At 34.6% G+C, this 71100-nt stretch overlaps 6 protein-coding genes and 1 pseudogene across 9 annotated transcripts in view; 6 read left to right on the forward strand and 1 right to left on the reverse strand.

Moving 5' to 3' along the window:
• The window catches only part of LOC110787378 (50S ribosomal protein L21, mitochondrial-like), a 4372-nt gene extending 2947 nt beyond the window's left edge, over positions 1-1425 (reverse strand). Inside the window, exons 1-2 of the mRNA XM_021991995.2 lie at positions 1144-1425; positions 1-144 (exon numbers count right to left, since the gene is read on the reverse strand). The exon at positions 1-144 is cut by the window's left edge and continues 375 nt beyond it. Coding sequence (XP_021847687.2) covers positions 1-96 — 96 coding nt within the window. The 5' untranslated portion in view covers positions 97-144; positions 1144-1425. The remainder of the gene's footprint in view (positions 145-1143) is intronic.
• Positions 1426-10360: 8935 nt separating this feature from the next.
• On the forward strand, positions 10361-24193 carry LOC110787375 (uncharacterized). Of its 2 annotated transcripts, none has more exons than XM_021991993.2 (14): positions 10361-10775; positions 11331-11710; positions 14371-14545; positions 16362-16445; positions 16533-16774; positions 16874-17093; positions 17410-17489; positions 17571-17655; positions 18239-18370; positions 18463-18576; positions 18689-18739; positions 22118-22202; positions 22382-22438; positions 23713-24193. In XM_021991993.2, exons 2-14 carry the CDS (start codon positions 11484-11486, stop codon positions 23814-23816), a joined length of 1656 nt encoding a protein of 551 aa, XP_021847685.1. In that variant the 5' UTR covers positions 10361-10775; positions 11331-11483; the 3' UTR covers positions 23817-24193. The 2 variants fall into 2 exon arrangements, with proteins under 2 accessions (XP_021847685.1, XP_021847683.1); XM_021991991.2 differs by having other exon boundaries at positions 10481-10775; positions 11326-11710.
• A 2972-nt stretch (positions 24194-27165) lies between these two features.
• On the forward strand, positions 27166-30980 carry LOC110787377 (uncharacterized protein At4g14342). Its single transcript, XM_021991994.2, has 4 exons — positions 27166-27331; positions 29877-29962; positions 30059-30182; positions 30669-30980. The coding sequence occupies exons 1-4, from the start codon at positions 27326-27328 to the stop codon at positions 30714-30716; spliced, it is 264 nt and encodes an 87-aa protein (XP_021847686.1). The 5' UTR covers positions 27166-27325; the 3' UTR covers positions 30717-30980.
• LOC110787376 (putative pentatricopeptide repeat-containing protein At1g10330) lies at positions 27338-29909 on the forward strand (annotated as a pseudogene).
• Positions 30981-31824: 844 nt separating the features above from the next.
• Positions 31825-35507, forward strand: LOC110787374 (putative pentatricopeptide repeat-containing protein At3g23330). 2 transcript variants are annotated; one of them, XR_008929913.1, is made up of 2 exons: positions 31825-34774; positions 35210-35507. XR_008929913.1 is itself a non-coding variant. In XM_021991990.2 (1 exon), the coding sequence occupies exon 1, from the start codon at positions 32035-32037 to the stop codon at positions 34306-34308; it is 2274 nt and encodes a 757-aa protein (XP_021847682.1). In that variant the 5' UTR covers positions 31825-32034; the 3' UTR covers positions 34309-35027. The 2 variants fall into 2 exon arrangements, 1 of the variants encoding a protein (XP_021847682.1); XM_021991990.2 differs by lacking the exon at positions 35210-35507 and having other exon boundaries at positions 31825-35027.
• A 6797-nt stretch (positions 35508-42304) lies between these two features.
• Positions 42305-48920, forward strand: LOC110787373 (casein kinase 1-like protein 10). Of its 2 annotated transcripts, none has more exons than XM_021991986.2 (14): positions 42305-43119; positions 43205-43245; positions 43860-43929; positions 44043-44191; positions 44269-44364; positions 45778-45848; positions 46310-46371; positions 46470-46533; positions 46617-46701; positions 46877-47003; positions 47130-47203; positions 47286-47346; positions 47432-47550; positions 48075-48920. In XM_021991986.2, exons 1-14 carry the CDS (start codon positions 43044-43046, stop codon positions 48351-48353), a joined length of 1374 nt encoding a protein of 457 aa, XP_021847678.1. In that variant the 5' UTR covers positions 42305-43043; the 3' UTR covers positions 48354-48920. The 2 variants fall into 2 exon arrangements, with proteins under 2 accessions (XP_021847678.1, XP_021847681.1); XM_021991989.2 differs by having other exon boundaries at positions 42312-43119; positions 48008-48920.
• Positions 48921-51535: 2615 nt separating this feature from the next.
• LOC110787372 (casein kinase 1-like protein 10) lies at positions 51536-60295 on the forward strand. Its single transcript, XM_056838664.1, has 14 exons — positions 51536-52402; positions 52496-52536; positions 53182-53251; positions 53359-53507; positions 53583-53678; positions 56664-56734; positions 57308-57369; positions 57488-57551; positions 57635-57719; positions 57855-57981; positions 58113-58186; positions 58267-58327; positions 58465-58592; positions 59565-60295. The coding sequence occupies exons 1-14, from the start codon at positions 52327-52329 to the stop codon at positions 59841-59843; spliced, it is 1383 nt and encodes a 460-aa protein (XP_056694642.1). The 5' UTR covers positions 51536-52326; the 3' UTR covers positions 59844-60295.
• Positions 60296-71100: the final 10805 nt, after the last annotated feature.

Genomic DNA, 71100 nt, shown 5'->3' on the forward strand with positions numbered 1-71100 from the left:
AGTTAGAGATTTGAGGGAGTGGAGCGAGTTGGACTTGGAGAAGAGGGGGTTGAACGAAAGGCGGGTGAGAGTGGTGAAACACCGCCTGGACGCCATTGTTGTTGGTGTGAAGTAAGCAGTGGCGTATACAGGAACTTTAGGGTGCTGTGTCACCATCGATAAAGCACCGCATAATTAATATAAAAAACAAACAACATATATGTATAAAAGTACGTCAAAAAAATCGTCCCAAAAGTACATATTACAATCAAATACCTACAAAATCATTACAATTGCTCTTCCTTTTCATTCTAAAAATAAAGTCACAATTACAACAAGATTCATATTAGTGATTCACAATGCCCACTGATTGAGTGATTGTAACATATAATTAACTTGCTTAGTCAGAGTGATTGTACCATCTAATTAATTGCTTAGTCAAAACAAATCAAATACACATACACTAAGATAAACAAAATCAAAAGAACAATCAAACAATGCTTACTTAGTTACTCCTCACATTATTAATTGCCTTTACAAACGCAATTGAGCAACTAAACAAATATGATATTGAATGATCAAACCGACTGATGCATTCACTCATAATTAAAACAACAATCCACCAATAACAAGTCAACAACAACAAATAACAACTCGTGAACCATCCACTTTAACTCATGAACTAATCCCCATTCCCACAGATAACAACAAGATATTGAAAAATCAAAACAAACTCATGAATACTTGATAATCTATTCTTTAACTTTCTGTAATTTATGCCGATTCGTCCCGAGTCCGGCCACCAATTTTGTAGCACAAAAGCAGAGTAGCAAATAATACTTGAGAACTGTAATAGTTGACAAATCACTATGTTTGACAGTTTGGCTTCTCAGCTATAAATCAATCTCCTAAAACGAAATTCCAGAAAAAAAAAAGCCGATGCTTCGATTGAAAACCTTTTTATATGATACAAATTTCAGTGTAAGAAAAATTGATCCCACATACAATCCTATCTTGGCCTATTCTGCCGAAGAATGTAAGCACTCATGAACATCTAAAAACCCAGGGTTAACAAACAACAAGAAGAAGAAATTGAATTATTAAAACATACTCGTACAACTCACTACCTACAAAGCACGGAAACGCCAAAAAATCACGACTTACCGTTTCCGAAACGTCCTGGAACGGGGAAACCCCGGAAACGCGTTTCGGAACGCGCCGAAACCGTTTCAGAAAAATGGAGACGTGTTTGAAACTGAATTCATCCCGGAAACGAATGGGAAACGAGATTTCAATCTAATATTCACGTTTCCCAAGCAAACTTGCTGATTGTATCAAAGTTTTTCCGCCAGAAAACTGAAATTAGGTTGAAGAAGATAGGTTGAAGAAGATCTCAGTTACTCTGTATTTCACACTTGCATAGCCTTCGAAACCGTGCTACAAATTTGGGCCCGGCCCAAGTAGACAAATGGAAATTAAATAATTAAGGGTGTATTTGGTTTAGCATATTTTGGAATCAGGTATGGGTTGGAAATCATCCAACCCCATACTTGATGGTTGGTTAACTATTTTTATAAAATTAGATTTTAGCCCGTGCGATGCACAGATTCTATTAAATTGTTATGTTTAAATAAAAATCCTATGTATATACTACTTTTATATATTAGATTAGATTAGTTTTTGATTTTGCATTGAATTTCATTTTAGATTTTTTTTTTATTATGAAAGTGTTTGTTTTTTGATGAAAATGTATATGCGTAATATTAATAAATAATTAATAAAAAATATTTACGTGAAAGTTAATCATTTCTTTACGTGGCACTCGACTTTTTTAATTCAAAATTAATTTTGAAATCTTATTTTTCATTGGCGGAAAACCATTAGATTTTTCTATGTGGCGCTCTACTATTGTATTAAGGTTTGATTTTAAGTTGAATTTTATTTATTTTATTTTAGATTATTGTTTGTTTTTAAAATGAATTTTATTTATTTTATTTTAGATTATTGTTTGATTTTGGATGATTTTATTTAGATTTATTTTTTAATTATTAGAGTGTTTGATTTTAGAGGGAGTTGTATATATTAGTAATTAATTAATTAAAATATCTACGTGGCACCTAATTAATTATCTACGTGGAAATCGATTATTTTTTAATTATTATAGTGTTTGATTTTCTATGGAGTTGTATATATTAGTAATTAATTAATAAAAATATCTACGTGGCACCTAATTAATTATCTACGTGTCACCTAATTAATTATCTATGTGTCACTTGATTTTTTAAATTCAAAAAGAAATTAGAAATATTATTTTTCATTAATTGGCCGAAACCATTAGTAATCCTAGGTGTCGCTCTAATATTTCAGCAAATATTCCTCCATTGGCCGAAGCCATTAGATTTTTCTACGTGGCGCTCTAATATTGGATTAATGTTTGATTTTAAATTGAAATTTATTTATTTTATTTTAGATTATTGTTTGATTTTGGATGAATTTTATTTTAGATTTATTTTTAAATTATTAGAGTGTTTGATTTTAGATGGAGTTGTATATATTAGTAATTAATTTATTAATTAAAATATCTATGTAGCACTTAATTAATTATCTACGTGGCAATCGATTATTTATTAATTATTAGAGTGTTTGATTTTCGATGGAGTTGTGTATATTAATAATTAATTAATTAAAATATCTACGTGGAACTTGATTTTTTTTAATTCAAAAAGAAATTAGAAATCTTATTTTTCATTGGCCGAAACCATTAGTAATCCTAGGTGGCCGCTCTAATCTTTCATCAAATATGCCTCCTTTATATATGTATATTAGATTTAAAATTTGGGGATCCACCTCCAAAACCCCTATGTATCGAGTTCTCGTACTCAAGGGGGAGGTGGGTATATGGAATTATATTAACTGAAAATAAAATCGACACTGCAAACTCGATCAAACAAACACCATGACAGTCTAACTAATGTTAGTATGTTACTCCACCACCGTCGCCACACAAGCTACCTAAAAAATCAATATCATAAAAATTATACTACAAAGTTACTACCATGTCGATTCGCCATCAAATTGTCAATGCTACCTAACGCCACCATCAACACCCCCGTAAGAACCCAAAATGACGTAATTAGAATACTGAAAAATAATTTAACTAAACATATCTTTGAATAAAATACCTAGGTAGTATATTGTTAATCGTCGAAATTTTGGACATTGAAGTCTAGATTTGTAGCTTCAATTGTAAAAAAAACAACCACAAAAAATCAAATTTCGTCTAGTGACAGAAGAATGTGATGGTTAGAGTTGAAGCAAAGCGAACTATTGTGGTGGTGGAGATGGTGTCATATATCAAAATATAATGTCTGCCTTTTATATTTGATTGAATTTTTGTTTTTTTTCCTTACATCTTTAAGTAGAAGGAGGGGGGGAGGTGTAAAAAAAAAGATGAGAATAAGGAGTAGGAGAGTATATTATCGGTAGGATTAAATTCTAAATTTATTTTACCAAACAGGTGGAATAAGTTATGATTTTCTATGTATCGTTGATTATAAACCCATGGATTTAATACTCAAACTTATACCTTATACCTGTGGTCGAACCAAACGGGGTCTAACTGAATAGTTAACAAAATATGGATATGACTTTATGCATTAAAAATATCATAAATGCCATTAATTAGAACGTTGTACATAAAACTTTGACTTTTAATTTGTGATTACAATGACAATGGATTTTTATTTAGAAAATCAATATTAGAAAATCGAATTCAATGTTAGAAAATCAATAGTAATAGTGCAGTGTATAATTAAGTTTGGGAATTGAATTTGTATTATTTCAAGGGTTTTTCAACCCGTTGGAATTTGTATGGGGTTTGGATTATTTCAAGGGAATTTCAACCCGCTTGAAATGTTTTGGAGGTCAAATTTGTATTATTTCTGGGGGTTTTCACCCCGTTTGAATTATTTTTGGAAATCGAATTTGTATTATTTTTAGGGAATTTCAACCCGTTGGAAATGCGTTTGAATTTTGTATTTGGGAGCAATGGAAAGCAAGAATCTTTGTTATTTTGGAAAGCAAATTTTGAAACTTGAGCTTGATTTGGAGTTTGAATTCGGAATTTGGAAAGAGGAGTTTTATATAGAAGATGAGGCTTTAAATTTGGAATTTTGAAGGATTTGGAATTTTTGGACTTGAAAATTCAGCATTACGCCGCCATAGGTTTTAGGCATTTGAAATTGGACTTGGAACTTTGATTTTTGAAAAGGGATTTGAATAGGAATTTGAGACTTGAAAGTCCGGCATTATGCCGCCATGAACTTGGAAATTTGAAGTGTTGAACATAGAATTTTGAGGTTGAATTGAAAATCCGGCATTATTCCATCATGGATTTGAGACTTGAGGTGTTAGAAATATAATGTTTTCAAGGCTACAAAAAAAATATATATATATAAACAAGAAATCGATCAAGAAAAACAAGGAATTGGTGTGTCGATGCAATTTGGAACCACTAGATTTATAAACTATTTTCACGCCAAGACACTTTAAGGTGAGAGGGTGAGAGCCCATGAACATATGCCCAAAAGTAAGAAAAGAGTAGGGAAAAAAGGGCTTATGAGGAAATATTACTCTCTTTGTCCCTTAATATTCGCACCATTTTGACTTTTTGCATTATTTACTTTGAACCTATTTTATTTATAGTATATGAAAACAAATGTTAGTATATAATATATTATTGGCTTCATCTCAATATATATTTTCAAAATATTAATTTTTTATAAGTTTTTATTATATGTAGTTACAGATATTGGTGGTCAAAATCGTGCTTTGACAAGCGTGTCCAATCAAAACGACGTGAGTATTAACTATAAGGGACGGAGGGAGTAAGATTATTGTGCATTACCATTATCGATAAATAAATGTGGAGGAGGAGAAAGATATGAAGATGAAGTAACAACCCATCATTCAACCAACCATCAACTATAAAATAATGAAACAAGGTTCAAAGACATTATTAAAACGAATTAATCAAAATTACATGAAATGAAAGGGTGTGACCAGCATAATTAAGGAGTTGTTACAACTATTGAAGTCGATCAAGATACTTCCGTGTATATTATAAGAGATTTTAGAAAACACTGCACAAAGGAAAACTTAAGCTTAAAGTAGTGACCAACTATGAGACCACCCCACGGCCTTGCCCTACATGCATGCGATAGATACCCATGGAAAATCAAAACAAAACTTTAAACTAAAAACATTATTCTAAGATGTTGTTCTTTTGAGTTGAACTGAACTGGATATTATTGAATCGAAATAAAACAATAAACAATAAAAAATAAATAATAAATAATAATTAATAATTAATAATTAATCATTTATAATTAATAATTAATAATTAATAATTAATAAACAATAAATAATAAACGATAAATAGTTAATAGTTAATAATTATTTAATTAATAAGTAAGAATTAATATTAATTAATTAAATAATAATAAATAATACTCCCTACGTCTCTTTTTGTTCTTTACGTTTGGTATTTTTCACGCGTTTTAACGATTAATTAATTTGCATCGAGTTTCCTCAATTTTTTTATTTAAACAGATAAATTACGTTTATTTATAATGTTTTCACTTTAATCAAAATTCTGATTGGGAAATGAGAAAATTTTAATATCCAAATGGAAAAGTGTGAGAGATTAAATGACCAAATGAATTTAATTGGTTAATATAATAATTCGACATAAATTTTGATAGAATACTAAGTCACTTATGTGATAATACAAAAGAAATTAAATATAAAGAATATTTTGAAATACCCAAAAAGAAAAACGTAAAGAACAAAAAGAAACGGAGGGAGTAAATAATACGACGTAAAGTATAATTCGTATATGTTCCTCTCCCACGTTGACTTGACCCTATCGAGGTTATCACCTAGTGACACTCTACTAGGACATTCACGTGATGCCTTTGCTTTTAGTTTGGTTTAGTATGGGGGTATACCTAATTAACTACCTAACTACATTCTTGATTCTCCCCATTCATATAAAATAATTACTAACGACATTCTTTTTAGACCTCATCATTCTATTTCTTTATTTGTGTAAATTTAACATAACTTTAGCTCGATTATTATCATTAGATTTTGCATCATTATATGTACTTAAAATGAGTGCATGTAATAAAGAATTATATTAGTAATATTATACATTATGTTAAAAGTTAATTGTTGAATAAAATAAGTTATCCGCAAGTCGTAAGAAATTATATATTCGTCAATCACTTTCAGGTTTCATGGATACGTGAGTTATACACATAATTTAAATGTTAATTTTTAACATTTTGAATAAATACGCATCGAAAAATTGCAAGATTCATCAGTTTTTGTACGTGGTGCTCCATACTTAGGAGTATCAACTACCAAGTACGAATAATGCATATACTTCCATCATATTTTAGAATGGTTTGCTTTTGCTTAATTATGTGGTCTTTAAACTTTAATATGGGGGACGTTGCATCATTCGTACGGAGTACATGTACACAATTCCAATTGATTAAGCACAATTGGGAAGAAGTCTTTTTGTTAATCTAAGTTCCTTGCTTGCATCAAAAAAATTGGGAAGAAGTGGAGAAAAAGCTAGTGTTTTAATTTCCAAATAAGGGTAGGATCTCTAATAACTTTCATCCAAAGTAAAAGCACATTTTTTTTTTTAATTTTTAAATGCGCACGCTATAGAAACAATTAAGGAAAATTAGAAAACACAATAAAGTTGAAGACGATCATGGAACAGTTGCACACGTTGTCGGTCCTCCTAGCTAACTTGTGAATGTAGTACCAACTAAAAGTAATGGCCGAACTCTTGTAGATCTTGCATATTCGTCAATCACTTTCAGGTTTCATCGATACGTGTTTATTACACATAAATAAGAGTTAACCTTTTAAACTTTCATTACACATACGTCAAAGAATTGTAAGATTCAGTGTTTGTACGTGGTACATGGGAGTTCCGAGAACAAATAACGCATCCACTTTCATCGTATTTTATAAAGGGTTTCTTAATTTATTTAATTGTGATCATTAATTTGTGGGATGTTGCATCATTCACACTTAATTCCAATTGATTAAGCACAATGGGAATAAATGGAGAAAAAGCTAGTGTTCCAAACAAGGGTAGAATCTCTCTAATAACTTTCATTTAAAGTAAAAACATTTTATTGTGGTTTTTGCAGTACAATAATCAGTTAAATTAAAACGTACTCGTAGTATAATTAGCTATTATTGTTATTGCTTTCTTCCTTAAGAAGCTCTCCGTCCACTCCCAAACTGGTCCAAAAGTGAATCATGATTTATGAGGATCTTCAAGCCGCTTTAACCCTCAATTCCAATCTCATCGATTTTTAACACTTACATTTAGGAATGGCAATGGATCGGACTCGGGTTGGATGTAGTAAACTCCATATCCGATTCATTTAAAATTCAGATTCCTAAATTGCATCCATATCCAAATCCATTTACAATTCGGACTCTAAAATTGCATCCATATCCATATCCATATCCATATCCATATCCATATCTATATCTATATCCATTTAAAATTCGGACTCCAAAATTGCATCCATATCCAAATCCGAATCCATATCCATATCTAAATCTGAGTCATGCGTTTTACTTACATAGAACTTGTATTTTTTTAATTTTAAACTAATTTAGAAATCCTATTTCTCATTTACCAAAATCTAATGAGTTTCTAATAAATTAATAAAATAAAAATATATGCGCTTTAATCAAATATATTAGATTAAATTGGGAACTTTCTTTTTAAAAAAAAGCTATTTACGAAAAATAATACACTTTGAAATAATTTCAAGTCGGATTTGCACTCGGATTCGGGTCGGAGTCTCTGCAGACTCCATATCCGATCCATATCCATTCGGATTCGGATGTTTTTAATCGGATTCGGATTCAGACTTTTTTTTCTCGGATTCGGATCGGGTCGGACTCGGTTCGGATTCGGATGTGATTGCCATCCCTACTTACATCGTTAATTATGTGAGTATAGCCATATAGTAGGGTAATGATATATACATCGATCAATTAGTGAATATGTCCTTCATTAGCATGTTTAATTCCTTATATATAACCTCCCGTCAAAAAAAAAAATTATATATATATATATATATATATATATATATATATATCATTTTCAATTAAATTTCGAAACAACGTGAAAGTGACACAAGACAGACTATTAAACATATCTACGGATCATCTACCTGAACCATCTTGACCGTCTTAGTGATTATCTCAATTAGTACCATGAATCTATGATATATGTCAAAATTAAACCTACCTAGCTAGATCAATTGTCTTTGTCAGAGTGCTTAACAGAAGTCAACAAAGGTATTAGTACACCTATATTAATCATAAAGTAAATTAAATTTTTACCTATATATAGTAATGAGTTAGTGACACTTAGTTCTGAGCTGGAAACTTGCAAACCTATTATTATTATGACATTGAAATGTTTGATTGAATTGGGAAAAGTAAATAGAAATAGAAACCTACTCTTGATTATGACATGATTCTATTAATTCACAAGCCAATTACTATTATCATTATTAACCAATTACGCCGTGTGATCGATCTTGTCTTATTAATTAAGACTGAGTATTTGTGTATGCTATGTTTCACGTTTAAGTCCCATAAGTGTCCTCCTTTATAAGTTGTAGTATTGCCGTTGGAGTTCATTTAAAAATAAATAAATAAATAATTCGTATAATTATCATTATTAGTAGAGAACATACATAGCAAGTATTGTTATTATTGGATAGACAAGTTTACCTAAATAGTGTAATCGGAGTATCAATTATAAGGAGTAAATCACATGTACAAATATCTTTTGCTAAAGTCATTTCACCAAACATGTCGTACGGTACCACCTTTCTCGCAGCATGTTGGATGCTAATTTGTTTCACTTTGACGCCACGCATAACGGGTTAACTAGAAAATTAGTTACGGACTAGTACGACAATACGTATAAATACGCGGAATATTGATATATTTGTTGATAACAAAATATTGAATTTACTTCCTCCCAGTGAGAATATATTTATCCTTATTTGGACAAATATGTTTGATTATTCTCGAGGGAGAAATAAATTACTACATCCGTTTCAAAAAGATTTTTACAGTTACTATTTGCACGGACTCTAATGCAACATTTAACTACTAATATATCTAATTTCGTATGTGAAAAAATTATAAAATTTGATATTCTGAAAATACATTTCGAGACCAATCTAACAAGATATTACATGTAACGTTTTGATGTATATAATGGTGAGAATTTACGGTCAAAGTTTTTTATAATTTGGACACATTTTCCAAAGCGTAAAGAACTTTTTGAAACGGAGGTAGTATTTTGCTTATTCTCGAGGAAAAAGTAAATCCTTTATTGTTTTTTTTTTTGGTGCGAATGAGCCACAAGGGCGGGGATGAGAATCGATCCCAGGATCACCTGGAACCGGGATGGAAGCTCTAACCAACTGAGCTATCCATCACTCTCAGTAAATCCTTTATTGTTGATGAAATGCAATTGCTTTTAAATAGTACTCACTCGGTGTCCATTTAGTTGTTACACATACTTTGTCATAAGTTTTAATGAAATTGAAAAAAAAAAGTGAGAGAAAGAAAAAGTGAGTACACATATGTTGGTTTTGGACTAAACTTAATCTAGAGGTAAATACCTATAGGCTTGGTAAAAGTTTAATAAATATGGTACTTCATAGATGTCAAGAATTGGATAATCTTTTAAAGGCGTGCATTTAGCCAAATAAATTACTCCAGAACAAATTATTATTTTGAATATGAATAGGACTTTCGGCGCTTTTCTACTCTAAAAATGTCGGTCAGTTTAATTATGTGTAATTTTGTACAATAGTTACATTACCTCAAGAAACATGATGTGAGGTGAGATTGAAACAATTTGAACAAATCTTTACTATTGAAAACATGACTAATGACTTATACACCTTACGTACGTTGAACAAACAAAATTGGATTTTCTAGATAATAAAATAATACTTGACATGTTTGACATGGTTTCATATTAACTTTACATGTTTGACATATAGTTATCGATTTTACACACGACATACGTAAAAATATTTGACCATTTAAACCATATTTTTTGTACTTCATCTAAATTGCATTCAGTTCGGCAAAATAAAACTGATACGGAGTAATTTTTTCCAATTTGCCAAACTATCCCATACCTGATACCCCCTATAAACTCAACAAAAGTTGGAACGGTTGACTTTTTAGAAAATCACCAGATCTGTATATTTACCAAAGTGAGATATCTGGGGAAGATCTTCCATAGACTGGGTATAGGAATGTAGAAGTGTAAAATGTTGGCAGTAGTCGTACTTAAGTTACTCCAATTTAACAGCATTTACATAAAAAGCAGAGCTTTTTCTGCTACAAATTATTTTCTCCACCCACATACCAAACCAATCCTCTTTTAATTCCTTCATTTTTTAATTCAATTTTATTTTTTATTTAAAAACAAAAAAAAAAAAAGTAAGAAAAAAGAGTCCAACAGAAAAAGGTAGAGGAGAGAGAAACTAGAGAAAATGGGGGATCATGCAAACCCACACCCAAACTGGTCGTCGATTCATCTTCTCCACATCCTCACTTCTTCTGCTTCTTCTTCTTCTTCCTCCCCAATTTCTCTGTTTTTTTAGGGTTTCACACTACTTCACTTTTCTGCCGGCTCTTGCTCTCACTAGGTATTTCATTTCATTTTATTTAATTTAATTTTTATTGTATCTTTCCGTCTCTCTTTATGTGCTTTATTTCATAATTCAATTTCTGTCGCCTTAATTCTAGGGTTTCTCCCTTTTTTGCTTTTGTTGCTGCTGATCTCGATGTAATTCCATGTTTTTTTTTAACTTTTTTTTTGATTGTTAGTTATATTACTTTATTTTAGTTGCTACTGTTTGTTTTGGTGATTACTCAATCCTTCTTTTATGATTTTTCAATTGAATTTTGGTGTGCTTTATTCTGTTTGATATAATAAAATGTGTTCAGTTTTTGTTTGAATTGTACTGATGAATTGAAATGATTTCTCAATATTTCGTCATTTTTTTTTAATTTTTTAATTTTTATATACCGAAGTAGGATTTTGTCTTGTTTTTTATGGAATAGGGTTTTTGCTGAATCTTTGTTTTTAGAGCTACTATAACCTTTAATTGGTGGTAGAAAAGATGGAAATTTTAGATTTTGATTTTTCTGAAATTTAATGCACTACTTTATTAATGTTCTAATTGATTGTTTTAGGTTAGATTCAGCAAGTGCTGCACAGTCAACTGGGAGTAAGAAGATAGTGACTGTTGATTTATTTGTTGTTAGAGAGGAGTAGTTTACTGTAGTTGATTTCGTGGGATTTGAGTGTTTAGGTGTAGTGTTAAGTTAATAGATTAAAGATAGAGAAGGAGATGGAAGCGGCGAGGAGGTGTTTTGGCGGGCTCAAAGTGAAAGATAAGGAAAGAGTGGTGAGGAAGGAGGCTGCTGTTACGGTCGTAAAAGGGAAAGAAGGGATGAAGGCTCCGGTCAGTGACGATGCCCCCTCCACCGCTACCAAACAGAAGGTTGCAGCTGCAAAACAATATATTGAGAAGCATTATCAGGATCAGATGAAGAATTTGCAGCAAAGGAAAGAGCGGTATGCCTTTCGCTTTATCTTTTTCTTTGTAGAGTAATTTGCTTTACTATTTATAGATTGTGCCGCCGTTTTACAGGTTCTATTTGAAAACAGAAGAGTCTGCTATCTTAATTGCTTAACAAGAGTTAGAATCATTGTCCTTATTGGTGTTCGTTTTGGGAAAACAGTACGACATTATTTAAAAGGAAATGCAATCTGTAGTTGGATTGATCATTCAGTTATTGCAAGGCCGTTTAACTGTTTTATTAGTGCTGGAAAACTATTAATGGTTAGAGCAATAATCCTGAATAAGTATTATTGCTATTGAAGGTATAGTTTGCCAATTATAGTGCCTGATTGGAAAAACTAGTAATTGTAATCGGGGGTTGGTTACGAAGTGTTAGCGACGAGTGGATCCTCTTCACCAGAATCCAAGATTAGGGAACCCTAGGAGAGCTGTCTATTCCAACTGCTATGCACGTATGATCCATACTTGATCTACCAACTTCCCCTAGGTCACAGTTGAGCAATTTAGGGAGAAAACCGTTAGCTGTCAAGGTAACTGTTAAACAAATGTCGGTGCAAAATTAGCTTTTAGTCTAATTATTTTAGGCAATGGTACAAAATTAGCTTTTAGTCTAATTATTTTAGGCAATGGTACAAAATTAGCTTTTAGTCTAATTATTTTAGGCAATGGTAGTAGTACAGCTAACTTTTGTGCAAAAATTCACCTCAGTTTTTAACTGCTACCCTAAAGGGTTACCTAATTGAACACAACTTTTGAACTTCAGTAGCGCTTTGATTGAGTCAACTCAGTCAAGCTAAGTTCTTCTTGAAAAGCTCTTGCTGAAATGCCCGTATCTACACATCCTTGACATATTTAATGGCCTTATGTTGGTGATTAGACTTATAAAGGTAAGGTTTGATCTTACACGTAGGCTTAAGTAATTTCCCTTGTTGCTAGAGCTATTAAATGTCGCGGAGACCGAAATCATTTTGTACGCAGTCCCTGGTTTGCCTAGTTCTAGAATGGCAGTTGTTTGTGCAAAGAGAATTGAGTACGGTTTTGTGTGACACATTAACTGATTAAACGTGTTATCCTGTTGGGTAATGAAAACTTGTGTTGACCTTGAGTTTGAATTGCTTGACTTGAACTAGCTTAGACTGGAGCTCCAATCAACTTAAAAAATTTCAAAGTCCAAGCTCGACTCTAACATTAAATGTTACAACTAAGAATAGGGCTTGACTCAAGATCACAATGTGCTTGTATATGGCACTACTTCTTGTGAGTTGTGACAGACTCTATATTTTCCAAGCCTGTTGTATTTGGATTATAGCAATTGGTGTATATTGCTGGACATATATTATGAATGTTGTACGACTTGTACCATGCTGTATATAATTTATCATGATTTCGGATAAAAGCGTCACAGTTAGGATAGGATAGTATTTCATAGTTATGATATGAACAATACATAAGGATATTGTCCTTGTACTAGGTCAGCTGATAGGTCTACCGGCATCCTTGACGGATGTGTTCTCTTAGTGTTATTAGGATCCATGACTAAGTGATTTATCACCTCAAAATCTCTTTTCTTTTGCATTCTTGCATTTAAGGATCTAAATTCTTGCCGCCGTGGTAGATGTACGTGGTTGTATATTTCAAAATTAGATCATTTGCTTATTTGGAAAAATATGTTTGGATGCAAGAGGAATGTTATGATCTGTATGGTATCTTGACCCAATTATATCGGGTGTTTGTATGAGGGAATTTGGAGTGAATGGAAAGTGAGGGATTCACTCATATTTATTTGGATATCGAATCGGGAAAGTGAAGGGAAGAGAAGTGCAGGGATCTGTTTTGTCTCTAAATAAACTAAATCCTTCCAATGTTGGAAAGTTTTGGAAGGAAAATGTGAACCCATTTCTCCCGTCTCCTTCTCTGCCCTCCCCTCCCCTACACAATTATAATAAATAAATTCTCTAAGTGTAAACCATTACTCCGTATAGAGGAATGCTATCTTCTGACTTCTGCAGCCACTATAATGAATAAATTCTCTAAGTGTTAGCCATCTATTTTGAAGTGATATTTCAATGATGGATGACAGAACTCCTTGTTACAGCAATCCCTCTTATATGGCTAGACATACCCATTTGATGTCATGTTTAGTGGTTACTGATGTCATATGACTGTCTCTTATATGCGCTATTGAAGAGTGGATGGAGCATTTTAAACAGGATATGACTTGTAAGAGATATAGAGGGAAGCTTCTTGTGTTCATTTTAAATCCTTTATTTTTTTTGCCTGACTTCTCAATCACGTGTTAGTCCTTTGCTGCTTGAAACCCCAAAAGAGTCACGAGTGCATCCCTGCAAAGGGATGGTGACGAAGAGGGGGAGAGGCAAAAGAAGAAAGAAGATTGAACTGGAGGACTTGGTTCCATGGAAATATATTCTGAGAGTCGACTAGAAATATATGTTTCTTTTGGCTATTGCCCCTCACCATAGTATAAGCTTGGATAATGAAGATTTACAATTGTAAACGTATTATTCCTTTGCTTTATGGGGGTGCTATGTTCTAATGGACTATACCGACCTGCTTGTTTCTTTGTCTATCACTTTCTTTCTTAATAGACTTTGACATCACTATAACGGAACTGCAAATCTTGTTTGTTTTGCAGACGTGATATATTGGAGAAGAAGTTGGCTGATGCCGACGTATCAAAGGACGAGCAGAGTAGCATGCTTTCATCACTAGAGAAAAAGGAAAGAGAGTATATGAGGCTTCAGAGGCATAAAATGGGGGCAGATGATTTTGAACCATTGACTATGATAGGAAAAGGTGCATTTGGTGAGGTAAAACTGGTTCTCCTTTTTCTTTTCTAGGTTAATGTTCTCCAGCCTTTCCTACAAGCTTTTTATGCCTTGCATGAATAGTTTTGGTCTTATTTATTATTGAGACAGTTTCTGGAGTAGCTAATTTCTATAGGAAATTCTTCTATGTTGGAGGAAGTGATGCTGATATGAAATGGTAGATTTAGATGCCACTATGCTAGAATCTTTTCTTTGGTTCTCATCTGTAGGTATTCTTAGTCATTCTGTCACTGGGGCCGGATTGGGCTAGTTCTAAAATCTTGTTTCTGAGTGTATTCCTAATTGTTCCTGCGGTTACCGCTTGCGTGCTATGAGGCTCTTTATCTTGTTTTGTAGCCTGTGGTGGATTCATGGACGTTTCCGACTTTGCTCACACAATTTAGGAGACTTCACGAATATCTGTTGCTCTGTTAGTTACTTCTCAAAGTGTTAACCCAGCCATTTAACTCTGTACTTTCTACAGAAGTTTGGGCTGTTGTTCTCTGTGATGATTAAATGGGATAAATGTATGTCTTGAAATGAGTCAAACGACACATGACAACGGTGTTAAATTATCCTTATGCTTCCATTTGTCGATATATCTTGATATGTTGACTGTGCGCAGGGGACTGTTTGGTACATTGCATATGCATTTGCTTTTCTTCTAGTTTTTTATTGGAGGTACTAGCTCATTTAGTCAAATATACCATCACATACACTAAATTTTCTTCTGCATACGGCAATGTACATGCATGTCAGCATGTATTTAAGGTGGTGATTAGGAGGAGGGCATTGTTTGTTTGTAGAATGACACTATATTCTCTTTTGCTGTTTCAATTGTTATTATCATCTCTGATTCTATGTACTACTGAATTATACCTGTACTAGAAGGTTGTAAGGGATTTAGACAATTTAGAATGGTGAGCTTACTTATGGTGTGTTCTGTACCTGTTTCCGTTTGTGGGGAATACGTACAGTACCATGTTCTTATTGATCTGCCTGGAATGTCTGGGGTTTCTGTGACAATTTTGTTTTATCATCTGATATAGTTAATTTAGAATCCTCTTCCTGAAGATACAATTAGTTAAGGGATTGATTGCTTTTTTACTAGTTCATTTATTATTGAATTTTCTTTCTGTACTGAAGTGAAGTATCTGGCTGTCTGCTTCACTGTGTGGTTACCACTTTCCATTTTGTGGTTTGTTTTCGCTCGTTTCCTCTCTTTTCACGTCTGTCTAACCTTTTCAGTTCTTTTCGTCACTCTCTTTTCTTAAAAAGTATGCAAAAAGCTATAATCTTATTGTGAAACAGTAGCTACCCTTTTATGTTACTTGTTCTTTTCAACTACTTATTTAAAAATGTTTACAAAAGTATTAATCTCAATTTATTCAAAAAACACAACAATTTGGTTTAGAAAAAATTGAAGAATACAGACCTTGACTCAGAGACTGCTCAGACATCCTGAAATAATTATCCTTGTGTTGAAGAATGATATTCTCAACCTTTAAGCTATTTTTCATGCATTTGTTTAATATGCAGTTAGGGGATAAGACATTGTTTGTGTTAGAGGAGTCTTTGTGGCACTAGTTTTACTGATATGAAGTGCTATTGGCACTTCGATTCTCTCTCCTCCTCTTTACTTCTTCACCGTCACCAAGCTCTCTAACTTGAAGATGAAACCGGCTTGAACTCCTAAAATTTGGACGATGAAAAGCACTTTGTAAAAGTTTGCATGGAAATACTTTGTGTTGGTGTTCCATACTGTTACTGATGCTGCTGCAGCTATTGAGTATTCATCACAGATTTTCTGTCATTCCAGGTGAGAATCTGCAGAGAAAAATCAAGTGGCAATGTGTATGCTATGAAGAAATTGAAGAAGTCTGAGATGCTTAGGAGAGGCCAGGTTTGCGTTTTGTAAGAGTTTATTTTAAATTACTGATTCCAATGGCTACTAATCATCCCAAGTTCTTATTTGTTCCAATTGGTGCAGGTGGAACATGTAAAAGCTGAAAGGAACTTACTTGCAGAGGTTGACAGTAATTGCATTGTCAAGCTTTATTGCTCCTTTCAAGACGATGAAAACCTTTACCTTATCATGGAATATCTTCCTGGTGGGGATATGATGACTTTACTCATGCGCAAGGATACACTAACTGAGGACGAGGCTAGGTTTTATGTTGCTGAAACTGTCCTTGCCATTGAATCCATCCATAAGCATAATTACATACATAGGTATGCATGTTTCTGTGTGTGAATGAATTATTGCATTCTTTAGCTTGAGAGATATTTACTGCGGGGAAAAGGAATAATTCCTTAAATGTCTTGTTGCAGAGACATCAAACCTGATAATTTACTACTAGATAGACATGGTCACATGAAACTTTCAGACTTTGGATTATGTAAACCGTTGGATTGCCGAGGTCTTCAGGAAAAGGACTTTTCTTCGGGGAACAACTTAAGTGGGGCTCTTCAAAGTGATGGACGGCCTGCAGCTCCAAAACGCTCGCAGCAAGAGCAATTACTGCATTGGCAAAAAAACAGGAGAATGCTTGTAAATATATTGTCTTTTGCCTTTATACTTTCCTAGAGTGCATAAGGTGTAAATTTTGTTGGCGTTAATTTGCAATTGAATAGGGATCCTTGTAAAAGGCACTGACTGTTAACTGCTTCAGTTTATACAGTAAGGGGAGGGGCACACAAGAACTTTATTTTTTTATGAAAAGACTTAGAACAAGCTTGGTTTTTTTTCCTCCCTTCTAGCATGTGTTCTGGAAAGTTTAGCGGGGTCTTTCTTTATGCACTCTGTTAGTACTAGCTGGATATTTACTCCAACATGAGTGGCTGACATTTAAGTGTGCATCTTGTAGGCTTATTCGACAGTTGGTACGCCAGATTACATTGCCCCCGAAGTGCTGTTGAAGAAGGGATATGGCATGGAATGTGATTGGTTAGCATTTAAACATGCATATCAACATTTTCTTTTTGCATTATAGTATGTTGTTTAAAATCTTTATATATACATGGACAGGTGGTCTCTGGGTGCTATCATGTATGAAATGCTTGTAGGATATCCCCCATTTTATTCAGATGACCCTATGTCGACTTGTAGAAAGGTGAGCTTCAACTTTTTAGTTTCTTCTCTTGATTTACATACCATTTCAACAGAATCCATTGACTTGTTTACTCTCTAAGGATTATATAACATTCTTTAGGGTCAAGATTAAGATATTCTTACTTCTAATTTATGTTAATGTTTGCTCTACGGATGGAATCTTTTTGCTAAACATTCTAGTCTGTATCATAAATTGTCTGTTCAGCCCACGTGAACTTGACTTTGTTTCTTCACTTGTCTGTCACCTCAATGTGTATAAAGATGCTGGATATTTTGTGCTCCACTGCTCCCCCCCTTCTCAGCCCCCCTCAAGTATGTGCATATCATGGTTGAATAAATCATATATTTAACAGTTGTGGGGAAATAAATCCTATACTTTTACTGTACATCATTTTTTTCATTGTTTTTAAGCTGCCATCAAGTTGATGCTTTTCTATTTTTGGTTCTAAGGTTTGTAATCTTACATTAATTTCGAAATGTAGAAATGAAGATGTCAAGTTCCATTGCTTGGGTGTTATTAGTGTTTTTTTGGATCTTCTACCGTCTTCATGCTTTTCACAATGTATCTTTTACTTTATATTCAGATAGTTAATTGGAGACATCATCTAAAATTTCCGGACGAAGCTAGGTTATCACGGGAAGCAAAAGATCTTATATGTAAACTCCTTTGCAATGTTGAGCAACGGCTTGGAACCAAAGGTGCAGATGAAATAAAGGTGACCTCTGGTTTCTTGCTAACAATTGCAGTTTGGTTTGGCAGAGAGTAAACTCAGAATTGTTGACTTGGCTGGTTTTCAATGTTAATCAGGCACATCCGTGGTTTAAGGGAGTCGAATGGGAGAAACTGTATCAAATAGAAGCTGCATTTATTCCTGAAGTGAATGATGAATTGGATACGCAAAACTTTGAAAAATTTGAAGAGGTTTGCTATTTCAAACTCAAGTTATCTTTCATGCCAAAACTCTTAAAGAGTGAAATGACTGATTCTTCCTGCTCCTTCATTCTTTACTCTTAATTTGTGTGTGGTATTGCAGACGGACAAGCAATCTCATCCGGCCAACTCGAAATCTGGTCCTTGGAGAAAGGTCAGTGTGAATTTATGCATTCTCAGTTCTGTAAAATGATGCTATATATTGTAGGGTTTTGGGATCCTTGATACAGCTGCAACCCTGTGCCATTTGGGCCCTTTGGTTCTTGTGCTTTTCACAGTAGCTGGGTTGCTGGCTGTTGTTAGTGTGTTACATTGTTACCCCATCAATGCTGGCTGCTGTATGTTCATCATGATAATTTTTCTAGAGAGTTGTACCAAGTTCCCGAGGCAATGTAATTTATTGTTGTTGGAGTGGTAAGAGATTCCTTGTATCATCATATGCGTATTGCAGAAGGTGCTATTTGATTCAGTTAGGTCAAGAGCCATCAAAATCTGGGGCAGGGAAAGTAACTATGTTTTTATGTGAAGCATAGTACTAATATTAGGATGTCGTTGCAATAGTGCCTTTTCACTAGTACAATTGTTGGATAAGCAATGCAGGCATGACTAGCTATTGAAACGCTTGTATGACAGTAACTCCGGAGGTTTCTTTGACATTTTCCAGTTCTGAATTTCTGATCCTTAAATAGTTAAATGTGTTAATGTCTGGCTTGCTGGGTTCAATAGCCAATCCCGTAGTTGTTGCAATATAGAATGCGCTGCTGATTGTGAATCATTAATTCTTCTACCTTATGTCGGTTGTTTGCTGAATACTTCCTCTGTTTCATATTAGTTGACATGTATTCCTTTGTGCAGTTTCTTTTTAGTTGACACGTTTCAGTTTTGGGCAAGTTTTGATGTAGTAAAATGTCAATTACCTCACTCCTCTTCTCTCTCCTCCTTCCACATAACACTCGCCACTTTTCTTCTCTCACAATCACCACCATGGAATTTCCTCTCTTCCCTCGTAGCCACCAACACCACCACCACCGGCGTTCTCTCCTCTCCTTCCCACCGCCGGCGTCTCTCCTTCCTCGATGCCTCTCTTCTCTCTCCTCCGCCGATGCCTCTCCTCTCTCTCTAGCACCTCCAAATCCACCGTGATACAGCATAATATTAAAGAATTAGTAAAAGCATTAAGAAAAGGTAGTCGGGTAGAGCAGAAGGAGAGAGGGTAGATCGATATCAAAGGCATCCAGATATTCAAGATTAAGCACCTGTGAAGTTGGGTTGTGAACGAGGCCTCTCACGACAAGGGAAGACATTTGAGTTAGTCTTAAAGCTACGGATGAATTTGAATTTTGAGGAGTACTGAATACTGAGTGTCGACTGCTTAACCGAAACCCTAACTCTAGCGCCTTTCTTCATCTCGTTCTTCTGTTACTTGCTGGCTCTTTCGCCGCCAGCTGCAATTCAACCCCCCAAGAAATAAATCCGCTACTGTCCCTGTCTTCTTCAGCCCATAATCTGGTAAATCGGCCAACGAATGAGTTGAAGATTAAGACATTGTATTTAAGGTGAGGAGAGTCGAAACACTAGCTCCACCATTGCCACCACTGCTGTTTTTTCAATGTTGAAGATGAGTGGTGAGGGAGAAGGTCGGGGTGGGGGTGGAGGAGTAGACAAAGGTGGCGGATGTGGTGGTGAAGTAGATGAATGTGGGGTTTGGGTGGGGGTGGCTACCCTGGCTGGTTAGTAGATATAGATGAGTAAATAGGTCTGGAGGTCCCTAAACTTTGCCAAAAGGAGCAGTTAGGTCCTCAAGTTTCAAAAGGAGCAATTAGGTCCCTCAAAATGGATGGAAACCGCTGCTTTTTGACTTCTGTTACTAACGTCTTTTAAATGAATTAAAAATAAAGGCAAATTAATATAAAGGGCAGAAAAGGACAAAATAACAGTTACTTTTACATATTAACAATAATTAAATAAAGGGAAACCCTTTTAAGTTAGCTTTTTACAAAAAACTAGCAGTTCAAAGTATTTAACAAGGCCATTTGTACCCAAATTATTCAACACTTAATAAAATAAAATAAAGGATCAACGTTTCCTACTAATCAAATCCCCCAAATTAACACACCCAACAAGCATAGGTTAATCAACAACATTTCTCAGAGACAATTTATCAAACACCTTGTGTGCACACCCAAGTAACTTACATTTCCGGTAAAATTCATCCGAGCTCAAACCCATAAACTCCATGCATCATCATCATCTTCAATCTCATGTTTAATCAGCAAGTCAACAACTCATACATGAAATCTAACGAGCCTACGACTAATGAGGCAATATTAGGTACTTCCGTTTTTCTACAGTCTAATGAGTGTCAATTTGTCTTAGAGGTTAGTGTAAAATGTGATACTTTACAACTAAGGTGTGTTTTGGGAGCTTTGTAAGGCCGTAAGGATTTGCATCTCCACCATGTCAATATGTCGTACTTAATTTTAGGATAATGCAACACCCTTATGGGCTGTATATAAGGAGCTAATACTTGCTATCACATTTGGTATCATAGATTGGTAGGAGAAAAAGATAATGAGCCTCTGAGTGTTGGCATCACACCCTTCAATATAATCTGTTTAATTTTGCAAATTTATTTCTATTGTGGGTTTGCCTTGTCTCCGTTTTTTAGGCTTAAGCATTGAGGGCAATGACAAATGTGAAATTACAATGGAATTGTTGGAGAAATCCAGAAATTAAGAAAGAGAAGCAGATTGAAGAGAATCCATAATAAAAGATGAGAGAGAAAGAGAGAGAAAAAAGGTAGAAGAAGAACTAGTGGTAGTAGCAGACATCTGGGAGAAGAGAATTTGAAACTTTAGAGTTGTGGAAGAACAACAATTAGCTGAAGTTTATGGCGATAATTGCTGAAAATTTGGAGTAAATTTGCTTGGGTTACTCACTAAATTCGATTTGATTAGGAAGAGTTGTGGAAAAACCTAGAAAAGGGGAATATAAAGGGTAAAACGTGTAAATGGAGAAAAAGCCATATGAAAAGGCTAAGTAAGTTGAAGAAGCTAAGTCATAATTAAAATCAGCTGTTTTCATTTATTTATACACGTAATTTTCCTTTTCTTTAAAGCGGTTTTATTATTATTTTATTGAACTTAACAGAAAATGAAACGGTGTTAACAAAAGTAGCTGATTCCATCCATTTTGAGGGACTAAAATGCTCCTTTTGAAACTTGAGGGACTTAACTGCTCCTTTTGCCAAAGTTTAGGGACCTCAAGTATAGTTTACTCAGATATAGATAGGTAGGAGAAGGGCCAAGGGGTAGGTGGGTAAGGGCATTTGTGTCTTTTTCCTTTCTATCTCACTTCTACTTATTATGCGAGCGAAAAATAACGTGTCAACTAATTTGGAACTGAGGAAGTATGTGTTATTGTGATTTCTTCTCTTTTTTTTATTTTTTTATGGGTATTCGCGTGAAAGCTCGATGTCTAAAATCTAAAAATGCGTCTCATTGCCTTAATCTTTTGTGTCTTGGTCCTGCAGATGCTCTCATCAAAGGATGTCAACTTTGTCGGATATACGTACAAAAATTTTGAAATCGTCAATGATCATGAAGTACCTGGTATCTGTAAGTTATCTTGTCTCGCTTGTATATGCTTTCATGTGTACAGAATTTTATACGTTAAAAGGATTTTCCTTATGCGAGGATTTTCCTCGTGCTACATTCTGGCCCCTGGTTTATTCTATTATTTACCCATACTTTTCTTCCGAAAATGTTCGCTTTTGATTCATTTATCCTTGTTGCAGCTGAAATAAAGAAAAAGAGTAGCAAACCCAAGCGTCCGACGATCAAATCTCTTTTTGGTATGTACTCACCCCCCTCCCCCCTCTCTTTTCTTTGGAAAAAAAGGTTATGTATTCATTATTATTAACAGGGATGCAATTTGCACTCAAAAACCGTCTTTTCTCTCTGTGAATGAAAACATTGGAGCTGGATTCTCCATTTAAACAATGTGGTTTTTGGACCATTCCTCTTGTTGGATGGTGGAGAACTGGAGATACATCTATTAAATATGATCGAGATTCAATGTAAAGTCCTAAAAATCTCGAAAATTGTATTATGAACGCAAATAAATAATAAAAGACCCTCCTCCTAGCTACAATTTTAGTGTTCGTCATTTTAGACGATATTGGTTGAAAATAGTCACACGGTAGCATAGACATGCACTCACGCACGATTGCCACTAATTAGCTTTGTGTCACTTTTTAAAGATTTAGTTTCACTTATTTCTCCTATAGATGGACCTTATGTAGTATAGTCGTAGCAGCAGTAGTAAAAATTTAGTGTCACGTTATGGTCTTTTAGTTTCACTTATTAAGAGCCTGTTCAAAAAAAGTAACATTGTAGTCTTGTAATAGCAGGTAGAGATTAGACACCAAAATTCAAAGTAACCCGTAGGTAGACAACTAGCTTCTTGGTTTGTCTTGTTAAGGTAAAAGTGGCAACAAAGCTAGCTTTTAGATGAAATGTTGCATAAGCTAATTTTCAAGAAAATCTACTTCAACTCTAACCGCTCCATTTACGAAAATAACTTTATAACTTGAGTAGCGTTATGACCCAATTATAATGCTTACTGCTACTTGCAGAGTTGTTGTGGAACATGCCATAAAATTCAGTATTTGATACTTAGTTTTTGATGTCTACTAGTCTTTATATCATTTATCAACAATTTAATGTTAACTCTCAAGTCTTAACTTTTTTATACTATAAGATTAAGTCTCGACCTTTAAGATTATGGTTGGAACTTTATGTGTTTTGAACTGCAAATTCAGGAAAATATTTGCATATTTGCATGACAGTCATTGTTAAGTTTTTTTTCCTTTTGAGCTGAAAACCATTAACATGATTTCATGATGACATTTACCTAAAGATTTTGTTTTAGTATTAGCCTCTTAGTTACAACTTACGAGTACCATTTATCATATTGTGTTAGATTTTTTGTTTTCCCACGTTTTTCTTTTAATTGAAATTCAGGTATAATTATATAGTTCTTTGTGTCGTTTTTTTAATAGAAAACTTTATCATTTAACGTAGTTGATCCATTTTCTTACTTGTCACTATGTGCATTTCCACGCAGATGATGACTCACAGACCTTTTCAAAGCAGCCTGTTCAAGGGAGTTTCCTTAATCTGTTACCACCTCATCCCGAAGTTCCTGAGAAACCGAGTGAATCCTTGTAAATGTTGCTAACTTGTCTTGATATCAGATATGATCAAATAGGTTTTCTTAGTGTTGATTTTGAAGCGGACAGTTTTGGTTCATTGACTGCTGCACATTGGCTCTGTGGATGCGTAGGAGAGAGATGCTTTGGGAAAGGTTCGGGGCAAAGGCCCGAAGATAGAATGATTATTTGGACCTTGAATTCGATGTCAATCTTTTGTAAATTAATAGCCCAAAGTGTATATGTTTATATTCAATCGATTGTTTTTGCTGTGTTCTTTGATAGTTACAACGTAGGAGCCATCTCCGTCTCAAAAAAAGAAAAAAAATTGTAATTATTTTGAAATTGATTGACCACATTAACATTATACATTGTGCAAAAGTCTTCGTTTTGTAAGACCGTTCTTCTTGTTCTTTGTCATACACATTGCAATATTTGCATAGATGTTATGAATGCAAGTGAGTTTGGTTGAAATGTTGAAGGTGAAATGTTGTAGGAAATGTCATCTGCTTGTTAAATTGGAAGTAGAGGAGGTAAAACCATGGGTTGCAAAACTAGTTGAAAATTTGTCCAAAGTTAAATTGGAAAATCAAGTTAATCAGAAAGCCTGAAATCGTTTTGCCATTGAAATCCTTGATAAAAAGTATGAGTAGTGAAGAAAACTATAATGGTATTATCAAGGTCTAATTAACAGAGCAAGAACAATTGTTAAAGAGTGAAGAATTTGTACATTATCGATAAGAAAAGAAAAGAAAAGAACGACAAGAAACGATAACCACCGTAAAGCTCTATGGTCTTCAATGGATTTCATAAAGGTTGTCATCGAGGTGGATATTATCTAGTGTTTGAAAAAGCGCGCTAAAGCCCTAAGCGTTAGGGAAAACACTAAATTGGTCATAGGTGAAGCGTTTGGATGAAGCGCGTGAAACAAATGAAGTGTGCCTTTGTGCACTTTATTAAAATACTTTTTTAGTAACTATTTTACTTAGGAAACCTACATTTTAGGTTGTTTAGTGTATTCTGGGCCACACTATATAAATCCTTAACAAAAGAAAGTTGGCGTACAATCCAAAGACGAGGAAAAAGAAGAAAAGAAGAAAGACATAGATAAATGTTCATCCGACCCTAGCCCCTGCTAGAGTGGATAATGCATAATAGAGTTGTGTTATATGCTCTACTAGTCTCATACGCGCGTGACACGTGTGAACATAAAAAGCATATTTGTGTTATTACATTTTAACCAGAAATAATATGTTAAAAAATTATATGCACGCGATGCTTGCGAATATAAGAATCAGATTTGTATTATTACAATTTATGTAATTAAAAATATTCAAAACCTTCTCTAAAGAAAAATTGATGTATCTATATTTAGCAACATCGAACCAATGCAACAATGTAATAACAAAGTAAAGGGCATTATTTTCTCATAGGCACGCGATGCATGCGAATATCAGGAGTTTTGAATTTAAGTGACGATTGTCTTACTTGTTTTATTTTCCTCAATAAACTTGACCAACCATTATTTACATCTCGTCCTCTCTTCCCAATTATTAACATTAACAAACACACATTATCTAGTTCCCTCAAAAAACATATGGAGGAGAACTAAAAAAAATAATTGTTCGACTCTTTTTTCTTTTTATTACTTTTCTGTTATTAATTTATTCCTTTCCCGTTATTTGACTAATCATCCTAATTTTTATTCTTTTTATTTATGCAATACAATTTTGATTTGTTTAAGTGTTATTGAGGGTATTCTAGTCTATTCTATACGGGGACACCAAAAGGTCATTTACGTTAATGTATTTAGGAGCTCTCTTATATAATAGATTTTTGTTAAAACAAAAAAATATTTGGGAAGCAAATGTGATACGGAGTATTTAAATACTCTATTTTAGGATTTTTTTTTATTTGATAACCACCACTTTATAAAGTTCCAACTTTTGTAATAACGGAGTATCACGTTATAAGTTTTATAAAATTAACCCCCTTAAATTTACAAACGTTTTTACAATCAGCACCTCTTAACGGAATCTCTTAAGCTTGTTGTTAGTGGGACCTACTCCAATAAATTATGTTAAGCTTGTCGTTAGTGGGACCTACTCCAATGAATTATTTTAAGTTTTCTCCATTTTCATCTGGTAACTCCCCCTCTTCTTCTTGAATGCCCTTTAAACCCCCCCCCCCCCCCCTTTTCTTTAATGTTCTTCTTCACTTACTTTGAAATCTCCCCTACACATTCCACCATGGATTTTCTCTCTCCTCCATCTCTATATAATCTCCTACCCAAAAGGTTCAGTCAAGTTCAAGAAGAATCCAGTACAAGTGCAAGCATTTTCTTGTAGGGATCAAACAACTAATCAACGTCATCAAGGGGACCAGAAACGATCATTTTTGTGCTTAATTAGGTGTATAAAACGAAAACTAAAGTAATAAAATAAAACTCAAATCTCGATTTTGCAGGTTAATTAATTAGTTGACAAATTGGCGCTTTTTTGACTAAAAGCCCTAGAGAAAAAAAATTGTTAAAATGGATTCAATGTGGTTGAATAAAGTAGGAATTAGGAGCTCTACAATTACAAAATAAGAAGGACCATCAAATTGCCACAAATAATTCAATATAAGATCCCAAATTAATAAATAAATAAAAAATCCAAATTCAACTAGGGAATAACCTTGATTTCATAAAAGCGGGGAAATTACCTACTTGAATGATCTTCCCATGATGTTCATTTCCGATGGAGCCAAAGATTCATTTGTTCTTTTGGTTGTGGATATAATTGACTAAATCAAAATGGCTCTTAAAACCTCTTCGCTTCCTTTCCATGAAATAGAAGATGGTCTTTCCGTTGTCGTCCCGTTACAACTCTTGGGTCAATTGAAAACAAGGTAAGGTAGCGTACATCAGACCCCCCTAACTCCACTTCTTGCGGGAGCCTCTTTAAGCTAAGCAATGGGGTAATGATAATGAATGATAATGAATGAATGACCTTCCCATGATAAAATTTTGGGGAACTTGAAGAACTTTGTTGCCGTAAATCAAAGTATTTGAAAAAATTGAAGAGAGAAATATCGAATTTCTTAGTTTTTTTTCCAAATTTTAGAAGCAATGGAGGAATTCGTGATTTAGACAGCGCTCTATTTACCTGAATTTCACTTATTTATCTTATCTTATATTAGGTCATGTTCCCTTAGACTTTATTTCAGTTTAGTAGTTCAGTTCAGTTAAGATTAGCTTCATTCACTTAATTCGATCAGTTCTATTCATTTTAGTTCAACTGTAATCGGTTCAACTCTAATCAGTTCAACTCCATGTAGTTCAGTTCCGCCGAATAATGCTTAGGAAAACATGGCTTAATAAACACACCCCTGTCCTAGCCATTAGACTCTGTGGTAGATGCGAAATCCTGATATACTCCACTTCCACTTCCACTTCGAACAGTAAAGGGCACAAACTATAAAGAGCAGTTCATTGTAGCAGACTATCTCACCAAAAATCTTGAAGTTTCCAAATTGTTGGTGAAGATGCAGGTACCTTTATTTTCATGTCTACTTCCCCTCTTATAGCATTTGATCAATTACTCTACTCTTTTCTTTGCGTTCATCTTCATTATTTCAGCATCATTCTCTTTTATTTCTCGCAAACTCTAACCCTAGTTCTTAGAAATTGTATACTTCGCAGAAAGTTCATTTAGGTCGCTTTTATTGTTAATTTTGGGGTTTTAGGTTTACTCTTCGTTCAATCAAACAAGTTTGAGAATCTGGGTGGAAAATTTTGGGATTTTAAAGCATAATTTGTTGTTTATTAATTACAATTAATTCAATCTCTGATTATCCAGCACTTCACTGATAACCCTAACCAAATTAAACAAGTGAAAGATGTTATAGTCACTAATGGGTACCTTCACTTCGACCCCTTGAACGACGGGAAGTCGAATTAAAGCACCTGTTTGTAATTTGTGTAATGCTTTAAATTAGGTGCTATTTGAATGTTGGCCAGCCATTCCAATTAACTTCATTACCATTATTAAAGCTGGTTCTTCTTCCTCGCCTTCATTTTCCGTAGATGTAGGTAGGCCCCTTCACTCTCATGCTGTTAAGCGTGATATGACACTCAACCCCTTTATACAAATCTGGTTCGTTAGCATGTATGGGAAATATGGCTCCATGTGTGAGGCTCTGTTGGTTTTGGGGAAATTTCTCAGCGTGTGTTGTTTTACATAATGCTATCGATGGCTGAAAAAGGAATATGGATTCATGTGTATTGCTATTAGAGCCTATGCCTAAACACGATTTCTTCTGTTGGACTAGTCTAGATGCTGGAGGAATTATGTGTCTAGGCAGGCAATGGCATGGGTACATCATAAAGAATGAGATTTCCTTGGCTGTTTTCGTGGAGTTGGTGCTGATCTTATTTTATGGAAAGTAGGTTGTTTGGCTTGTGCAATGAAAGGTTTTGACCAAACAGGCGTGCACCTGAAATGGCATGATATTTTCATGTGCTTTTAATAGAATGGGACAACTTGCTCCTGGTATTTTCAAGAGGATGCGGCAGGACAAGATCTTTCCAAATGAAATTACCTTTGCTGCTGTTCTTACATCTTGTTCTCGTGCAAAATTTATGGATTTAGGGTTGTAGCTGTTTAGGTTTATGTTTCAAGATTTTGGCATTGTCCTTTATCCCTAGGATGGAGCACTATAGATGCGTGGTTGATCTCTGGGTAGAGCAGAGCCTTTGGTGAAAGCAAAAAACTATATAAAGAAAATGCCCTTTGAGCCTGATGATATTGTTGTTCTAGGAGCACTTTTAGGGGCATCGGGCATGTAAGCTTCATAGAGCCTTGACTTAGGTGATGAAATAGAAAGGTTACTTAAGTTGCAGGTGAGACATTCTGGGAAATATTTATCTTTATTGAACATAAATGCACCAGCAGTGAAATGGGGTCTTGCTGCTGATTTGAGAAAAGGAAAAGCAATGCTTGGTGCAGGACTTCACAAATTCAAGCCTTTAGTTTTGTTGGCCCTCAGTAAAGCATGAATGCACGTTGTGAAGCTTCTGGTAGGAGTTTGCCAATGAATCACGTTTTCAATTTTGCCTATGAAGTCATGGTTTATATAATCATTGGAGACCATTGGAGGCTGCTCATATAATCTTCTGGCTTTCCCCCTTTTGTTGTCTGTATCCCTCTCCCACTTGCTTCTGCCGTGGAATGTGTCGTACGAGGCATTCATCTGGAGTTACGTAGGATTGCAGTTGTTCATCTTAATCTGATCAACTTGATAGAGACGGTAACTTTGGTACTGTGTTCTTCCAGCTGTGGTAAGATACTGAAGACACCTAAATCACTATTGTAGGCCAACTATTTCTTGAGAAATAAGTTTGCAATGGTGTCCTGTGCATCCATCATGTGATCCAAGCTAACCAAATTTTGTTCGTTGCTTAGTTTACCTTAGCCTGACTAACTATGGTGAGATATACACATGTTATGTTTTTCTGAGAATATCCACGAAAGAGAAGGGAATTCTGAAAGGACAATTATAAAGTCTAAAATATAGAGTGAGAAAAAGGGGAGGGGTGGCTTGTGGAGGAAATTGGATTTTTCATGTATTCATATTTGTGCTTAAATCCTCTGCTTGATTTTCTGTTTGCTCAATAGACTGCACTGAGTTCAGAGCCAAGTATAAAAGCTATGTTGTGAAAATGTCATTGGTAAATGAAAATAGAAAATAAATGGACATTTTCGGCTTGCCATAGAATCTGCTTCTTACTCTGTCATTCCTGTACCACCTATTTATTCGAGTGCTCCAGTTTAACATGGTCTCTGATCTCTTGACCAGGCTTACGGAATGCCTCCAAGCTCCTAATTTCTGTTCCATTTAAATTGTTTCTTGTATCAACTGGTTTACTTCTATTTAAGGTTTCTTCCTTTGTTTTGTCAATGGCTCTAAATCCCAGCTTCATACCTGTCATAGTTGTGATAGACTTCATTTTACTGATGAATTCTAGGTTGATGTAATATTAAAGTTCCTTTCTGTTCTGGTTCAAATTGCTGATTTTTTGTTGTTGTGTGTGTAGGCCAGTGATAGATTTAACATCAATTCCCAACTTGAGCATCTTCAAGCAAAATACGTCGGGACTGGGCATGCAGATTTGAACAGATTGTAAATTTTGTTCCACCATTGTCTTTGGATTTCTGTGTCCCATCGTGATTTATTGGTTACTTGGTTCTAATTTTTGTTTCTTATCAAACTGAACAGTGAATGGGCGGTTAACATCCAACGCGATAGCTATGCTTCCTATGTTGGGCATTACCCTATGCTTGCATACTTTGCTGTTGCAGAAAATGAATCTATTGGAAGAGAACGTTACAACTTCATGCAGGTTTCCTTAGCAATCCTTTATATCTGTTCTCTTGTTTTTCTCTTGTTGCTGCCCATATAAGCTTTTTAGTGTTGGATTTCTCTCAAAGGAAACTGATGTTTGATCCAAGTTGGGACTTATCTTTGTATTTTTTCATTATAACACAGAACAGGAATATTATCAAATTGAAGCTACATATGTATATAATTTTTGCAGTTGGATTTTGGAGGGATAGATCAGTAAAAATGCAAGATTTTCTTGCAGATTTTAGAACTTGATATGATAAGTTGATAACTGAGTTCCTGTGTTTGATTAGGACTTGGTAGTGTTTTTTTTTTTTTAAATTATGCCCAAGTTTGTGCATGTGTTACGTTATTACAACTCACTTGAACTGATCTCTTAGCGAGTTACTCCCATAATAGTATAATACTCGGCCTTTCCTCATCCTCTTTGCTATACAAAATCCTGCCATTCTCACTTTTGGAACTGTTGTATGTTGTCTTGCAGAAAATGCTGCTGCCTTGTGGCCTTCCTCCTGAAAGAGAAGATGACTGAGAGATACTTACTTGGGCTACCATATTCTCTGACGTTTAGTTCATCGAACAATGGGTGTTCTATTGGTAGTTTCGGTGAATAGAATTGTTAAAAGGACCTTCTTGCACCTGAGTTATGTATTCGAAAAATTATGTACTGTAATAGCAACTTGTTTTTTTAGACAGCAAAATAGCAACTTGTTGGTACTCTGTATATGTTTTATGGTTGTTTGTCTGTCACTATTAACAGTAAATGACTGTTTAATGAACATTAACATTGAAGCAAGTGTATTTGTTCCACAAAAAGCAGCATCAGTTTATCTTCCGATTTGTTCTAAGCTTCTAAATCATTAGAGAGAGGATCGTGTTTTGGGGAGGTGGCTAATTGTACTTGCATGGAGATAATATCTAATATACCATCACAAATCGTGTTGAAAGCTCCGACACTTAACCGTTTTTTCGTGTTCGGTTCTTGTCGTGTTTGTTCGATAAGGTTGGTTACACAATAAAGGTCTATAACCAAATACATTATATTATTGGGTTTTTTTCTTGGGCGGTTTAAGTCGTGTCAGTTTCGTGATGAGAATCTCAACACTAATCCGACCCCATTCAATTAAACGTGTCGTGTCGTGTTGACCCGTTTAATTAAACGGGTCATAAACCTTGATACTAATCCTCTTTTTTGATGTCCGATTCATATCGTGTTATCAAGCCGCGACATAACTTTTCAGCTCTACTTATAAGAGTTATCATCACTTATAAGTTCAAGCTTAGAGTGAATGTCAACTATCTTAGTCGATAAAGTCTTGAGAAATCGAATCGTTTGCACTATTTGCCCTTCGTGGCCCCCTAAACGACAAAACAATTTCAAATTTTGAGGAGCCTAATAGTAATCCTGATTTAAATTTATGCTTCTGTCCCAACATAATTTTTGCGTTCCCTGCCAAATTCATCACTGCCAAAGTCGGATGTACAAGAACAAAATCAGCCAAATTCATACTTCCTCCGTCTTTTAATACTCGCAACGTTTGTTAGTTTCACGCATGCCAATGCACAACTTTGATCATTTATATCTTAAATTCTCTTTATGCAAAAATTATAAAAAGTTGATATTTTGAAAATACACATTAAGACGAATCTAACAAGATCCCACATGACTATGTTTTATCTTATATAAAAAGCACTAAGAATAGTCAAAGTAGATTATATGAATAGTGGCAAAAGTCCAAACGTTGCGAGTATTAAAAGACGGAGGAAGTACATGTTTATGTTGCAGAGAACACAAATGCTAGTGACATTCACTCGTCCCTCTCTCTCTCTCTCCTCAATTTTGAACTCAAATGGCTCCCTCCAAAATTCTCAAAACCCTTCTACAAAATCCATCTTCCATTTCTTCAAAATCTCAAGCTAAGCAACTCCATGCCCAGATCATCAAACACAAAGGTCTCAACCCCTATTATCTTTCCACCCTTCTTTCAGTCTACTCAAACCTCAATTTTTTACCTGAATCAATCAATATCTTTAATACCCTTCAATCACCCCCAATTCTTGCATGGAAATCTATCATTAGATGTTATACTTCTCTTGGGTTTTGCATTGAATGTTTGAATTGTTTCAATCAAATGCGAGTTTCTGGGTTATACCCAGATCATAATGTATTTCCTTCTGTTGTAAAATCATGCACTTTGTTGAAAAATTTGAAACTTGCTGAATCTTTTCACGCTTGTATTATACGCCTTGGTCTTGATATTGATATTTATACTGGTAATGCACTTATGAACATGTACTCTAAATTGGAGAGTGTGAGTGGGGATTTTGGTGGCAAGGGTGGTCACTCCCTCCATGTGTTCGATAAAATGCCTCAACGAAAATTGAACTTTAGGGGTAGTGATAATTTGTCTAGTACTAATGTTAAGGATAATGTGGTTGATGAGTTTGATAAAATGGTTGTGGGTTTTCATCCAAAGTTTAATTTGGATGTTATGGGTGGTAGTAGTTCAGAGTATTGTCCTGGTAAAGGCAGGGGACCGTCTTTTCGAAAGAGCGGTGTGCAAAAAGTATTTGAGATTATGCCAGTTAGGGATCTTGTTTCATGGAATACAGTTATTTCAGGAAATGCACAAAATGGGATGTTTGAAGACGCTTTAGCAATGCTAAGGGACATGGGAAAGGCCAACCTGAAACCAGATACTTTTAGTCTTTCGAGTGTTCTTCCAATGTTTGCAGAACTTGTGGATGTTCATCGGGGGAGGGAGATTCATGGTTATGCTATTAGAAATGGACTTGATACCGACTTGCACGTTGGAAGTGGCTTGATTGACATGTATTCTAAGTGCAATCAAATAGAGAATGCATACAGGGTGTTCATTCTTTTACCTTTCCATGATAGCATTTCTTGGAACTCTATTATTGCAGGGTGTGTTCAAAATGGTCACTTTGATGAGGGCCTAAAGTTGTTTAGGAAAATGGTAATGGCTAAAGTTAAGCCTGGGAGTGTTTCATTTTCGAGCATCGTTCCTGCTTGTGCTCATCTAACAACGCTACGTTTGGGTAAGCAGTTACATGGGTATATAATGAGGTGTGGGTTTGAGGAAAATGTACTTATTGCTAGTTCACTGGTTGACATGTATGCAAAATGCGGGTACATCAAGCTTGCTAGGTGTATATTCAATCAAATAAAACTACATGACACTGTCTCATGGACAGCCATGATCATGAGTTATGCTTTACATGGGCATGCTCATGATGCCATTTGCTTATTCAAGCAAATGGAAGTTGAGGGAGTAAAACCTAACTCTGTTGCTTTTATAGCTCTTTTAACAGCTTGTAGTCATGCTGGGTTAGTTGATGAATCCTGGAATTACTTTAGCAGCATGATTCATGATTATGGACTATCTCCACAATTGGAGCACTATGCTGCTGTAGCAGACCTTCTTGGCCGAGCTGGAAGGTTAAATGAAGCTTATGATTTCATTTCTAAGATGTCTTCTTCTCCAAGCGGCAGTGTTTGGTCCACGTTGCTTTCAGCTTGTCGAGTACATAAAAATGTTGATATGGCTGAAAAAGTTGCAGCAGAAGTATTCAGAGTTGATCCCAGTAACATAGGGGCTTATGTTCTGTTATCAAACACATATTGTGCTGCCAAAAGGTGGAAAGAAGCTGCAAATGTGAGAAAAACAATGAAGAATAAAGGGCTTTTGAAAGAAGCAGCTTGCAGCTGGATTGAAGTGAAGAACAGATTACATGGTTTCGTGGCAGGAGATAAATCTCATCCATGTTATGAAAGAATAAATAAGGCTCTAGACGAGTTACTAGAGAAGATGGAGAGAGAAGGATATGTTCCTGATACAAGTGAAGTGTTCCATGATATTGATGAGGAGTTGAAGAAGAGTTTACTTTTTAATCACAGTGAGAGATTAGCGATAGCATTTGGTATCATAAGTACTCCAGAAGGAGCAACAATTTGCATAACCAAGAATATACGAGTCTGTACCGACTGTCATACTGCTATTAAATTCATATCGAAGATTGTTAAGAGAGAAATAATTGTTAGGGATAATAGCCGGTTTCATCATTTTAAAGATGGTATTTGTTCATGCGGGGATTATTGGTAGCGTGAATGAACTTACAGCATTGCAGAAAGCCTCTAAATGTGAAATGGCGAAACAGTTAGCAGAGCGGACTATATCAGAGTTTGTATTGTTTGGCATGCAATTTGACAGTATTTTCTGTCAAATATCTAATGTGGAGCTGCATGTTCCAGGCTGCTACCAGGCTACCACAATCTGGTCATTTCTGATCTGGGGTTCGGGCCAATTTTTTGGGTTGGACATTTCTGCCCAAGCCCGGTAAAAGTGTAAAACCAAGCGTGCCAAAGGCCAAGTTAGCCTTAAAATTGCATTTCCGGCTGAAAATGGTCTTGCAATTGGGCTGAAAATTTCTGTCAAATCCGGAAATCAAGCTGTGCCAGTTTAATCTGTTCTCTGAGTAACATACTTTCATGTCAGATGATGCATCAGACTTCAGAATCACTCAGAAAGTCAGAAGTGAATATGTTGCAGACTTGCAATTGTTGAAGAGGTACCTATTTTTCTTGATTATTTGTATGTTCTTGAAGTTATTGCAGACTGAACATTACTTATTTTGCTTGATATTATTCTTAGTATTTAATATCCTTTCTTGTATATATATAAAGACATTATATATGATTTCAGCTTCTTGAGCTTGAACAGAGTTTGTAAACTGTATGTACTTGAAAGAAAAGTAGAAAACCAAAGAAATGGAAATGACAAAAGAGTTGAAAATTATGTTAACTTCATTGTTTTTTCTCCAATAGCTGTTTATACTCTCCTTGTTTGATTCTAAGGAAGCAAAAGGCCTAAAGAAAACTACAGTACATCTTTTTTGAGGGAATACAGTTCATCTGCTTATGTCTTAAAACCAGAAACTGCAGTAGATGAAAGATTACTGCCATTTCCTCTCAACTAAGCTTGTGGCAGTTTATCTGTTTTGTAGGATGAAGAATATGATCTAAACAGGTAAAAGATACAAATTGTTATAGCTTCTTCTGAAGTTTGGACGTAACTATCCAGTTTCTGACAGGAGCAGACTAATTTGTCATTAGATTTATTAATTGCTAATTTGAAGGGAATTTTTTCCCTTTTTTTTTGAACACAACTCGGGATTTACTAGCTAAACTAGCTGACATAACCTGTTACAGAGTAACCCTTACTAATTTGTATAAGCTTATGTGAATGCATCTCATGCCACAATAAAGTCCAAGAACCAAATTTGAGAAGGGTCCATCAGAGGATTATACGCGTTGCTGGCATGACAATTGACATTAGTTTGATCAAGTTCGTATGTAATATCACATCTATTGGTACGGGTTCAATAACGACCATTCACAAGCTAGTACATTAAATTTCTTGACCCACATTTTCTTTCCTTCCAAATACAAATTATTATTCGGATATTAACCATTCAATTATTTATACATATGAGTACACTATTTGGCCAAATTATGTGATGAATTATAATTATTTTGGAATTACTTAATAATTTCAGAAGATCTGAGCCTGTGTTTTATGTCCATATAAGCAGAAATTTGGCTGTCTTTATCTAAGCTGTCTTATGCTTCTAACAAATAGACAAAATTGGGGGTAAATGAGAGAGAATTGTGGATGGAATTTTTCTTTGGCCCTTTGAATGCCAAGGCCGTGACCTTTGTTCATATATGCAAATTATTTTATGTTTCCAAAGGGTGCGCCCGTGGAAGCAATATAAACACAACAAGTAATGTTTGTTCACCGATATGAGACGTCCATGGAGGAAGTACAAGCGTATATCAGATATGTATGGGCAAATACATATCAGAACAAAAGACAAAATAGGAAAAATGACAAAAAAGAAATTAAATGGTACTTTTTTAAACAAAAAAGGTACTTTCTTTTACAGAATGGTACTTTTTTTACATGAATGATACTTCCTTTTTTGTCTTTTAGCTATTTGTCTTTTAGTTGATATGTGTGTTTCCACACATATCTGATATGCGAAAAAACAACCTCGACGTCCATGCGCCATGCCACGGGCCCTTCGTGCCTATTTGGAACATGCTCCCTTCTATACTCTCGGGTACACCATATAAGTCGTATCTTTTTTGGGGTGATTTGAAATCATCTTTGTGCTTTTACATATTTACCCTGCCAAAGATGAAATAGCCTTTCACAACATTCTCTTATTTCAGTTATATTCAGTTCAGTTCAACTCCATTAAATTTAGTTTAGTTCTAAAAAAACGGTGTAGTGTTCATCTTTGTTTTTAACTACACTATACTCAAAGCACCTAGCTAGGTTGAGCTTAACAATGTGACTCAACCTCAAGAATTATGAACCCATGCCCCCATGGTCCATGCTATTAAAAGTATAACGTTACATTTCAAAGCGACAACACTCGATTATAAAATGAATATGTCACGCTACGAAAAGTTTAATTTAATCATTTAATTATTACACATTTAGTTTTCATCCACATGTTACGAGCAAATGTACTAATTTGACACGTACAAATCGGTAAATTTGTTTGTCAATTTAAGACTTCCCTAATATACAATGAAGTTAGAGAAGAATGAGACAAATACAAAGAAAACTACAATGTTGCTTGAAGATCGATTGTGCTTGATTCGTGGTACATTGATATACTACGTATTACTCCATAGGTTTTAAACTCTACCATAAAATTAATCATGCACGAGTTTTTAATGTAGGTGACCGTATTTAGGGAATTAGGGTTTGTTTATATCAACATATTTTAACTTATTTCAACTTATTTTTAACTTATATAACAAAATAAGTTCATACGTAGTATGAGTTAAGCAAAAAAAATGTCTTTTCAGCAAAAATAAGGTTTTATCAGACAATTAATACATAGTACTTGGTACATAAGTTTTTTAAGAAAAAATAAGGTTCTGGTTTTTGACCTTGTTTCAGTTATATTCAGTTCAATTCAACTCCAGTAAATTTAGTTCAGTTCAGTACAACTCCACTATATTTAGTTCAGTTCAAAAGAACGGCGTAAAGTTCATCTTTGTTTTTAATGAACTTATTTTATAGTTTTTTTAAATTATAATTTTCTTCATTATTTATTATTTATCATTAATATATCATTACTATTCATATTATTAGGAGTAATTATTAATTTGTATTTAATATGTGTTACTTATTACTTACTACCTCCATTTCATAAAGATCTTTACAGTTATTATTTGCACAAATATTAAGACAAAATCAAATACGGAGTAAGTTAATTTTCTTTAAAATCAAGTGAATTCAAATAGGAAGTACATTTTTTTTTTCTAAAGTTATTGTGAACCGTCACTCCGTCACCTGACAGAATTTCTATTCGTCAAGATGAAAATGACAAAAAGGTTGATCACAATTCCTAATCAATAAAAGTAAGTGATCCACCTTGCCAATATATTATTATTTTCCTACGTAACTTGTTTACTTTTTAATTTGTTAGTTGTTACTAATCAAAGTGACTTGATTACTCCATTATTAGCTTTATAAACTCTATTTATTTCTTAATGTTTTACTCGCTTAGTAAAGGATGTTGTTTCCAGGAAAGTTTGAAGAAGGTTAGTAAGCGCAAGAATAAGGTAGATAAAAAAGAAAAAAACAAAAAAAAAAAACAAAAAAAACAAAACAAAAAAAACAAAACCAGGGTGTGCATAAAAATGTGTAAATATTGTAGAAAACGTGTTTGTCCAAAGTATAATTAAGTAGAAATGACTAAAATATTATGAAATAATGCAAAACGAAAAATATTTCCCCCTTTATTTTATACTCCGTGATAACTAGCACAATCAACATTTACACACATGTCAATGCATTAGTTCGATCATTTATATATGTAAATAATATTAGTAAAAAATAAAATAAAGTATACCATAATACCTACTTCTTATATAGCAATATTTCACATGCATGATGAATTATATTTTTATTATGTTAGTATAGCAATATTTCACATGCATGATGAATTATATTTTTGTTATGTTAGTAAAAAACTATCGGTAACTTTTGTGTAAGAACACCTTACCGGAAATATCACTTTGGTTGCTTAACTAATTGGTTTAATTTCTTAACTAATTGGTTACATTGCTTAATTAATTGATTCAATTGCTTAACTAATTAATTCATTTGCTTAACTAATTGGTTTCCGTGCTTAACTAATTAGTTCAAGTGCTTAACTAATTGATTCCATTGCTTAACTTATATGATATCAAGGTGGTCTTTTGTGTAAGACCGCCTTATAGAAAAGTTTGTAAAAAACTATAGTCAAAGTTAAACGGTGAAGTATTTTGGAAGGGAGTGAGTGTGTAATACCGTCATACGGAGTATTTAAAGGCGGATAGAGCATTAAGAAAGAGAAGAAGTGGTAATTCTTGTATAAGTGCAAACTGCAAAGAATTGTTATTAATCTTAACACATACTTTCTCCAATTTTTAATACTCGCAATGTTTGCGTATTTTACACTATTCACATATTCTATTTTTGACTATTATTGGTGATTTATATGTAAGATAAAACATAATCATGTAGTATCTTGTTAGTTTTGTCTCAATTTGTATTTTCAAAATATTAACTTTTTATAATTTTTGCTTAAAGAGAATTAAAAATATTAATGATTAAAGTTGTACATAGACATACGTGAAAGTGACCAACATTACAAGTATTAAAAATCGGAGTTTATAGACTTGAGCTAATATTATAAAGTATAAAGTACTTCTTATAAACTATACTCTACTCCGTATATGACTATATTAGTTGTTGAAATGTCATTGCTAGAATGCTAGGTGTAATAATCATGTCTTAATATTTCTTTATTTAGGTCACAAAATTTTGTTACCCACTCCTAAAAAAATCAGTATTAAATCCATGCGACATTGCAAAGACAAAGCAATTATGTGAACTTTTACCTTTAATTTCCAAAAGCATGTAAAGGTGAAAACTTGTGTTACATTTGCCACTATTTGTCCAGTTATTGTCTATCCACTGGTCATAAAGGATGACTTTTTCGTGGGTTAGACGGAGAGAGAACCATTAAGGTAATGATGTAAATGAGATTTGATTTTATATTTAAGATACCAGTCTTAATACATTAACTAACTAATTAAATCATTTCAAAAAAAAAAAAAACTAACTAATTAAATTAGTTAACAATTATGTAATGGAATTGTAAAATTTGAATGCTAGTTGATACTTCAATTTCTCCATTGAGTGGCACATGGTCAATTTTGACTTAGGTGAGCTGGTGAGGGTGGTGATGGCTTGATGGGTGGAGATCGGCAAGCATATAGTGGCCGAGTTAATCCTAATCTAAAACCTAAAGTACATATCGAACTATTACCAACCATCTAAGTTAAAGTAACGACATTTTAATTAAAGTACTTCCTTCATTCCTAAATGTTCTTCCCATTTCTATTTTTGGTGTTCTTAAATGTTCTTTCCGGTTAGAATCTATACTATTTTTGGCCATATTTTTTCCCAAAATACCCTCATTCAACAATTTAATTTCCTAACATATCCTACCTTTATTCCATCCACCTACATAATTATTTCCATTGATTTCCCCACCCACATTATTTTATTCATTCACAACCCTCAATTCATTCACCCACCTTATTTTATGATTATTTTAATAAAATATATCTCTTTCTTTTCTTTCTTTGTTATTTTGTCTCACTTTTATTTATTCCAAAAAGTAGAATATCTTATACCCAGCCATTACTCTTACACTCAATCATACCAAAATTCTATTCTTTTTAACCCCCTCCCCAATTCCAACCAGGAAGAACCTTAAGTAACGGAGAGAGTAGATATTAAAAATAAAAATAAAAGCCAAAATGTAGGCACATTTTAATCCTCTCAATTAGGTTTAATTGCTTTATGCATGGCTTGGTTGTAACTCCCCATACATTATTTTCCAACATGCCTTGGTCGTTTCATTAGGGCATATTCTCTCATTCGACTTCTAAAATTGATGAGTCAATTGATTTCAGTGTCGTAAAAGTATTTAAATTTACATTACTTTTTCTTTTATAAAACACCATCTGTATATAATGGCGGAGCCAGGAATTCAACGTTAAAAATAAAGGAGGGTGAGAAAAAAAAAATGAAAAAAGAAAAGAATGATACAAGGATTTGAACCCTGGAACAAGGAATGCATAAGAATTATTGAACTATAAATAACCATAAAGTCAAGTAACATTTAGTTATATGTTTAAGTTTTATTACTTTATATAAGTATTTACTGAAATTGTTGGGGGGCGGCCGCCCCAACCCGCTCCCCTATCCCTGCCGCTGTATGTATAGTTTGTTGAAGAGAAAATATTGATAATCCTTTTTTTTATTTTTTCTTTATTTCTTTTGTGTTAAGTAATTGTGTTCACATGTGTCATTTTCACATTGATAGGACAATTATTACCTATACAAAAAGGGTTTTAATTTGACTTTGATCATGGTTACCTTAGTGGTAAACTTTCTCGATTAACTTTGTCGGTTAACTATCTGGCAATGAGTTGGATTGCGAAGAAATTGGGTCTAACTAGCAAAGAGATATAACAATGGTATGTGTACGTCATACATATAGTCATTTAAAAAAACAAGAACGGTTATTAATTGCGTGTTTTCCGTTCATTTCAAATAAAAAAAATACCAACAACATTTCTAGAGACTCGTCAAATCGTTAACACATCCCTTGCATCGGGCACGAGTACTCCTCTTATAATAGCCAACCATATATGGCACACAAGTAGTAAGAATGACATGTTCAATCAAATTAATCGATAGAAGCTAGTGATAAGCTATGCAAAAATGGAACGCAAGAAATAAAAGAATTGATTCCTTAACTGACACATAAGTAAGAGAATAAAGAAGCACGTAAAAATAATTATTTTCCTAACTTAAATTTCACAAGTGAACGTAAAGTACTTACCTTAGAATAAGAAAAAGTCGCAATTCAAAGAATTAAAGGGTAAATTTTGATTCATTAACTATTACGGAGTATATTATAGATGTCACTAACAAAGATAAAGTAAGAGCCGTAGAAAAAAAAAAAATGGCTCATTATTTGTGACATCTACGCATCTCGTGATTTTGAATCAACATATTTTTTGCAAAACCTTTGAGTAAACTAATTTAATATTAAAAAAATTCTATATTTGATCTTTTTTTATTGGATCTAATATTTTTTTAGAACGAAAAGTTATTTTATAACGTAACACTTTATAGATTCTCTAGAAAATAAGATGTATGGGCATGAAAACTTCACACTCCATAAGTCCATAGTAATTATTATTCTTATGGCACATGTAACCAAACGAGCATGTAGGTATAGGGGGTGATTGACAAACAAATGAGCAAAATCAAGAATGATTACCCCAAACACATCCTTTGAGATGCTATCATATCGTTGCTTTAAATTAAAATTTCCATTAACCCAATCACATTAGCACTCCTATTAATTAACACAAACAACTAACAATATCTTTTAGCATGAAACTAAATTAACAGTTATCAATATTTGATCAAGTTATCTTACCATTTATTATAAAAAGTATTTACCACAAATGTATTTGGTGAAATGATAACACCTAACGCAAATAATTTATTATTTAAAATCCCTAAAAGCTATATGTAAAAGAAATTCACAAACTTAATACGGAGTACAGAGTATTCTTATCGTTACAACTAATATTTTAACTTTTTTACGGAAAATTTAAAATATATAAACCCATAAAAACCCATAAAATAACAATCTAAACTTATACATAGTACGGAGCACTTCTTATGTATTTTTCTACTTCTATTTCTCGTACCATGATATTGTCGAACTTTCACCAATTCACCTACCGCAAACTTCGTTTTAAATAGTCATCAAAATCCAATTGGTTTTATCTTCCTTCTCTATCTTACACTTAATTAACAATCTAACATCACATAATCTCATTTATCACGATAAACTAGTTAGTTAACCAAAAGGCAATAAAATTAAGAAAAAATAATAATTACACATTAATTATATCCAAAAACAAACAATAATCACATTTTGCTTCTTTCTTGCTTAATCTAATCATCTTGTTTTTAGCCTCTTTCCTTTTTCTTTCTCCTTTGCCCCCCAATCTATTCTCCTCCTTCTTCATCCTCCTCCGTTCTTTCTCTCTCCTCAATCTTTATCTTTCTAATTCTCTCTATTACACAGATCCAAAATCTTCAACAGTAGCCTAATTTCCGGAAATTTCGTTTCACAAAGATTCGGTTTTTAATTAGCTTTAGTTTCAATTCTGTTCTTTAAATACTTCTTTTTCGTCATAATTTTATCGTCGCTGTGGGAAATGCCGTTTGATAATCGAAAATTTGTTCGGAAATTCCAATAATCATCGCCATTGAATTCGAGCCTTAGGGTTTGGTTGGTCAATTTTTCTTTTGGGTTATGCAGCCCCCTTTTTTCAACTCTTTATTACAGTTGGATCTGATTAGAAGGACATTTTTCATTTTCTAGGAAAATTTCTGGGTTTCTACAAATTTGTCAAAAAATTGAAGTTTCCAAAAAAATAAATTGTACATAAAGTACCAATTTTGGTAAAATCTTTGGAAAATCGGTTGATCTTGGGGCTTTTATCCCTCTTAATTACCTTAATTACTTGTACAAAAAGTACAATTTTTTTGGGAAATTTATCAGTTTCCTCTATTTGAGTTGGGGCAATTTTTTTTTTTTTTCTTTTGAATTTTTGGTGGCTTAAAAATTCTAATTTGGGTTAGATTAAGCTGTTTGAGAGTATTGAACCATGGATCATGTAATTGGTGGGAAGTTTAAGTTGGGCCGAAAGATTGGAAGTGGTTCATTTGGGGAGCTTTACTTAGGTCCGGCGATTTTCCGATGTTTTTTTGTAATTGTTATTGTTTAATTGAAAGCTGTTCTAAATTGTGTGCATTGTTATTGGTGTAGGTATCAATGTACAGACCGGCGAGGAAGTCGCTGTTAAGCTGGTTTGTGCCTGAATCATCCATTCTTTTATAGTTTTATGGTTTAAATGGTGATTTTTTTCTGGGGTGGTTGATTTTATTGTTAGGATTATATTCCTCAGTACAGTGTGTAATTATGTATGCATTAATGTTTTGTATGCACTTCATTTAAGCACAGTACGATTATAGTTGTAAGCTGTGTTCGGTGGTAGTTAATTGTCTAATGATAATGTATGATCAGCTGAGTAATTATTGAATTATTTCAAGTCTAGTTTCTATGTCAGATTGTCAAATTAAATAAACGAACACGGACACTACACTGCTCAGCTCAATTGTAAATTAAAAGATAAAATTTATGTAAAGTGTTGGATAATGACAATAGAGAAAATGACAAAATCTGTCTACTCTTTCTCTATAGTGTAGAGTGGAGTGACAAAGTTGTTATTGTTGGGACACAAGGTTCCTATTATTATTGTGTGTTATAGTGTTCGAAGTTAAAATATTCTGGTTTTATCCATGTTGTTTGAAGTTAAATTCTGCTGGTTTTATCCATGTAAATGGATGATGGCTGGCAGAATGTCTTCTTCTCATGTCTACTGCTGGTTATTTGATAGTCCTATATATTTTGTTCATTATAGGAATCTGCAAAAACAAAACACCCGCAACTGCATTACGAGTCGAAATTGTACATGCTTCTTCAGGGAGGCAGTAAGTGACCTCTCTCTCTGTCCACCACTCCATGGTTTGTGAATGTATGTTGATTATGACTTTATAGTGGGGAAACCTCATATGTGATGATTTTCCTTTTGCCTGAAATGCAGCTGGTGTTCCCCATCTCAAATGGTTTGGAGTAGAAGGTGAATACAATGTTATGGTTATTGATCTTCTGGGCCCTAGTCTGGAGGACTTGTTCAACTACTGCACTCGCAAGTTTTCACTGAAGACAGTACTAATGCTTGCTGATCAAATGGTATGCTGCTTTATATACAGTAATTTGCATTGAGATAAATTTCCACGCTTATTGTCCTTTCCCTGTTTCTTATGTAGATTAGTAGGGTTGAGTACATGCACTCAAGAGGTTTTCTTCATCGCGACATAAAACCCGACAACTTCTTAATGGGTCTTGGTCGGAAGGCAAATCAGGTAAATCTTGTGCATCAAGACATTTCCCTCCTCGTCTGTGTTTATGTGAGACATTGACTGCTAGTCTATTTGGTTATTTCATCTTTATTCTAAGTGCAATTTTTTTGACATTATTAAATATTGAGATGAGAATGATGTTTTGTTTTTTCAGTTTGATCTTGAAATATTGTAGCTTGTATGCATATATCATTAATAAACAATTTCTTGTTCACTCTTTGCTCAGGACCCAATAATATATTTGTATAATGTTTTCAATTTAATGGTTGGCTGTATTGCTATGAATCATGCTGTGATGCTGGTCCTTTTGACTACAAGAATTTGTTTTGTGATCCTTGAACTCCTGTGTTCGGTTCAAACTTCAAACGGTGCTGAAAGTCCTACCTCCTTGAACAATTGTGCACATAACTGGCTCAGATCAAGGCTATATTTGATCGCGGTCCCCGAGTCCTACTTTGATGTTTTGGATGGAGTCGATGCCACATTTTGGGTGTACTTACAAGTTACAACTTGGTCAAGAGGCTTCAGAAACTAGATAAATATCAGTGTTCCTTTCCATCAATAATCAGCACCCTTTAAAAGCTCAAGGCTATTGACATCTTTTTCTTATGGAGTGTCATCTTAATGTGTTGATGGCTTTCCTTTATGTGGATGATTAAGATTATTACAATTGGATGTGAAGAGTGTTTTGTTAGGGCTAAGGCTGTGTTGATTTAGATACTGATTTTCGCAACCAAAAAACATGGTGATGCTGGTCACCGGTCACTGCTGAAGATAATGCAAAAAGGTGTGATGTGTATCAATTCTTTCTACAAGGGTTTTAGAATTGAGTGGGATTTGCTAGTCATATGTAAAGATCTTTCTTAGCTGCGGACGTTTTACCAATGTTGTTGCATGTGCCTTTGATGTGTTTTGCTCCATTATTGGGATTCGGTAGTTGAACTTTGTTACTTTGCAGAATTGTCATCGTTCCAGATGCTTGAAGCAGATAGGTCGTTGTCCCATTTGGTCCATTTTGATGTTCGAGGATATCTTTTTCAATGTGCCTCTCCTTATGTCTCCGGCTAGATTACAACTACGAATTTAATGTAGTAACATTAGTCACTTGATCTGTGATGAACCTTTCTCTGTGCAGTTACTACCATTTACCACTAAGTCAATTCTATATTATAGACAAATTCCCGCTGATGCATTGAGAGCTTTCTTTTAGTGTGCTTTTTTTACGCCAATTCATTCGTACCTGATTGATTGATTTGTTAAGAAAATGGAAGTATTACTGAAATGTCAAGAATTTTGACACTGTTGTTTTTACTCATGTTTTCACCATTGTTTTATTTCTGTCTTTTGGTTGATTCTCTTGAAGTCAATGTCAATGAAATATGCATATTTCTCCTGACCAATTATTTTCCTTTGTAGGTGTATGTCATCGATTTTGGCCTTGCAAAAAAGTACCGAGATCTTCAAACACACAAACACATACCTTACAGGTAATTTGGCATTCCACTTCTGCTCACATATAGCAGAATCATATTCAAAGTCCTGAATTGATGCCTTCCGAGTCATTTCTAATTTTAATCCACACGGATCCTACATTATCTTTTGACTTATTTTTTCCGGGATTTGTTTTAAGTTTGAGCTTGTTTGGTTTAACTTGTCTATGGGAACTATTGCAATGCTCAGAAAGTCAGAACAAAACTATTTAGAATGCCAAAGGTTGTAAAGACTTGTAACTAAAGTAATTTATTTTCTGCTCATAGCAGGGCCATCATGTCTTTGTTTAATTACAATCTTTTGTATTTGATACCCTTTATAATCATGTCTTTGTTTAATCACAATCATTGATACTATTTATAATCAGTAACATAATCTGGTAAATTCTGTGTTGTCAATGGTGAACTCTATTTTCTCTTAGGCAGTTTTTTTTATTCTCATGAGTAACGCTGTGCAGAGAAAATAAGAATCTCACCGGAACTGCTCGATATGCTAGTGTGAATACACATCTTGGTGTTGGTGAGTCATTTTTCTTGTTCACCTGTGGTTATCCTTTGTTGGAGAGTAACTTTTATAGGTCACTGAACTGGCGGCATTTTTTATTTTTTTTTGGATAGAGCAAAGCAGAAGAGACGATCTAGAGTCCCTTGGCTACGTGCTTATGTATTTTTTGAGGGGAAGGTAGAACTCAAAAATTTCTCCTTTTTCTCTCATATAAACCTATATGTACCATGTCTAATTTATGAAGCGAACCCTTGTCTCAGCCTTCCATGGCAGGGCTTGAAAGCTGGAACTAAAAAGCAGAAGTATGACAGGATAAGTGAAAAGAAAATGCTTACTCCCATAGAGGTATTGACATTTGTTCCTTTTGTGCTTGTTGGATTATTTCACACATATGGAATTAGGGATTGGATTACTTGTGTTACTCGTACACAGTTTTACTCTAATCTGTTATACTCTGTACTTGTGAATTCCACCCTATTAGTGCTTAGGAATAATTATCTACCAATGACTTTGTTTACAGGTTCTTTGCAAAAACTATCCTTCAGAATTCACATCATACTTCCACTATTGCCGGTCATTGAGATTTGATGACAAGCCTGATTACTCATATCTGAAGAGACTATTCCGTGACCTTTTTATTCGGGAAGGTATTGGATACGTTTTCTGAAGTGACAAACTTACATTATTTAGAAATCTTTCAGTATCAATTTTGGCCGTGGCTGGCATCATCAGATTATCATAGTAGAAATCTTAAATGTTTTTTATTGGCACAGGTTACCAATTTGACTATGTATTTGACTGGACAATATTGAAATATCCACAAATTGGTTCTAGCTCCAGACCAAGGGTTAGTATTATATGGCATATAGTTGGTTATTTGTTCAGAACCGAACACATGTCTCATATGGTCTGTGATCTTAATCTTGCAGCCAGCCGCAAAACCAGCTTTAAATCCTGGAACTTCTGCTGAAAGAGCTGAGAGGACTTCAGGTATTTTGTAGCACATATACATTTTTGTTTTAATTTAAGGTTGTATACTTCACCAGCATTACAAACTGTTCGTTTTATGCTCCAGGGGGACAAGAAATTCGGGATAGATTTTCTGGCGCAGTTGAGGCATTTGCTAGAAGAAATCATCCAGGCTCGGGTTCGCAAGGTCATAGATCATCAGATGATCCATCATCGAAGGATGTGGTAAGTACATATAATGCTTGCTCTTTTTGGAGTCTTAGCCATCAGAGTAGGGGGTTGTTTGGTTGACAATTAAATATGGGGGTAGTGAAAATTCATGGAAATTTATAGATAGGGTACTTGTTTGGTTGACATAAAAAGGTAAAAAATGGGGAAAATTGGAATTCATGGGAAGTTGAAATTCCTACAAAACATGGGAAGTAAATTACCTAGCATCCCCTTGGTCAATCAAATGTCATGGGAATTTCTAATTCCCATGTTGTCAACCAAACAACTTAAGGAAATTCCCATGAATTTAACAAGGGAAGTAATTTCTCTTGAATTATAACTTTTTATGGTAATTAAATTCCCATGTCGACCAAACAAGCCCTAGCTTTATTTTCTTAATTCAATTGGGCCGTGCAGGTAAAGGGAGCCTGAGTTGGCTTCATGCATATCTTTTTAATTGATTTTCTAGCAGATTGCACTGATTACAGGGAAAATAACAATGGTAATAACATCAATATGTTATATGTTCACTTGTTCAGCAAGCAGACCGTGAAAGAAGCCGTATATCAAGGAACGGGAGTACTTCAAAAAGAGCAATTGCATCATCAAGTAGGCCAAGCTCTTCTGGTGAGCCTAGTGATGGCAGGTCAAGCAGGCTGATGTCATCAAGTGGTCGTCTGTCTACAACTCAAAGGATTCAATCTGGATTCGAGTCAAAGACATCTACTCGTGCTCGTGTTTCCGCTACAAGACCTGGACGAGATGATCCTCTAAGAAGCTTTGAGTTTCTATCTATTGGCGCAGGTAGGAGAAAGTAACAAGTAAGAACATGCTGAAAATTGTTTCTGGGTACATTCTGCTATAAATAGGAGGGATAAATCAAAATCAAGATCTCAATCCTCTACATTTTAAGAGGTCTTTAACCTGGGTTGTTCCATATGTGATGCTTGAAAAGCTTTAACGGGTTAATTCCATTTCCCCGGAATGATTGTGCTCTCCCAAAGTCTTTCGCGCATTATATGGCGCTGTAAACCTTCTACCTACCTCTACCGATCCAAGGAGATAGAAAGGAAGATCACTCTAGGAATTTGTCTATATGTTGAGACTAGGAGAAATAAGGGGTCATTTTTTTCTCTGTCCATGAATTATAATCATATGATTTAATTCATTTTAATGTACTTCGTAAGTGCACATATTTCGTAATGTACCTAATAAGCTCTCGTTTTCTTATTCTATACTGTAAACTTTTCTTAATTAGCCTCCTAATTGGCTATTTGGCTATATGCAAGATGATGTTATTAGCTTCAAATAACAATTTTCTGTGTCACATAAGCTTTAGAGTTGACATTATGTTGATGAATAAACTATACTTTGTAGTTCTATTAGTTTACTTCTTTAGGGCTAACTGTTGAAATGTGGTTGATTGGTGCAAGTATTGTGAAAACTGAGTCATTTTTATTGATCTATTTTTAGGTAAGTAACTCTAGAGGTTAGCGAGGCAGCAATACGTTACGTATTGCAAATACATAACACCCCACAAAAACGACAAAATAGAAAATAGGACAAAAAGTAGGACAAAGTCCATTTCTGTAAATTAAAAAAAAAAGTGCCATTTTAAAAAGTATCGTTTCTTTTAAAAAAAAAAGTACCATTGAATTTAGTTTTTGTCTTTTTTCAATTTTGTCTTTTGTTGTGATATGCATTAGGAAGAACACATCAGATATACATTTGGACTTTCTCGATAAATCTAAGCTAACCAAACTTGTTTAAATGGATTTGAATGAGTTAGCAAATAGACCCTTGTTGGGAGGAAAGCTCTTCATACAAAGGTTGATGTGTTCCACAGACTCAAACCCAAAACCATTTGTGATTTTGGGCCATTTTGTGTTGTTTTTTTATTTTCAGCTTTTTGTTTTTTCAAAAATAAAAACTAGAATATGAAAACTAGAATAAAGTAGTTTTCAGTTTTTTGTTGTCAGTTTTTAAAATTAACATGATTACTAATTTACTATAGGTATGATTATTTTTTTAATAATATGGATTATCTGCTTTCAAAATAAAAAATAAAATAAAAAACTGATATTGATAGTGATAGTGATACCTTGTTGGGATTTGATGTAGTGTGGAGATGAGTTTGATGGGTAATCAACTAAGGAGGCATAAGAAGAGGCTTAGTACCCAACGTGGCCACTTGGTTTCCAGCGGGAAAAACAATAGTGAAATTCTTCTTCCTTGCGTGATCAAGCGGGTGGCCAACGAGCTCGCTGGTTTTCGCGCTGGATGTTGCTAGCTTCATCTCTTTATGTTTTGACAAGAGATGTGGCTCGTTTATGACCCTTGGATTGTAATGTTTACCCTTCCACTATATATACTTATTATAAGCATTCTAATTAGAGGTTGGTGAGAAAAATAACAAAGTGTAGCCTCATGTAAGCTCATACACTTAGGGTTAAATGAGGGAGAGTTTAAGGGGGGGACTTTCATGTTTGATGAAACATTCCAAATCTTTGTTGTTGTTTATCATCATCATGTTCTTCATAGTGGATTGGTGAATTTTCTTCTGGTACTTGGGTTCCTACGGCAAATTTTCTTGCCCCCGTTTTCATGCTTGGTTTGCTTGCTTAATTTGTTTTTCGTTGTTGTTAATAGTTGTTAATCACATACGAGTTAGTACTATGCGGTGTTGTGCTTTCCCAATCAATTGGTATCAGAGCCAAGGTTGTTTGGTGTAGATTTGAGGATGTTGTTTATGATATGAAAATCTAAAAAATTGAATCTTTAGGTAGGCGTTGTTTGCATGGTTGGAATATCATTGAATGAGAATTGTGGTTTCGGTGTTGCAATGATTGAGGAAAACCGTGGAAACATGCCAATTGAAGGTGTATCACATGAAGACTTACGTGGATGGTGTGAGCGGCAAGGTGAACAAGTATGGTTTTAGTTGCAGTGGGAGAATGGTTGGATGTTCCACGAACAAAGAAAAGGCCCAAAAGGCTTGTGATAAGTAAGGTGAAGACAAGCCGGAATTTTGTGGCGGTGGGAGCATGTTTGGATGTTCCACGAACAAAGAAAAGACCCAAAAAGCTTGTGTTTATTATACAGGGTACACGTGTTTAGTTTGCATCATGGTAGGTGCTCGGAGAACAATAGTAAATGCCTTTGGAAAATGTGGTATGTGGAGAAGTCGTGTAGACTTCAAATGTTATTTCCTTGGGGCCGAAATGTACGTGTGTTGTTGGGTCGAAATGCTAACTTGAGTGTGCCATTAAAGGAGAATTGTGGTGTAATTCTGGTGTCTATATTGGTGAATATTGGCCAAAAAGCTCACAAGGTAAAGTCGGTACATTGTAAGTTCCTAGCTTTTAAATAACATTTTGAAAATTTTGTCAAATACAACCTAATAAGGTTCTATATTTGCCAATTACAACCTTAAATTTCTAATTTTTCCAATTACAACCTTAAACTTATACATCAATTTTAAATTACAACCAAAAGTTATTTTCCGGCAAAAATCATCGGAAGATGATGTCATAATGTTGTTAAAAATAATAATTACATAATTTCTATAAAAAAATTAAATCGATAAATAAGAATTAAAATAAAATAATAAAATAATCGAAAAAATATTTTTTTATATAGATATTATGTACTTCGTATTTTGTTTAACAACGTTAGGACATCATCTTCCGTTAATTTTTGTCGGAATATAATTTCGGGTTGTAATTTAAAATAGATGTACAAGTTTAAGGTTGTAATTGGCAAAATTAGAAATTTAAGGTTGTAATTGACAAATAGAGAACTTTATTAGATTGTATTTGGCAAATTTGCCTAACATTTTTAACAAACTTTTTTTTTTATATCTTGGAAATCGTGCGCGAACAACTGGTTTATAAAAATGTAACATTACTTGCATATATAAAAACAATGTAATTTGCAAGTGACTTAACTTAAACTTATTGACCTTATCAAAGAGATTAATTTTTAAGATGAAAAGAGGCCCCTAATTAATCAAACTCCTAAGAACAAACGATAATCACATTTTGCTTTCTTGCTTAATCTAATCATCTTCTTTTTATCCTCTTTTCTTTTTCCTTTCTCCTTCCACCAAACTCCTCTCTTTCTTCTTCCTCCTCCTCCTCTCCTTTCTCCATTTTTTTCTGGGAAAATCTCTCCCTCTCTTTCTGTTTCTTACATAGATCCAAACTCTTAAACAACAGTTTAATTTCCGCAAATTTCGTTTAATAAAGATTCAATTTTTAATTTTTTCTTCCCTACTCCATCAGCTTTAATTCCAATCCTGTTCTTAAACGACTATTTTTCCTTTTATTTTGCTTCATATTTGTATCATCGCTGTGCCAATTTTTGGGCAATGCTGTTTGATTATCGAAATTTCTGTAATTCCAATAACCTCCCCGTTGAATTCGAGTTTTAGGGTTTTGTTTTTCAATTTGTTTTCAATTCCGTAATTTCAGCCCCTTTTTCAACTGTTTATTATAGTTGGATCTGATAAAAAGGCGATTTTTGTTTTATAGGAAATTTTCTGGGTTTCTTCAAATTTGTCAAAAAAATTGATTTTTTTTAATAAGCTGTTGATTTTGAAATTATTTGGTGCAATCTGTTGATCTAAGGGGGCTTTTTTTCCTCTTATTTACTTGTACAAATAGTGGCAAATTTTTTAGAAATTTCTCAGTTTCCTCTAAATTTTAGTTGGGGGCAAAAATTGTCTGTTTTTTTGGGGGGATTTTAGAAGTTTTAATTTGGATTAGCTTAGCTGTTTAAGAGTGCTTTACCATGGATCATGTAATTGGTGGGAAGTTTAAGCTCGGCCGTAAGATTGGAAGTGGTTCATTTGGGGAACTGTACTTAGGTGCGGCATTTTTCTCTTTTCAATTGTAATTATTTAGAAGAAGTTATATTTATTGGATGCTGTTCTAAATTGTGTGGATTTTTATTGGTGCAGGTATCAATGTACAAACCAGCGAGGAAGTCGCCGTTAAGATGGTTTGTACCCTGATCATCCCTTTCTTTTTATGGTTTAAGTTCCTTTTCTTTTATGATTTAAGTTCATATTTTGATGGAATTGTTGAATTTAATTTAAGTATAATACTCTGTAGTATAGTGTATAAATTTGCGTTCAAGTTAGCGTATACAATATGTTAATATATGATGATGAATGCTAGTATCAGCCGAGTAATTATGGAGTTATTTGAAGTTTAGTTTCCATTTTAGATTGTCATATGTATACAGTATATATTTCTTCAACCAGAAATTGAATAAGTGAACATGCAACACTCCACTGCTCGGCTCAATTGTAATTTAACTGCTGCAATTTGTGTACTTAAACTTTGGATATTGACAACGACCAAAAGGACAAAGTTTGTGTCTTCCTTCTGAATAGCGTATTGTCGAGTTGCAATGGGATCATACTGAACAGGAAAGGAAAGACGAGTAACTCCGAGATTCACTTTATTAAAAAATAAGGTTCTTCTTATTTTTGTGTTCCTTTGTTCGAAGTTAGATTTTCTGGTTTATATCAGTGTAAATGGGTGACAAACCATAGTCCACACTTGAGCTGTGTTGAAAGAAGAACTTTCTCATGTCTGCTGCTGCTGCTTTTACAGTTCTAAATATTTTTTCTCATTGTAGGAATCTGCAAAGACAAAACACCCTCAACTGCATTATGAGTCAAAGTTATACATGCTTCTTCAGGGAGGCAGTAAGTGACCTCTGTCTCTCTGTTTACCACTCATTGGTTTGTGAAAATATGTTATAGGCTTATAATGGGGCACCCTCATCTGTCTTTTTGTTTTGCCGGAAATGCAGCTGGTGTTCCCCATCTCAAATGGTATGGAGTAGAAGGTGAATACAATGTTATGGTTATTGATCTTCTTGGGCCGAGTTTGGAGGACTTATTCAATTATTGCACTCGCAAGTTTTCACTGAAAACGGTTCTAATGCTTGCTGATCAAATGGTATGCTGCTTTATATACAGTAATTTGCATTGGATGATTTTTGCACCTATTTTTATTTCCCTGTTTCTGATGTAGATTAATAGGGTTGAGTACATGCACTCAAGAGGGTTTCTTCACCGCGATATAAAACCCGACAACTTCTTAATGGGTCTTGGACGGAAGGCGAATCAGGTACATGTTGTGTATCAAGAATTTTCCACCTCATCTGTGTTTAAACTGAGTCTTTGACTGCTAGGTGTATTTGGTTATGTTTATCTTGATTCCAAGTGCATTTTGTTTTGATGTTATTAAACATTGAGATGTAATGATGTTTTATTTTTAATTTGACCTTCGGACTCTTTTATCAAAAGGTCACCTATCCCGGCCATATTTGATTCCAGTCCTAGTGTCCTAGTATTATATTCTTGAATGCTTTTTGTGCAATACAAAATGTGGTAGTATTATGGGATTTTTATTTTGCATTTAACTAAACGAATCAGGAACCCTAGCATGTTTATTTAACCTGTTTTCTGGTCAACACTTTCATGATCTCTTATGCGTGATAGGGGTTTCTCTTTGTCTCTGTTAGAGAAATCCAGGATATGATGAGTTGATGACCCGTCTTTTGGTGTTTTCTTTCTTGGGCATGTTAGTTACTTAGTTAGCCTAGCTCACCTATCTGTTAAGTCTCTCTTGAAGAGTCTTGATTCAAGAGACTCAAGACTTTGCCGTTTTAGCTGGAGTCCATGCTGCATTTTTGGTCAAGTGGTTTTAACTAGGTAAATATCATTGTTCATTTTCCTTTTATATAGGCCCATCAATGATTAAGACCATTTAAGCTCAAGGCTATTTATACCTTTCCTTTTTGGAGTTCTTTCTTAATGTGTAAACAACCCTCCCACGGCCGGTTTTAGTAGTTGTGGTCTTCTTGTGGTAGTTGGTGGGTTAGTGACTAGTGGGTTTTATAGGTTCGGGTACGGTTGGGGATGTTGTTGGATGGTGGTCTCCCACAACTGGGGGCGATGTTTTCAGGTGGCTGGGTGTGGTTGTTATTTATGGTTGAGATTAAGGGCAGTCAACCCGGTTGGACAATGGGGAAAAAGAATTTGAAACTCTTGGGGCTTTGGGGGAAGGGGGGGGGGATCAAGGGGATTTGGGTGATTGAAGCTAGTCCGTGGGGAAAAGGAAATGAAAAAGATCACTCCCTCCGTTCATGATCTTAGTTCTTAAAGCGCGCCCAAGGCACACCTAGTCGCAAGGCTCACCCAGGCCTAAACCGTTATGCATCCCACTGTCAGGCGCTCCCATTACACACCTCAATGCGCCTTTTCCTAGGTGCAAGGTGCCACTCCTCAACGCTTTCTGGTGTGAGGCGCAAGATGCTGATGTGTCATTTGTATTTCCTTTTTTTAAGTCTCGCTTGCCTCCCCAATGTCAGAAATAAGTCAAATAAGATGACTAGAGGGGAGAGAAAACCCCAGCCCGCAATTTGATTTGTCTAAGAACCCTAGCTTCCTCGCTGGAGTAGTGATGACAACCGGATCTGAAGTAGTGAAATTTGTAATCTCTTATCTCTTCGCGTTTCTTCTCTATCCTTCTATCTTCCTTCTCTCTTCTTCTTTCTTCTTTTCTCATCGATCTGTCTTTCTCTTTTTCTGTCCCAATTTTTTTCTCTCTTTCGATCTGAAAGCTTCACCATAAACGTGAAATAGTGAGTCAGTGACTAAAGAGTCATGCTAGCCCCTCCCTTTTTTTCAATGAAAATGTGCCCCACTTCCTGAATGAGTCAGTGACCTAAAGAGTCACGTTAAGCTCTCCCCAGTCTCCCCGCTCCCACTCCTTTTCCCCCCATTTATGTAACTCCTACTTCAACCCCCGCACAGCAAGTACTCCGTCTTACTATTTGTATTGTTTTTACAGAAAGTAATTACCACAAAAGAAAAATAAATAGAAAGTAAAGTGGCGCAACTCTCTTACAAAAGGGGCACACCTTTGAGTTCCACAGGCTTCTGGGACTTTTCTGCCTTTGTGCTCCTTTCAAAGTCCATGAATAATTGTGGCAATTTGACTTTTGCACTATTCATGGACTAACTTTTACTAAATTTGTTACTTATAAATAAAAGACGATTTTTATTATGTAATAATTCCTCCGTTCCATAATGATGTTCCAGTTTCTTTTATGTTGCCAGTGCATATTTTATATAATTTTTATCTCTAATTGCACAATATTAAAATTAATTTTGAAATTCTTAAAGTACAAATTGAGACGAATCAAACAAGATCCCATATGAATTATGTTTTTTCTTATATATTGAAAATTAATTTAGAAGATTATCTAAAACTGTGAATAGTGTCAAAAACCTGAAGTGGAACATCATTATGGAACGGAGGGGGTAGGTTATTAAATCTGTCTCAAATGTATGGTTTGACATTATCAAAATTTATAATTTTTACTACTCCATAAATAATTACATTTATTTATGGTCAAATTTTTGCATTGGCAAATAGTTCAAATGTTGGTATTATTCAGGAACAAAGGGGTATCAAACATCATCAAAGGAAAAAAGGATTATGGATTACCTTTCCCTTTCATGAATATCTTAGGTCGCAGTTGGCTAGTCATACTTTAAGATTTTTCTAAGCTGTGAGATTGTTTCCAATGTTACTGTTTGTTCTTTTTTCCCTTTGCTCCATTGTTCAGATTTGGTAGTTGAACCATGTTAATTTGGAGAATTATTACCCTTTCAGATGTTTGAAGTGATTTGGTGACTGGTCCATTTTGATGTCTGAGTATGTTCTTTTTCCTTGTGCCTCTCTGAATGAGTTCTGCAAGATTATGACAATGAAATTTAATCTACTAACAGTTGTCATTTCATCCGTGCTTTAACCTTATTTTGTGCAACTACGAACATTTATCACCGAGTCAAGTCTATGTTATGTTCAGAAAATTTTCTAGCTGATACATTGTATTTTTTTTTTCTTTTTTAATGCGAAACTAATACATTCCTTCCCGATTGGTTTGTTTATTAAGAAAATGGAAATATTACTGGCATTTCAAAGAATTGTTACTCTTGTTATTTTTTTTTCCACCAGCCTTTCTTGTTTTTGGTTAGTTTAAATAACAAGATCAACGAAATATACTTACTTTTCTCCTGCTGTTTTTTTTTCTTCTGATAGGTGTATGTCATCGATTTTGGCCTTGCAAAAAAGTATCGAGATCTTCAAACACACAAACACATACCTTATAGGTAATTTGGCATTCCACAGCTCCCCACTTATAGCAGAGTCATATTCAAAGTCCTGAATTGATGCCTTTCGAGTAATTTCTAATATTAATTCATGCGGATCCTACATTAACTTTTGACTTACTTTTCCCGGGGTTTGCTTTAAGTTTGAACTTCTTACAATGCACAGAACAAAGTAAGGTTTGAAAGGCAGTAAGAGTTGGAAATATAAGAATTTTGGCAGACTATACAATTTAGCAAAAAGGATCAAAGTAAATCGTTGATTTGTTCAACATTTTGTGTATGATTCAGCTTCTTTCCTCTGTTCTCTGACCTTATCTATTAGGAGAGAAAACTGGCAACTAATGCACTGTCCTTCCTAACCTTCCGTATTTGAAGTATTTAAAAGGTGTCCATTTATGTAAAATTAAATAGAAAAGTTAACCTGCAATAATGGACAGACGGACTAGTCATCATGCAAACAAACATTCATATTTGATACTATCTAGTTGATGACATAAGTGGTTAGTTTTTGTGTTGTCAGTGTTAACTCTATTTCCTCTAGCAGTCTTTATTCTCATGAGTAACATTGTGCAGAGAAAACAAAAATCTCACAGGGACTGCTCGATACGCTAGTGTCAATACACATCTTGGTGTTGGTGAGTATGACTTTCTGCTTCACCTTCGGCTCTCCCTTGTTAGAGAGCAACTTTTTATAGTGACAGTCTCACGAACTGGTGGCTAATAATTTTGAATTTGTGACTGATTTTTTGATAGAGCAAAGCAGAAGAGACGATCTAGAGTCCCTTGGCTACGTGCTTATGTATTTTTTGAGAGGAAGGTAAAACTCAAATATCTCCTTTCCGTCCCAAAATTTTCATTTCATGCAACATGTCTAATTTGTGATTTGATTCCTTGTCTCAGCCTTCCATGGCAGGGCTTGAAAGCTGGAACTAAAAAGCAGAAGTATGACAAAATAAGTGAAAAGAAAATGCTCACGCCAATAGAGGTATTGACATTTGCTCCTTGTTGAATTGGATTACCAGTCTTTCGTAGTTATACCTTAACCTATTATACCCCGTTATTGTGAATTCTGCCCTTTAAAACCTTAGAGATAATTGTCTACCAATGAATTTTATTACAGGTTTTGTGCAAAAATTATCCCTCAGAGTTCACATCGTACTTCCACTATTGCCGGTCATTGCGATTTGATGACAAGCCTGATTACTCATACCTAAAGAGACTATTTAGGGATCTTTTCATTCGAGAAGGTATTGGTTACGTGTTCTGAAAGGACAATCTATAAGTATTATTTAGAGATCTTATCAATAGCAATTTTAGCTTTGCTGCTGGCATTACCAGATTATCACAAAAGAATCTTAAATGCTTTTTATTGGCACAGGTTACCAATTTGACTATGTATTTGACTGGACAATATTGAAGTATCCACAAATTGGTTCCAGCTCCAGACCAAGGGTTGGTATTATGGCATATAGTTGGTTATTCTTCAGAACTGAACATTTATCTCATACTGTTATATGCTCTTTATCTTGCAGCCTACTGCGAAACCAGCTTTAAACCCTGGGCCTTCTGCTGAAAGAGCTGAGAGGACTTCAGGTACTTTTTAAAGCACAAAAACTTTTATATTTAAAGTTGTACAAGTCTTCTCCACATAATCACTGGGATAAACAGTAAAGAACAAAAAAGAAAGAAATGACAGGTAATTTATAGTCTGTTTGTTTATACTCCATCAGGACAAGATATTCGGGATAGATTTTCTGGTGCAGTCGAGGGATTTGCTAGAAGAAATAATCCAGGTACAGGTTCACAAGGTGATCAGTCACGTCATAGATCAGCAGATGATCCATCATCTAAGGATGTGGTAAGTACATTTAGTGAGGACTTGCTCTTCTAGGGAACTGATTCATTGTTTTGTAAGCATTATTTTCTTAATTTAACTAGCTTTTGAACGGCCCTGTTCAAAGAAGAGGCAATTATGTAGTGGTTATTAAGTCGTCCTTTAAAGTGCTAATTTTGTTGAGAGCTTGCAGTTTTAGTGGGAATCTATACTATATATTAAAAGGCGTTTACAATCAAGTTCATCTGTCATGTGGCGCCCTCCCTCTTCCTTCTTAAAGGGTCGTACTCCATGCATTTACATGCAATAAAAAATAAAAATATTATTTACATAAGACTCGAACCCTTGACTTCAAGTTTCAAACAATAAAGACTTATCCACCAAGCTATATGTCATATTTGATTTCTTTTTTCCCAAACAAAATATAATAAATGACAAAGTAGTAAAGAAAGAAAAATAATATAAGCATTTAATTATGTTCTTTGTATGCAATGGTATAAATATGATTTTTCATGTAATGATCCGGGCATCGCCCGGGGTCAAAAACTAGTTATGATTTATATAGAGGTGGAATTGAAAGTTAGAAAAAAATATATAATTTAGATGGTGAAGTAATATTGAGTGTTAAAGAGGGAGACAGAGTGAAAAAAGTTAAATGAATATATAAATTAAAAGGTGAATTGATGTTGATAGAGGAAGATGAAGTGAAAGAGGTGTTGATGCTGTAAATTACAATACTTCGTATAACAAACAACAAGAAAAATCCCCAAAAAATAAAATTTATGGATGAAAGATGGGGATCGATGACATGTGTCATCTAATCATCCATGGTTTTCCTTTTTATAGACTAGGTATAGATTAGGTATTGATTAGGCCGTGAGGGTAAAGGGAGCCAGACTTGGCTTTTTGCAGGTCTATTGAATTGATTGTGTAGTGAATTGCACTGAACATAGGAAAATAAACAATGGTAATAATAACAATATGTTGTTTGTTCAGCAAGCGGATCGTGATAGAGGTCGTATATCAAGGAACGGGAGTACTTCAAAGAGAGCAATTGCATCTTCAAGTAGGCCAAGCTCTTCTGGCGAGCCTAGTGACAGTCGATCAAGTCGGCTGATGTCAACAAGTGGTCGTCTGTCTACAACTCAAAGGGTTCAACCCGGTTTTGAGTCAAAAACATCTACTCTTGCTCGTGTTTCCGCAGCAAGACCCGGACGAGACGATGCCCTAAGGAGCTTCGACTTTCTATCTATTGGTGCAGGTAGGAGAAAGTAAGAACAAGGGGACATGCTCAATACTGGTTTTTCGCGGTTACAAAAAGGGAGAGATTAATCAATGATCTCAAGCCTACTTTTTAAAAGGTTTCTTATATCACCTTGGGTTGTTCTCTGTGAAAATGTAAATGATCAGCTCCTTCATACCTGACACTTGAATAGCTTAATGGGGTTAAATTCCATTTCCTTGCAATGATAATGATAAGTGTTCTCCTAGATTATTTCGCCGTTAAATGGTGCTATAAACCTTTTGCCCACCGGCCCCGGGAGAGAAGAAAAAAGGAGATGACACTAGGAAATATGTTGAGACTTGGACAGTGATGTTTGCAATGAATAATTTTCGTGTATGATAATACTTCATGATAAGATACATTGACATATGGATGTGAATTTCGTGCTGATACGTATTTAATGGTATCGTTAAATGTCAGTATATTTTTCTTTCTTGTTGCACATTTTGTTTTCACCTGAACACTGAACTATACAGCCATGAGGGCTTGCTTTTTTACTGCGTTGTTCTTTTCATCCGAAGAGGTAAACTGCAGAAAAATGATTAGAAATTAATTTATTGACAGTTGATTATTTAGAATATGTGCAAGTTAAATGTTACGAGCATTTAGATACATAAGAAATGCTTCCAGTTCTTTTCGGAAAGTTACAATTAAGATTATGTGGTGGTGTTGCATACTTACATCTCTCCTAAGTGAGCATTTAGCTAAGAAGCTCGAATTTGAGAAGCTTCAGAGTTTTTGTGAGAATAGATGATTTAAACTTTGACATTACCTACACATGTCTGATGATCCTACAATACCGATCAAATTAAGCATAACAACTCTGTTGAAATATTAATCTAGAAAAATTTAGATAATATATGATTTAGATAATACTTCCACTGTTCTTATTTATATGACACAATGGGGTTTTAGACACTATTCACATAAACACCTTTGATTTCGTTTTGTGGTTTATACATAAGAAAAAACATAGTCATGTGGGGTCTTATTAGATTCGTATCAGTAAATATTATTTTAATAATTAGAGATATTAATGTTTGAAATCGTGTATTAGCAAACGTGCCTAAAAATTATGTCACTTAAAAGATAACGGAGGAAGTATATGATTGTAAATTATATTTAGAATAATTTTAGAAAATGTCTAGAATTCTCCCAAGAGATATCTAGTAAGAACAAAAATCTATGACAAGTGTAGAAAAATGTAGAAACTAGAATACAACCACTATAAATTTTGTTGTACGGAGTATATGCATACTCGCAAATATTGTTGTACAAATTCTCATTAATGTAATCAATGATAGATATTGTTTTGTTATATTATTCGGCTCAAATTTCTATCAAAATTGTAACCCAAAATGTATATACTGGTCTTCTAAGTTATACCCTATGGTCGATTGTAATAAGGAAAAACCATAGTTGGTTAAGTAACGGAATTTTTAAACATTAAATTAAGAAAAATGATAAAGTTAGACTATATTTTACAAGTCCACCGGTGTAGAAGATTTCAAATGCACAGATACATAGTAGAGGGTAAAGAAACACATAATACATATACAATGTAGAAAAACCCTATTCTAATTGTCTCATTACTCACATATGATCCGTACTACACCTGTTATGAACAACTTGCTAACCAACTCTAGGTCCATTCATGAAAGCCATAATCACAATAATTTCAGTATTTCGATAAATTTTACGACTTTAGAAGTGCTATGCTAATGATGAAATACAACAACAAAAATATACGGAGTAACACAATTTCCTGTTACTCAGGTACGTGCTACATACTACGTTGTACACCAACATGGCTACACTTGGTACAATTTCCAGTTACTTCTTACAAATAGGTACATGCTCATACTACATCGTACACCAACACGGCTACAGTTCGTATAATTTCTTGTTCCATTCATGAAAAGGCGATTAAATCACAATAATTCCAGTATTTTGACAGATTTTGCGACTTTAGAAGTGCTACGTTAATGATGAAATACTATAAAAAATATAAAATTTCCCCGTCATTTCTTACAAATAGGTACATACTACGGAGTACATCGTACACCCACACGAATACACTTGTTACAATTTCCTGCTATTTTTTACAAATAGGTACATACTACATCATACACCCACACGGCCATACAGAGTAGTTTATTTAGCAGCTCTGTTCTAGAAGGTGTACAAAAGAAACCTATTTCTGGTACAATAATTGACAAAATCACAATAGATGGTGCAATTTCAATCAATGAAAACAAATAATACATTTATAGGAACTAGATTGATTATTCATGGAAGTACAGATAAATAATGAAATCATGAAATGATTTATTACTTAAAATTAATGTAAAGAGACATCAAAAATGGAAAATAATCAAATCAAGAAACTTTCTAACTTTACATATTCACATGTTAGCTTTTGCATTTGGAAAGTTCTTGCCTTTAAATGAAAGAAAAATAAAATCATCATGGGGAAATTTATCGAGTCAGTATGAAATCATTAGATCACCTCCCTTGCTTTCTTACCAAAAATTGGCCAATTTTTGGGGATATATAATAATAATACATGCACATTTTTTATGCCAGCGTAGATTTTCCGAAAGTGTTCTTGCCCATATCAGATTATCAAACTAATCCGGCAAAAAATCAAGAGATCCGGATACGGGGACGTTATTCCAATTACATTCCTTCTATGTAAAGAACATTAACATTTTTATGAATACACAAATCAAAATTTGCATTAGATTATAATATTAATCATAAATGACACAGATAATTCTTAGATGGCAAAACCCAAAAAGGATAGAAAGATAATTTCTTACCAAATCATCCCAAGAAGAGGCAAATCAATCAGCTATAAATTCCGGCACTCCCACGAGCCATAAGTGTACCTTTGTCTCATCTTCCTCCCTTTCTCCTCTCTATTTCCAAAGCAACTTGTTGTTTTCACAATGTCTGCGCAGTGGAACTTTCAGTTGGGCAACCAGCATTCTAGGGTTTATGTTTCAAGTCCTATGGTGTTTGCATGCCGAATTTGTGACAAGATGTTTCTCAGTAGCTATTCTCTAATAGAGCACTACGAGACTCATCGAGGCGAGTTTGCTCGGAGAACCCAAAGTAATCAAACAACCCCATATTACCGAAATGGCAGAGAGCGAAATCTTAACAACAATCCTTTTCCATTTCGCTCTCAACCATCCACCTTGCAGCAAAGATACCACCCATATTACCGAAATGGGTTCAGAACGTTGCAGTATCAAAGGAATCTTGCTGCCACACAAAGAAATCCTTTTCTTGCTTCTACACAAAACTCAGTACAACCAAGATACCTTGTTGCAGATCACAATACCTTGGGTGGTGTTTCCTTACAGTTTCCAAACCCGAGATCAGGAAGAACTGTTGCAGGCAGCAGTCATTTACTCATTCGCCAACGACAGCCGTCGCCACAGAGAGTTTCACCTCCACACCAAGAACCATTCCCAAATATTGGAGGCAAGAATGGATATGATCAGTTAGCAGAGAACGGCACAGTTTGGTATCTCAGTCAGTTGGAAAAGCCGATACCAAAAATTATTGATCTGGAGAAAGAAGATGAAACTCATGAGTACCTAAAACTGGATCTGACATTGCAACTCTAGGACAGGGGATATGTTCACTGTTATAAAATTATCCCCCCCCCCCCTGTTGAACATTTATATTTGTTTTTATTTTATTTTTAATTAGTACACATCAGGATTCGATTGATTTTCATGTTGTCTACATCCCTGTTTAGGGAGCAATTCTTGTACTGTAAGCTTGTAACAACACAGAGGAATGAAATTTATCATATGTTTTTTTCTCATACAAGTAGATTGAGATAACAGCATACACAATCCATTAAAGAAGAGAATAATTTGAAGGCAAAGCAAGAATCAATTGACAACAATAGGTTCTCATCTTTCTCTAGATAGTAGACTCCAAGGGATAACCCAGGTTCTCAATCCTGACCAGCACAAGACATCGTAAGAATTGCGATCGCGTTAAACACGATGCTGCGGAAATGCATCACACGAGTGCTACGACGCACTTCGCGGCCATTGCAGCGTAGATTGACTAATTGAAAATATTCAATTGATTAGTCTCCAATTATGAACCCAACATCTACTATTTAGGCACATTTTGAGACTCAAATGTCCAATGATTAGACCCTCTTATAAGTCTCAAAAAGACACTTCTCAATTATTATTGGAAAACCCACAATGTACAATATTTCATTTACATTATAAAATAAGCTTTCCATATTTTCTAGAATTAGAGTTATTGAAAAAGTTCTCAAATTTGCTAATTGATATCATTTTGCTAATCATCTAATGCGAGGCTTTCTTTTTCGCAACACTCATCCTCTTCGTTCCCCTACTCGATGACCCCCCCCCCCCCCAACTCTCTTCTACAGCTTTTACCCTCTTTCCATCAAGTCTGTTCCATAAGGCTCGTCCTTTTTTTGCTTTATTCCTATTTTGTCAAAGAAAAATCTTAAATCCTTAGTGGGCCACCAATGCGTTTTATTTGTCATTCTAAAAAAAACTACCTAATTTCCTTTTTATTCTTTACGTTTTTCCTATAAGTTTGTTTCTTTTTGTTCTTTACATCTCTACTTTATTCTACTTCTAGTTGTAATTTTTCCAATTATACCCTTCCAACACAACCGACCCACTTGCTCACACACTAGCCATTAATTCGCCCGATTTTATGATTTTTCCCCTTGTTGCCCCAATCTTTCATTCTATCTCTCCCTACCTTAATTCCTGTGTAAATGGCAAGTGTAAAGAACATTAAGGAACGGAGATGGTAAGAATATATGGTGACTAAGAATTTAAGATATCCAATATGCGTATAAACTTATCTTATATGTGAATTCAATAGGTTTAACCATTTCATTATATACTGTAACTGCTGATGCGGAAAAATAATTGAATTTCTAAATACCGCAACTAGTTACTAAAAACCGCAATATTGTTTTATACTAAATTACCCTTCCCCCCTTCCCTCCCTTCTGTGTTTACAGCTACACACACCACCAACCATCAGACCACCAACCACCTCTCTCTCTCTCCCCTGCTTACTGACAGAGTGACAGCCAACTACCCCAACCCCGTTCTCCTCTCTCTCATAAATAACTTTACCTCTCCCAAAGCCCAACCAACTGAGAGAAAACAATCACCATCTTTCCCTACGCCCAGCCACCACCCCACAAGCATATTTTTTTTAACCACCTATACACGGAGCATCGAGGATTTCCCCGTGTATATGTGGAACCGAGGGAAAAGTTGGAACATCTCCAAAACTTATGGCCCTAAATTTTAACTTCAACACAGGACGGCCACACCTAGTTGGAGGAAAAACCTGCGGACGCCCCAGTGTATACTGATACTAAATTTTGTGGTGGCTGGTAGTGGTCGTGGTAGATCAGGTAGGAAGTGTAGGGTGTGATGGTGGGAGTTAGATGGTGGTCAGATGGTGCGAATGGCGGGGTGGGAAGTGGTGGTGCAGCTGGTGGTTTGGGCAGTGGTGGTGATGGGGTGCAGCTGGTGGGACGGCAGGTGATGGTCAAGTGGGGTGGGGAGAGAGTTGAGAGAGAAAAAGAAAAGGTGGAAGGGAAAGAGGATGGGGAGAGGTAAAAAGGTAAATGAATAGTGAGGCTTTTAAAGTAATTCGTTGCAGCAATTAGTACAGTAATTTGAAATGATAACTTACAAATATTCATTTCAAATTTCTCAGCCTTATCATTAATCGATCTGTTCCAAATTTATTTTCTTAATTCTCCTCTCCCACAAAATTTATGCCATTGATGATGCTGCCATAGCCGTTGCTATCGCCGTTGTTGCCATCATCGCCGTAACACAATTATCTCTCCTCTTTGACTCTCCCATACTAACTCTCTTCCTCCACTATGTCGACATTTACTCCATCGCCGCTGCCGCCCCCTTTACAAACAAGAGGCTATTAGCAATATATAGTCAAGAGAGCTCTCTCAATTACGAAATATAAACTAATTGAAGGTGGTATTCTAATCTAGAGGGGTTATAATCATATCGTTTCATTTTTATTTTTTTGCAATTATCATCAGTTATTACGATCTTGCAATTTTGCAATTGTCAATTTGATGATTTTGCAATATATTTTGGAAAGATTTAATTAGCTTGTAATTTCATGATTGAAATTTTTTGGAATTCGTTGCATTTTTGGTGAGATGTTGACCATGATTGTAATTGGAAGTTTTTGTAATAGAAAATTATTAATTCCACATATTTCACAAACACACAAAGGTTTGAAATTCTCTAATTCCAAATTATAGTGTTTCCCAAACACATAATTTGGAATTGAATTTTGGAAATGAAAAATCCGGATTTGAAATTCAAGAATTGAAATGAAATCAAGGTTCCCAAACACAACCTAAAGAAAGAGGTTTTCTAACGGAAGTAAAAGAATAAAATAGAAGTTAGATTCCAAGAACAGAACCTATTTCTTTCGTAGAACTAGGAAATTCTATACATGTTCTTCAAAGATCCTCCTACTTTCTTACTGCTTCTGGTTTAAATTTGTTCCTCAAAGATCTTAATATTGTTGTGTACCAATTTTGGTAACTTTCTTTACCCTTCTATACCCCCATTAAATGGGTCTACTAAATTCATTTAATAATACACATATCTCTAAACAACTTTCTTTTCCTACCCAAAGAAACACAAAGGGAGCTACTTTCCACTAGCTTTCTTTTCCTTAGTTTATTGCAACCATTACATCAATGATTTTGCCGGCCCCCTTTCTTTAGCTTAATAATATTTTGATGATTTCAAAACATTTTGGAAACATTAAATGTATAGTTTAGATATGGGTTATGGAGGCTCATCATCTTCCTATTTTAAGATGTATCCATAATACATATTTAAGTGCAATGTATTCCCTATTTTACTAATAATTAAAATACTATTATACAAACATGACAAAATAGGTGTTCTCCATCCATTTCTCAAAACCTTCCTATTGTTGGGTTGTTCCTACAAAAACCAAGGGAACGAGGGAGTTATTTCTTTTCGAAAGTGAAAGTTGTACAGAGACATGTATACTTAAATGGAATAAGTGGATCCATGTGGTGAGGCAAAGGAAGGTAAAGGAGAGAAAAAAAGAAAGCTACCAAAATTGGAATAAGTAAAAGTAGGAAGCTCTTTTAAGAATAGAAGGAATGCAAGTAAATAAGAACATACAAATTCATATAGCAGTGCTTTTTATATATTATATACAAAACCAGAAAGTTCTAAGTTTTCAAATTGCATTTGGTTTGTCTTTCATAAAACTCGCACAACCTCAAATAAATATCCAAAAGGACACACTCAGACCACATGTATCAACAACCATATCAATACATGCAATATATCAAAACAGTTTTCAGTGGTCAAATATATTTCATGTATTTCTCTTCAAGGTATGACTTCAATATCTGTAACTGGAAAAATCTTTCAATGCAAGCTGTTGTAAAGTATATAATGCCATTTTACCTTAAATTACCTGCCGCCAAGATACATCTTTGAAACTGCCAAGAGACACTAATCCAGTAGGTCAACGCACTGCTTCATCTGTTTCACCTGAGTAATTGCTTTGTCGTCATGGTTCCTAATGCAACGGCCACCTTCACTACTTTCTCCATTTACATTAATGCAAGATACACACAAAACTTCACATAGTAACATAAACGTTTTCAGTAGCCACCTGCATCTCTTTCTTGCAACACGTAGAAAACGTCCTAAAAGGCCTCCCAACAATAGGTGCACAGAGGACCTACACAGGTTGACAATTAATGCAGAAATTAAGTTTTCAACCGTGGATTTTCTTTTTTCCGCTTTACTAGGTCAGATAGAGGGAAGATGAGGAATGACGTAATAAATGTACAATTTTCTCATCAGCAAGATTACCTCAAAAAAAAAATCTCGTCAGCGTGAAATTTTAAAATTCAAGAATATGTGACTATATAAACTCAAGAGTCGTAGGTCCTGAGCAAGTCACCTAGAATTGTATTAGCTCTCTTATCACTATCACTTTCTTTGTTTCCCATCTTGCTCTGTTAATCATGACTCGCAATGGTCAGCCCAATCAACAAAGACAAGTACTCATAGCCCGATTTTCTTGCAGACAATGTCGCTTCACCTCGGTAGATGTTGAGGGAATTAGGCGTCATGCTAACAGTCATATGTTAGAAGCAGCAATAAACATCCATAGCCAACGTCAAACAGAACAAACTAGGCAACTGAGAGAAAGGAATCTGCTATTCAATCCCTTCCGGCAATTACTTCCATCACCAACCCAGTCAACTAGAAGAAATCCTAGAAGGAACCGCACTCAGATGCAGAGAAGCACACAAGGTTCTGAGGCACGGAGACCTCCTATTCAAACCCAACTGGTTCAAGCAGCGCAACACTCTGCATCACATAGAACACAAGAAACTAGCGACGCATTTTTAATGCCCTTGATAAACCAGCTTGACTATCCCATCCCAGTAATAATAGATCTTGACAGCGATCAGATTGGTGATGCCAGCCAAATTGATCTCACTCTACGACTCTGAAGACTTGAATAGGAATCAGAGTCACAAGTCTTCAAAGTCAGTAAGAGTAATGCTTTATTTTCAGCAGCAGAAGGGCATTTGCTGTGATAGTAATAGTAGTTGTCCTCTTTGCAAATGTTCTTAAAGGTGTGTTTGCATGTAGATCCCATCCTCTCTTGTCATTGAAAAGATTCCCATTAGAGTAATTTCTCATTCTGAGTAATTTGTAGACAGCACATGTGACTCAAAGAGCCATGGAGTTGCTGGAGATGGCAAGTTATTCGAGTTACCTACCTATTTTCAAGTTTTTAGGAATCAAGTTCTTCAAGTTTCCAAATGTAACATTTTGATTATGTCTAACTCATACAATGGCTACATACTGAGTTTGAAGTTATCCAAATATATTTCTGCATGTTAAATTAAGTTTAGAACCATCAAGAACTACTTGAAATGTACAATAGGAGATTCTCAACTTGTGGTTACAAGTGATCAGTTATAGCTAAATTCTCAATTTCAAAACTTCAACGGGTTTTCTGATTAAACTCTCAGTAAGGGTATTTAATTCACGCACTTTCTTCAAAATAAGACATTTGACAGTGCACATAAATGAGAGTAGACAGGAGACAGCTACACATGATTTCCATTCACTTAAAATAATATAGAACGTAAAACTTACAAATATCAAGCAGGCAAGTAAACTTACTAAAACCAATTCATCTAGCTTCGCCACAGGGGGAAGAGATCTTCAGGTCTTATCAACGGAGCGTTAACATAGAAACTTAATAGTCTTAAATCACTGCTTCTATCATTTTGAATTATTAAATTAATCCCGAAGGTCAATTTGACCACTTTAGCTGTGATCTATTTCCACCATGAAGCAGAAAAAGACCACCTCCCCTCCCCGTCATTCTTCTCTTTTCCAGGCAAGCCGGGATAAGGGCTCAAGCCCAGACGAGCACTGTCATTTGATGGGCTAAAGCCCACAAGCTAACCACTGGCAAGGCCAGCCACTTGGCTAGTTGGGGAAAGGGTTCACTACAGGAAAGCTAGCACCAAACCCAAGTTCCTATCGCATACTGTATAGAAAGAGAAAAAAGGCAGGACAAATGCAACGAGCTACTTCGTTTACCTTTCCGGTTGCATTTCGTATAGATTGTAGACTAAGCCTTGAGTTTTGAATTTGTAGCAGACAATCCAAGACCTCAGCAACCTAGAACAAAAAGAAACACCCTTAGTTGCAGAGACACCATCATTGTACAGAACGGCAGAGAAGGTTTAAGAAGTTATTGGAGTGAAAAAGCAGAGAATTTAAGTGCAGACAACATACTGCATATGCATCTGATTGAGGAAGACTCGTACCTAACGTAACAGTTAATCAACTATTCAAGATCCTTTTCAACACATATCAAATGAAAAACAGTCATTGAATAGAGAAAACTAGCCAGTTCATCTACCACAAGAAAAGCAATCAAATCAAGGCACCAGGGAGCATTGGGCCTATTGGCAAAGAAAGGATCACTCTCCTTGCAAATCAAGAGCACAGCTAATTCTAATTTGTGGAAGTAAGTCCATATTTTAACAACTTCCAAAAGCATGGGGAAAAACAACAAGATTATGTAAGACACCCCTTAAAGAGACATGAAGAAACAGAAACATAAAGCTAACTAGCATAATAGCATACTACTAACTTGTATTAAATTCTAAGGTTCATAAGGCCCTCAAAATTAGTAAAGAAAAATACACTTAAAACCATAAACCACATTTTCAAAGTCATATTTATACTCAAGGAGCATAGGTTTTAAGAGCTTAACTCCCTAACTGTAACTAATGACTCAAAATAACAGCAGAACACACATTCAGATAATCTAACACTAATAAAGACATCGACCTCCCTCTATTTGTGATAAGTTGTCGTGTTGTCTAAACCCCTATGAATAGCAGGGTCATTTCTAACCTCCCCGCTGCTTAATTAAGTAATGACATACTAGAAATCGTTTTTTATGGCAATTGTATATTGGAAATTAATAATAAACCAATGCTATAATAGGAAAGGTGGCAACTACTTTCAGACATCCTGAAATTGTACTTCCTACATCCCATAAAGTTCTTCCTATTTTCCATTTAAGTTTGTTCCATAAAGTTCTTCCAACTTTTTTTTTATTCCATCATTGTCAAAGAAATATTATTATCTTACCTTGATCAGGTACTTTGCGGAGTTAGTTTTTCATTACACTCTATTTGTCTCTTCAAAAAGTAATCACAAGAGCTCACTTACATTACTTTTATTCATTTTTCTTGGTATATGTAACTTTTAGTTCTGAATGAAGAAAGTTTATATGATAAGAAGACAAAAAAGGAGAGTGTGATAGGTTATATAATTATATTCATTTAAAATGCTAACTATGATTTTACTAAAGGGTTCCTAAACTCAAAACGGGGATTTGCTACCCAACAAAACCTGCAAATTGGCTTTGATAATTAATTGCCAACCAATACTTGCATTAAATTCTAAGGTTCATTCAAGTGAAACTTTTTTATACTTCCTACCTTTTTACTTGTAATTTCAACGTTTCTCTTCTTTACCATAGCATACGTTAAGGACCTATGCTTTTACATCTTCAGAAATGAGAAACTTTATCATTCAGCTCACTCTCATGGATAGACTTTAATTG

The sequence above is a fragment of the Spinacia oleracea genome, chromosome 3, assembly GCF_020520425.1.
Source record: "Spinacia oleracea cultivar Varoflay chromosome 3, BTI_SOV_V1, whole genome shotgun sequence".
Lineage (NCBI taxonomy): Eukaryota > Viridiplantae > Streptophyta > Magnoliopsida > Caryophyllales > Amaranthaceae > Spinacia > Spinacia oleracea.

What these genes read in the sequence shown, in the direction of transcription:
- LOC110787375 (XM_021991993.2), top strand. Translation starts at nt 11,484, where the DNA reads ATGGAAGCGGCGAGGAGGTGTTTTGGCGGGCTCAAAGTGAAAGATAAG. An exon ending in AAGGTGCAGATGAAATAAAG is followed by an intron (nt 18,371 to 18,462) that starts GTGACCTCTGGT and finishes AATGTTAATCAG; the next exon opens with GCACATCCGTGGTTTAAGGG. An exon ending in ACTTTGAAAAATTTGAAGAG is followed by an intron (nt 18,577 to 18,688) that starts GTTTGCTATTTC and finishes GTGGTATTGCAG; the next exon opens with ACGGACAAGCAATCTCATCC.
- LOC110787377 (XM_021991994.2), top strand. An exon ending in CATGCAGATTTGAACAGATT is followed by an intron (nt 29,963 to 30,058) that starts GTAAATTTTGTT and finishes CAAACTGAACAG; the next exon opens with TGAATGGGCGGTTAACATCC. An exon ending in AACGTTACAACTTCATGCAG is followed by an intron (nt 30,183 to 30,668) that starts GTTTCCTTAGCA and finishes GTTGTCTTGCAG; the next exon opens with AAAATGCTGCTGCCTTGTGG.
- LOC110787374 (XM_021991990.2), top strand. Translation starts at nt 32,035, where the DNA reads ATGGCTCCCTCCAAAATTCTCAAAACCCTTCTACAAAATCCATCTTCC.
- LOC110787373 (XM_021991986.2), top strand. Translation starts at nt 43,044, where the DNA reads ATGGATCATGTAATTGGTGGGAAGTTTAAGTTGGGCCGAAAGATTGGA. An exon ending in CACAAACACATACCTTACAG is followed by an intron (nt 45,849 to 46,309) that starts GTAATTTGGCAT and finishes AACGCTGTGCAG; the next exon opens with AGAAAATAAGAATCTCACCG. An exon ending in GAATACACATCTTGGTGTTG is followed by an intron (nt 46,372 to 46,469) that starts GTGAGTCATTTT and finishes TTTTTTGGATAG; the next exon opens with AGCAAAGCAGAAGAGACGAT.
- LOC110787372 (XM_056838664.1), top strand. Translation starts at nt 52,327, where the DNA reads ATGGATCATGTAATTGGTGGGAAGTTTAAGCTCGGCCGTAAGATTGGA. An exon ending in ATTTGGGGAACTGTACTTAG is followed by an intron (nt 52,403 to 52,495) that starts GTGCGGCATTTT and finishes TTATTGGTGCAG; the next exon opens with GTATCAATGTACAAACCAGC. An exon ending in TTGGACGGAAGGCGAATCAG is followed by an intron (nt 53,679 to 56,663) that starts GTACATGTTGTG and finishes TTCTTCTGATAG; the next exon opens with GTGTATGTCATCGATTTTGG.